Source organism: Ictidomys tridecemlineatus, chromosome 14 (assembly GCF_052094955.1).
Source record: "Ictidomys tridecemlineatus isolate mIctTri1 chromosome 14, mIctTri1.hap1, whole genome shotgun sequence".
Classification (NCBI taxonomy): Eukaryota; Metazoa; Chordata; class Mammalia; order Rodentia; family Sciuridae; genus Ictidomys; species Ictidomys tridecemlineatus.
This window is the reverse complement of record NC_135490.1, coordinates 18686002-18758090: the sequence shown is the minus strand read 5'-3', so window position 1 is coordinate 18758090 and position 72089 is coordinate 18686002. Positions and strand designations below refer to the sequence as shown.

Sequence of the window (72089 nt, the reverse complement as noted above, 5' to 3'; positions counted from 1 at the left end):
ACCCTCTATTAATCTAATATGCATTGATATCCATTTATGAATTTTATCCTAAAAATTAATATATTGTCCAATAGAAGATGGCTGATTTTTTAAAGTAAACCCCTTTAACCATAAAGCATTGAAAAACCATAGCACAACCTTATTCTTTCTCATCTTTTATGAATTGTCTCCTCCTATCACTCCACCTTTATCTTGAGAGAAAAAGTTGTTCTTAGTAGACAGAATTATCAAATAATGATATTTTATTTTTACCATTTTGGGTAGAAAGAACTCTTTCCATGATATGATACCTCAATTATGTTTTCTTGAATTGACTATGCCCTATGATCAATCACTTACTTTTCATAATATCAAAATTTATACTGAAGGAACATAGTTCGGTGGTAAAGCACTTGCTTACCATGCATGCATGAGACCATGGAATCAATCCCCACTACCACAAGGAAAAAAATAAATAAACAAGAACTAAACTGGACTATTTAGAAAGTCCTCGGAATTTGCTTAGTGCTCTTTTTCATGCACTATGCACAGTTTGGGCTCCCCCAAGAAGACACCCCATTTTATTTTCATTGTTGTTGTTTTTTTTTAATTACCTTCTTTTCATCAGATTGTCAGGTGATATAAGTTTAAATTAATATGCTTCCAATGGGTTACCCTTCTCAACATTTGTAGTTTTGTTTCTTTAATTTTAGAAAATGAATATGTCAATCTGTTCAATTGTAGAGAAAGTGGATGCTGTGGAAATTTGAGGACTTGCATTAAGTATCTGTTAGTTCTCTCTAACAGTTTTTTGTTTTTTGAACATTTTCTTTGCAGATTTCTCTATTTTCAATTCATTTAAATACTTAAGTGTGAAATAGAGTTGATTTTAATTAGATAAAGTTTTTCCATGTTGTGAATTATAGCAAGAAAAGATATCTAATAGAAATATGAGTCACATATATAATTATAAATTTTCTAAAAAACTGAAAAAGAAGAAAGAAACAGGTGTAATTAATTTTAATAGCAGGGTTTCTTTAATCCAATCTATCCAAAATATTATATTATTTAACATATAAAATAGGGAGGGTTTTTTCATGATTTTAGGAAGACTTTGAGACATCTTATACATACAGTATACCTCAATTTGACATAGACTCCTTTCAACTGCCCAATAGTCACACGGATGACTAGTGACTACTGCATTGAACCGTACAAGGAGAGGACTTTTAAAAGTTTTCAACTTGAGATCTCTATGGATCTAATCAACAGACATTTAAAAAGTTATGAAGGATTTTATGGAAAGTCACTTTATATAAACAGGCTTTGTTGACCTATGTTTTGCTCACTTGGGATACCAGATAGTTCATTATCCTGGCAAATCATGATTTCCCAAATTAATATTGTTATATAGACATATAATAAAACCTGAAGTTGTTCTTCAAGTCAGCAGTTTGTGAGAATGTCAAAAATATTCATGCAGAATGGATAATGTTATGTTTTGTGAATGTTCAACATGATTGACATATTTATACTCAATTCATTTTCTTAACAAATCTTTATCATTCATTTCCCATGTGACAGGCTACGTGTAGAGAGATAAAGAGGTGCAAAATCAGTCATTTCTGCCCTCAGGCCATATGCATTTTAGTGAGCAAGAGAGACTGAATGAAAAAATCCTGTGAATAAATGTGAAATCACAATGGTGAGAAGAGTTGCAAAGGAGTAAACTGTCTCTGGACATAAAATAAGGAGATCTGACCTAGTAAGCAAGGTCAGAAAGACCTTCCTTGAGGAAGTAGTGCTACAGCTGAGATCTAAGGGATGAATAAATCTAACCAGGCAGAGAGGAACTAGGAAAGATGTACTGTCCAGATTGGTATAGATCTTTTGTTTTATTTCTAAAAACTAGAGGGGCTGGGGTCATGCATTTTTTTCTGAGAGTCTCTCATGAACGCTGCTCTGTGTTTTCCTGCAATTAAAGTGTCATACTGCCCTTGCCTCTGTTTAGGCAGGTAGTACACCTCAGGACTCTTTTGAATGTGCACCTTGTCTTTTCTTTATAATACAATCTATGAAATACATATAAAAGGACATTTCTATATAGTTAATTCACCAACTGGTTAAAAGCACTTTTGCAGTATATTAAAATATTTTAAGATAAATAGCTCTAACGAATTCATTAAAGAAGCAATTCTGTAAATAAAATCAAGGGACAAAAACAGATAAATGACAGAAGAGACACAATGACAAAAGCAAATGAAGGTGTTACTAAAAAATAAATAAATAAATAAGATTTGTTTAGCCTGTTTGATTGACAAAGCTGTTAAAGACACATGGTTTGCCTCCACAGAAGCGGCCTTCTGAAATACCTACTGGAGGAAGCGAAATCTGGAAGGCAATTAGTCAATATGCACTAAAAGACAGACTAAGCACCCTCAACCCAGCAATTCAACTTTGAAATTTATCCTGAGGAACTCATCAGACAAGGGACTAAAACAAATGGATACATTTGGGGTTATAACAGTTATTAAATGGAATCCATCTAAATGTCCTACAAAGAGAATGATTTTAAAAATTGATATGTTAATGCAAATAAATGTATTGCAAAGTGTGTGTGTGTGTATATATATATATATATATATATATATATATATATTATATATATATATATATATATATCTCCCAGGTATCCCTTGATATACATGTATATTTATTCATAGAGAAAAATATTCACTGTATTCTGATAAATGAGACACAAAACAGTGGGAAGCCATACCACAATATGATCCCACTCTTTGTAAACACAAAGTGTATGCCTATTGTTGCACTGAAAAAAAATCTAAAAAACACAGCAAGAGTTTTAACATGCAATGGTACCATTATCAGATATATAATTTATGTTTTTATTTATCTAAATATTCTGTTTTTATAGAAATTTTCTCCTATACTTAATGACATTCTTTTTATAATAGTATTTTCTCATTAAGAAAAATTGAAAAAAAAGTTGTAAAAAAGAAAAAGAAAAAAATTATTCATTTTATTGAAGCATTTCCTTTCAATCGTCTTTCAGTATAACTGAGTTTCTTAAAACATAGTTTTGATCATATTTAATTGGGCTTCTAAGGCTAGTACTAAACCTTGCCTGAGGGGAAAGCTTTTATGGAGGATTTTCTAGTATTCAATTACAGGGTATTTCCATAATAGAAGAATAACAGTTTATAATTAGATTGACTAAATTTAAGCTTCATCCATACCCCTGTGAAAGGGGACACCACCTCTCCTCTTTCTTGAAGGGTTCTATTCAGTCAGATGTGGTTTTTTGAAGTTGATGACTTTCCTTAGGAATTTTGGCTAAACTGGGTGAAATGTCTATAAATAATCACACAAGACAGTGCTGCAAATACCCAGAAAGCTTAAAGAATAGTTAGCTTTAAGACTAAGGTTATTAGTACTTTTATTAAAGAATCACTGTAATAGTAACAGTAGTTAAGAAGATGATAGATTCTGGAGCCCAACTCCCTAGGTTCAAATTTTAGTTCTACTACTTTCTAGCAATGCAACCTAAGGTTGGTTACAGAACGTTTTGTACCTTAATTTCCTCTTCAGTCAAACTGGAAAAATAAAAGTATCTATCTACCTCATAAATTGTTGAAAGAATTAAATGAGTGAATATAGGTAAAACAAATGGTTGGCACAAAATACAAATACCCCGTAGATGCTAGTTTATATCACTATTCAGTGAGGATATTTATTTGGAAGTGACGTCAAAGGCACAATGGTTGAAGGCTGTGGAATTTGGGGATTTCAATAGTACAGTTCGATGAACACATCTATGCCCTTCATGGTAGAAAGCATTCTGCATATATTATCTTACTAATCCTTACAGTAATGCTTCAAAGTGAGTATTGTTTTTATTTATAAGATTACAAAACTGGGCTTCCTTCAGGTGAGTAACTTCCAAATGTTGCACGATGTTGAAAGGAAAATAGGAATGACTGAGAGGAGAGGTTTCCTTCTCTAATTTGTTAAGAGGGTTTTCTGGATTAGGAAAACCCAAAAGGCAGGGAATGAGATGTCATTTTTTCTTTTTCATAATTTCCCCCCTTCTTTCTGCTCCAGAGATTTCTCTTCATTAATTTGACATAATTTATGGGGTTCCTTCCAAGGGCCAGGCAATGGCCAGTCAACTGGAGCTACTGCATCCTCAGAGTCTATGTCCTAGACAGAGAGACAGAACAGTTGAGAGTTGGCAGCTGGGAAGCCAGATTCTCTGTCCTCCAAATCACTGACTGTACTTGGCTTTGCTATGGTGTGGCAGGGACTCCGCAAACAATAGGATCCAAGGCAGTACAAACAGAGACAGCCTGGTGATGATGGTGGCAATAAGCAGGAGGCCTGGCCAGCCAGCAATGTCATGTGTGGGCAAAGCCCCATTGGCCTATGAAGAATAGGGTACATCGTGAGTTACCTCTCCCCAACCAGTCCAGGTACCTGTTCTCTGAAGCATTCACCCAGGTGCAGCTTGCTATCCACAGCCCATCACAAACTCCTGCTTAGTCCTGTAGCACCATGGGGGTTGCACTATTGATTTTCCAATGGACTCTTAATTTTCTGGAAGCTGTAGGATCTGATGAGGCAGAAGGTGAGCACAGCCTGACAGGATCTCACCCATGTAGGAGTGCAAGTAGGGGCTGGATGTTTCTTTGTCTGCTGGTTCCCAGTTACACTCTGTCAAGATGGGGCCCCAGAGGGAGAATGGAACACTAGGGGAAAAGAAAGGGACTTGCTCCTTCTGGTCGTGACCTCTGCTTCCACACCTGAACATCACTCCAGAGATGTTTGCTCACCCAGCAAACTACCCTCCCACAGCAGCAGGGAGACCCAGCTGGCAGTTATTCCAGCATTTATAGAATCAGCTTCATCAGGCTTCACCTCAGAAACATCTGCCTCTGGACTTCAGGTTCATAGGGCTCCTCGCCCAGGTGGTAAGTTTGCAGACCAGCCTTTTTCCATGTTTCCTGAGCCCCAAGAGTGATAGCTGCTTCCATCAGTTGGTACCTCTGGATACCTGAGAGTTCTTTCCTTATCTTTTCTTATCGGATCAGTGACTGAGTTAGCTGTGCTGGATTTCAGTAAGTGAATATCCAGTTACTTGGGTTGTAATCTGGCATGCAATCTCCAGTCTTGTCCCTGAGTGATGGGCCATCAAGGAGTGTGCCAGGTCCATGTCCTCTGACAACTGGGATGCCTTTGAGACAGAGGTAGAAGTAATGGGGTGGGATATGTGGGGAGAAAAAATGGTTTGTAATAATACATTTGAAAACAATTTAGCATAAATGTCTGATAGTGTATTAAAAAAAGAACAATAAGATGATGTAAGCTTTTTTGAAGTTTTAGAATTTACCTTAAAATCTTTTGGTAAAATCTGCAAAAGCAATCACCAAACACGTGTGAAATACGGAAAAGAGAAACTACCTGCTTTGCCAGATAGGATATGTAAGCAGTCAGTAAATGTGAAGAAACATAGAAATAATGGCTCCAATCCAAACAGATGGATCACATGAAGCCAAAGTTAAATCATGAGAGCTAAAAAGTAGTAGTGAAAGAAATTCTGAGATTCAAAGTATATTCCTTTATGTTTCAGCAGCACATTATTTCAAGAAAATTCCTTTATAACATATTTTTGATAATCCTACAATTAGATGTAGAGAATTGTTTTTCATCAGAGGAGTATTTTTATAAAGATTAGATAATTAATACTAGTCCATTTTAAGTGAAGTCTGTGGAAATACAGCATATTTGGTCTCATAGGACTTCATGCTGTGCTATGAGAACAGCAGGGAAGTTTTATAAAAAGTAACCTCTCTTTCAGATAGATAGATATATGGTTTGGTTTCACTAACGTCAACCTGTACTCCAGCTGTTTGTGCATATTTTTGTGTGACTCTGCATTTTCCTTGGAGATTAAGATGGGCTCAAAAAGAAATCACCCTTTCCAAAATAGGCAATTTGCTTTTCAATATGTTGCATAACAGATGCTCCAAAGGAAGTGAGGGAGAGAAGCGTGAGCCGGAGGAAAAGACAATCCTGCAAAGTCATAGAACCCCAGATCTGCAGGGGAGAAGCTGAAGGTAGGAAATGATATGCATGCATTTACATTCATATTATTTGAAGAAGGACAGCAATTTATAGGTTGTAAAAAAAAAAAATAAGCCAGCATTGTCTAGAGAATTACCAAAACCCTTCCCTTCGATTTAGCTTGAACCATTACACACACACACACACACACACACACACACACACACACACACTCATTTACTCTCTATGGCTATGCATCCAGTTTCAATGTTTAGAATGCCAAATTTTACATAATTGATAAATCTGGGTGTTCATTTTTGCACTGAATCTGAAGGTTTTCATTACATTTTTTAGATTCCACTGATATGTTATTAGAGTTGCTTTATATACTTCTCTCTGTATCTGATTTTTAAATTAATTCTATGAAGCAATTTAAGTACCTAGTTTGTGCAAGCCTTCTGTTGGACAAAAAGTGAATGAAACCTGACTTCCAGGCCAAGTTCAGCAACAGAAGGCCCTCTCACCTACCCACCAACATGGCACAAGCAAATCTCCAAGGATTTGCTTGCTCAGAATAAAGAGAAACACCCAAGCATGAGGAATTGTTGCCTGAATTCCTATTGTATCTTGTCCTCCCCTCAGACCAGATCAATCTGTTCATTCCTAAAAGTATGCTGCTTTTACAGAGTAGAGAAACAGGGTTTGTTTGGGGAAAAAAATACAGGGAACATAATTCTTTATTGTGGAACCAAGACAAGAATTGGTAGAAATTGTATTAAAAATTATTCCCTTTAGACCTCTAGACTACTGTGCCAAATATAAAATAAATGTTCAAATTTTGTAACTTATATCTCTTATGTTTTCTAAATGATTACTTAAGTGAGATTTTATTATGCTTTATTCCTAAGGAATTTCACAAAGAAATACATATTCAATTTATAATAAACTACTCTGAAATAAAAACCTAGAATTTAACACAGGTGCCAGTTCACAGGCTGCATTTCAAAGCTGTAACTTTTATGTTAAATAATATGTGTATTTTCCCTTCCTGTGTCAACTTAAGAAAGGCCAAATTAAGAATGATCCTCTTGTTTTTTATGGTGTGAAGGATCAAAGTAGGTAAAAAGAGAATTTGCAGAAATGTACAAATATGATAATGAAAAATCACAAGTGCAAAACTGTTAGTAAAGATGCTGTCTTTTGGAAACTTTACTATTAAATGATTAAAGGAACTCCAAATGAGTAAATTTTAGCTACGTAAGTCAGTTTTAGATACAAAGCCATGATTGAAAGGAAGAAGTAGAAATGTAACTATAAATAAGACAGGACTCTTGTTCTCTAGCTCCTTACGGTACAGTCTTATTAGATTACTTAAATCAGTATAGCAGCAGCGTTGAACGTGGATCATCAGCGGAAGAATGGATAAAGAGACAGCAGCAAGTAGACTCCTGGTTGTTTCCAGGTGACAGTTGACTAAGGACTGTTGTTATGTTAGTGGATATTTATTAATAAAAATATTTATTCAATGTCAGTTACAGGTTAGGCACTGTTCTTTTCACTGAGGATTCAGCTGTGGGCAAAACAAAGAAAGTTCTCCACCCCATGAAGCTCACGTTACTGGAAAAGACATACAATAAGATAAATATGTAAGATATAGGGTATATCATAGAGTGATAGTGCATAAAGGAAAAGAAAGTAGGGAAGGAGTTGATATTGTAGTTGGAAAGTCCAGAGAAGGTCTCACTGTGAGAGCAATACCTGCGTGGAAGAGAATGAGGGAGTTAGTCATGAAGACCTCAGGGAAGTGCATTCCAGGCACAGTGAACATGACCAGTGTGTTCAGGAAAGAACTAGGAGTCCATAGGGCTGGAACCATAGGAGTAGGAAATGAACTGAAGAAGTATCAAGGAGCTAGATTATGTCGAAGCTGGGATCACTGTAGGAATTTAGCTTTTATCTGTGACATGGGAAGCCTGTGTTAGCTATTCATCTATGATCTCTTGATTCTGAAGACATCCTACGGTATTCTCAATGCTGCCGGGGCTGGGACTCTGTAAACTACAATTCCCTGTTAGTCAAAAGACCTCCTGTTAACTTTTTTTTTTTTTTTGAGTATAACAGGTATAATTTTTTATTGTGCCACTCTTGGTATTTTATTCAATTGTTTCCATTTCATAGTAACTGGCAGTAGAAGGAGATTGGAAGGCAATAGGAAGAGATGAGGGGTTTACCGGTCACTTTGGCTGTTCATTTGATGAGTAGCAGCTAATAGCTTCAACCTTGACCTTCTTCAAGGACTTCCATGCCCAATCCCCCAGTATGTCTTCAAAGATGTGGCAGCAGCCATTAAGGACCTTCTTCTCAGAGGGAAGAATTGGGTTCTCCCTTTAACTTTCTAGGTCCTGGGAATTTTATTTCACCTATTTCAGCCCTGAGCACCTAGAAATGGACCCTCTCTCCTGTTTTTTTGAAATATCTGGTTGCTGCAATTTCTCTTTTTGTTCTTTCAACCTTCAAACAACCATGTTACCAATTCTCTGTTTGAATACCCTCTGTTCAAATTTCTCAGTGTGCTTTCTGTTTTCCTACTGGTCAGCGAAGCCCTGGGAGTGATGCCAGGAAACCCTCAAAGATGGGATTATGGAATTTTTAGATATGTCCTTGATCTTGAACTTAATGCTTAATTTCGTGTTGTAGTAAATGGGATACCGTATTGGCAAAAAAAAAAAAAATGCAGTACAGCCAGTCATCTCAGTATCCTTGGAAATTGGTTCTAAGACCTCCTGTGGATACCAAAATTTGAAGATGTCCAATCCCTTGCATAAAATCACACAAAATTTGCATATAACTATGCATATCCTACTGTAACCTTGAAATCCTCTCTAGATTACTTACAATAGCTAATATGCTATAAATGTTATATATAAATATTTACTTCATTCAGTATATAAATATTTACTTCATTTTATTGCTTAGGGAATAATGACAGGAAAAGTGTTTGTGCATCATCAATAAAGACACAGGTTTGTTTTTTTCCAAATATTTTCTGCCTGTATTTGGTTGAATCTGCAGAGAAGGAGGACCAACTGTATTTATTTAAATTATCACCTCTGATTCCTTGGAATAAAGCGCTTACTGAGACAAGAATCCTAAGGGGCAAAGTGCTGCAGCTGTGAGGACTAGAAGGTAGAATGACTACTTCTGACTGAAATGGAGAGTATACAAAAGCAGGATGACTCAGCTTAACAATCTCAAGGTTTCTCTTACCATCCTACAAGAATTTTTTTAAAAAAAATTTGTATCAGTATATTCACTTTAGTTCATATGTAGCAGGGCAGAAACGGCTGAAAATTAAACTCAACATTTAAGTATTTGGGTCAGTTCTAAAAATTACAATGGAAGGCATATTTACAGACTGTAAATACTTTCACAGTGTCTAAGGGAAAATCAGAACATTGACTGGGAAGAAGCGGGAACACTTGGGTTGATACAAATCGAGATGAAAATCTACCTGAGCCTTCCTTTCAAAGGAGATTCTTAGTGTCCTCAAGACTTATTACCAAAATTGTGTCTAGAGCTATATAGCTAGAAAAATTTTAAGTGTATTCCAACAGGGACAAGTGAAAAGTCCAGTCCAGGAAGAAACAGGCTATATCCCCCTCCCTCCCCCCCCAAAAAATTGCAATTCATTCCTTCCTTCCTTCCTTCCTTCCTTCCTTCCTTCCTTCCTTCCTTCCTTCCTTCCTTCCTTTCTTTCTTTCTTTCTTTCTTTCTTTCTTTCTTTCTCTCTTTCTTTCTTTCAGGGGAGGGGAATACCAGGCATTGAACCCAAGGGTGCTTAACCACTGAGCCACATCCCCAACCATTTTTAAATATTGTTCACTTAGGGTCGCTCTAAGTTGCTTAGGGCTTCACTAAGTTTCTGGAGCTAACTTTGTACTCATGATCCTCCTGCCTCAGTTACCTGAATCAAAGGAATACAGGCATGTACCACCATTCCAGGCTTATTTTTCTGAATATAATGACAAAATCCTAGAAATATAGGTGCTTATGGCACATGTAATATAACATATAATAAGGATATTAGGTCAAGGAGGGTGAAATGTGACATTGGATCAGGCCAAGTTTATCAACATACATTTCTTCCAGATTTTACATAGTAAATTGAGCAGATGAAAGCTGTTCTAACAATATGTTTCTTTTATTGGATTCAGCCGTGGTCCTCTTTCAGTAAAGTTGGATGAAAATTTTTCTGGTCTAGGGTAAAGAAAAGGATTACAGTTACAAGAATGTTAAAGTAGACTATCCTTGTGAAATTGGCCTATCTCTTACCTCATTGCATCTCTTTAGAGACCACAGAAAACATTCCTTCACTCCTGCATGCACAACATCTTCAGAGAGCTCTAGGGCAGCTATATAAAGCTAATGATGGCAAAGGGAGACGCTGTCATTGAAAAGGGATTCCTAGCTGGGCCACACAATTGTAATTCCAATGGCTCTCAAGGCTGAGACAGGAGGATCAAAAGTTCAAATCCAGCCTCAGCAAAAGCAAGGCGCTAAGCAACTCAGTGAGACCTTGTCTCTAAATAAAATACAAAAGAGCCTGGGGGTGTGGCTCAGTGGTTGAGTGCCCCTGAGTTCAATCCCTGGTACCCAAAAAAAGAAAAAGAAAAGAAAAGGGATTTCTGATTTCAGTGGGTATCATGGGATCACAGTGTAGCAGAAGTCATTCACAACACTAACTTAAAAAAATAAGATTTATTAGTTATTATAAATGCAATAAGGAAGGATTGGTAATCAGAATTGACTTGCATGAATTTTTGATTCTGGTTGCTTTATTTCTTAGAAATGAAATAGAACAGGAGTGATATGCACGGGCAGACTTCTAAAGTATCTCTTAGCCATATAATGGGAAAACTCCGGTCTGATGGGAAGAAATTTGAAATATTAGGTTTCTCACCTACCTCCCGGACCTCAGCCAATTCCCAGACCTGGAATTCTTTGATCAAAAAGGAGACTGGATCCTTTTGAGAAAGGACCTTCCAACACTGCTACAATTAGAGCCCATAAAAGTTTTCTAAGCCTTCCTGAAACATGCCTGCACACATTTAATAGAAGACTGTGTGCTGGACAAAATGGATACTAATCCTAGGAACACAAACATTTTGGACCACTGGTTAAACTGGGGAAAAATCTGTATCACCAAGGTAATTAAGGGAGAAAGTGTATAGTGGGAAAAAGAAAGCTCTGTTACATTTGTTTTCTTCCTTGCTTATGTGTACAGGCAACATATTGTAAAGTAGCAGTCCATATAGCGTCTCCCTTCAAGACAGGAAATCTGTTTTTCTACACCTTAGCCCGTTGAATATGATATGTTTGTGAATTCCATGCCTGATTCTCAACAGAATTGTTTCCTTCTGCCCTCTCTCTGGAACTCTGCAACTGCCTTGGAGAAGAGCCCTGTTGATTACCATCTGGAGAATGAGAAGCCACATGGAACAGGGACGGGTCATCCACCCTAGGTCCAGATGCACAAAAATATCCAAAGACAGGCACAGCCATCCTAGCAGCTGAACTGTCTGTACACATGAATCGATCCAACTAAGACCAAAGAAGTCACTAATTTTTTCATCCTTGATTTTAGCCCCATTCTTCACGTAAGGATCCTTGGTGTGAATGTGACTAATCAGTAAGAGAAGTTCCCATCATTCAGAGATAGGGCATGGTAAATACTAGGAAATGGAGTCTCCTCTTCATGGAGAAAGTATGCATGACTTCACTTGTGTAAAAGTGAGTTGGACTTTTCTGGGTGGAAGCATGACATCTTAACTGTTGTGTGGAAATCAAAATATGTGTAGAGGAGTGTTTATGAGTGCTGAGTAGCCAAAGGATTTTTCAAATTACATTTCTCAGTTACCCTTGCCAATTGGCTCCCCTTTGGGTTCTACCTCCCGATACATGGAAAGAAGGGCAGTGGGGACTTCCTTCCTGTTTTTCCAGTCTTTCCCAGTATTGCCCCAGAAACAGCAACTGGATCAGCCTCCATTGTTTGGTGACACTTCTAGCATAGTGTGGTGGCACACTCTCTGAGGAAGCAACACATTCTGGCAGTGGCTTCTCCCTTAGCAGAGAACCAGCCCTGCAGAGTCCCTCTTCTCAACTCCTAGTTCTGCTAACCCTTTGACTGCCCTTGGCCCAGCTGTAGCAGCTGCTACTCCCAGCATTTAATCTTTGTTATCTTCTGCTCTTCCAGGCATCTGACATCCAAATTAGTTCCCTAAGTTTGAAATATCTAGGGTTGCTTCTATTTTTCTGACTGGACCCGAACTCATGCAAAGCCAAACTGGAGGGTTTTGAGATCTGAAATAATTTGTCTTGCAGTTTGAGAATATCACCCTGTCTGCTGGGCTGTGTTGAAAGAAACGGAAAGGAGACACCAGTTAGGGGACTATTTTGGTAAAAAGACATAAAATAGAGCTTTGTCCTGGATTGAGAAGTAGTTAAATTCTGTATATATTTTAAAAATATTGATGTTATCTATAGACAGACCAGGTGTGAACTTTGAGGAAAGACGAAAAGCCAAAAGTTATTGTCTATGATAGTAAGATAGGATCGGAAAGGATAGGATATGAACAGGATAGGAGAGTTTATTGTTATTGCTGGGCAATAATTAAGGTTAGTGATCATGAACTTAAAAGTAAAACCAATTAACATAACTGTGCGTTTATCTACAGACATGGTTCCATGACGGTTTTATTTATTAACACATTCCAAGCTGCTATAACAGACAAATCCTGAAATTGCACTGACCTGATCCAATAGAAATACATTTCAGTAACATAAAATTTAATAATTAGTGGGACATGGTAGGGTGTAATCCCAGGTCATACAATCCCATCTCTCAGTGATACTGGCTGGTAGAAGCTCAACCCTTGTTTTCCAAAGTCATATTGGTATTGATACCCAGTTGGAAATTTGTGGAAAAGAAAAAAAAATTGATTTTCAAGAAATTTTATATATGTCTGGCCTGAAAGTGGCATGCATCATTTCTTCTCATATGTCATCCACTAAAATTCAATGTCATGGCAGCACCTTAAGCCAACCGATGCTAGTAAATACTGTTTAGCTTTATAACTAGGAAGAAAGGGAAATAGTTTAATGAACTAATAGGCAATCCCCATGTAAAGGGGAGACATCTCTGTCCATGCAAGCAGAGAATGAGGCAAACAATTTAATCAGGGTTTTCATTTTTTTTCCAACAGTACCAAGAAAGTAAAACACAAAGTGGTCCCAAACATGTGCAAGGAATTATTATAATGACTGACCTTGAATTTAAACTGTATAAAGAATACATGGAAAGAGAAAGCGTGTTAGGACTGATGCACTGAGGTGCCTGGAGTGGTGAAAGGATTGTTTAAGCTGTCATCCTAGTGAGCATTGGCTGGCAAGGGAGGAGGTGTTGGTTGGAGAATGTGAGGTTTGAAATTGAAAACCTGGAAGCATTGCAGTGTTGGCCTTTACAAAGATAAGAGCATGACCCTAAAAGTTAGTTTCTAAGACACTGTACAAGATCAACTGGGAGAGAGTCTGTGAAGGAATTTAGATCCAGGACACTGACAGGTGACCTGTGCAGATATTGAAAGGTTGAAGAGCACGATGGAGATCCAGGTGCCAAAATCTTTGAGAAGAAATGTGAAAAATAAGAGCAGTGGATGACCTGGAAAGCAATTTAGCAAATAGAAGGACATGATTCAGTGGTTGGTTGTTGGCGGTGAAGATAAAGGAAACATCAAGAGTTAAGTCCAAGTTTCTCACTTAATGTAAATGGTGGATAGCCAGATAGCCTCTTGGTTTACAGGAGAGAAGCACTCCTTAATAGTAACCATCTTTTTGTCTCTCATCTACAGAAAAGAAAACAGAGAGATTATAATTGATTGACTCAAATTCCAGCTAGTGCAGATTCACCAATCCCTTCCTCACCATCTGACACAGCTCATAGTTTTAACAATTACCTTTTTCTAACTTCTAACCTAAAGTTGTAAGCACTGCTCAGAGTAAAATAGGCCAAAGAACAAGAAATTGGTTTTTGAAATTAGTGACATGGAATAATCATTGATGGCAGTAAGAGCTGTTTTGGCAGAGCGCATATGCACACAGGACATAAGGCTGATAGAATATGTAAGGAGAGAGTGGGGACATATATACACATTTTGGATACTCAAGATATCTGTCAACATAAACAGAGAAAGAGAGAAGAGAGGGTAGAGGTAAAATTGGGGTCAAGAAAAGTTTTGTTTTTGTTAATTTTGCTTTGTCTTAAAGATGTAAAGAACTTTTTAAATGCTTATAGGAAGGAAGTGCTGGAGAAAGAGGAATAGATTACCTGAAACACAAGAGATGATTGACATCGTGTGCTTCCTGGGAGAGTGAAAGGGATTGAATGAGGGGTATGGGTGGAAGGACTGGACTTAAACATGGTGGGGGACAGTGTTTCTTCCTTTGAAAATGAGGGGAGGAAGTTAAGATAGATGAGGATGTCCTCTTATTGAGGGATTTAATGGTGTCTCATCTAATACTTTCTATTTCTCTCTTTCAGGAAATAAACTGACCTGAAAGATGAGTCTGTCATGGTATAAATTGAGGCCAAGAAAAGATATAGAATAGTTGTGAATAAGTGAGGCTAGTGAAAAATAAATAGAGTAGGATATGCAGGTACTGTTAGTGACCTAGATGACAATGGGTAATAATAACATCACTCGCCCCTATTTGTTATTTCCTCCAGGATTGTCCAGCTGCCCAAGACATAGAAAATGGATTCCTTCAGGATTTACTTTTGCTAAATGAATGCAATGAAAAGACCAAAGGATTAAAGTTCACAAGGAGGAAAAAAAGAATAACTGAAATAATGGAGCATTGGAATCTAAGCTGAAAATGAGGGCTGGGAAGATAAGAGGTGTCTGTGGTTATGTTTGTGATTATAGTTCAATTTAAGGTAAGACTAAGAAGAAGGCAGAGCATAAAGGGTCAAATGACTAAAGGCTCTGAAAAGGTGAAAGAATGGTCACCAGAGGATTAGCTGAAAAAAATATTCACTATAGATGCAGGACTTCAGATTTTATTAGTTTTAGGTGACGGAGAGCTGTGGTTTGTGGCCTTAATAATGGGTGTCAGAGTGAAGCAGAGAGCGCTGGAAAGAGTGACTTAACGTTCTGAATGGGCTGTCAAGAGGAGGAATCTCTGTGGGTGAGGTGGGTGTCATGGTGTTCAGTGAATGAGGTGAAAAGCCAACTGTAAGGCGTGGGAGAAAGTGATTGGACTGGAGAACCTTCCTTATGGACAGAGCAGAAGCAGAAGTCTGAGAGCTGCAATAAGAATTAAGAAAGGCAGGCACTGTAGTGATTGTTACTTTATATATGGTGATGACAGGAGGTAACAGCTACCTCCAGGCCTACATGTGACACTGGGTTCTCAATAGAGCCTGGGTCCAGTTCTGGCACGGGTGGTGGGGGATATAATGAATGAACAGAGCTTGAGGGGAAACTTCTGCATTGCAGAAACAGGTCTTTTAGGGAACACATTAGTCTGAAAGAAAGAAGAAGCAGCATTGGGAGAAGTCTCAGGGAGGCAAACAGCATACTACAGGTAGAAAATAGAATCTTGGGTTTTGTTTATTAGACCTTCTTAAGACTATTTTTCAAAGGGGTCAGTGAGATTTGGGATATAGACTAAATGCAGAAGCAATCAAAGGTCTGGGAATTCATGAGTTTAGTCCTGACAGTTTCTTTGAAGGAGGTGGAATTGAAGGACTGAAATGGTAGATTACTCTTGGCTTACCCAACTTGAGGTGAGGTTGGTTTGGCCACAGAAGTCTTGGAGTAGAACCCACAGCTTTGAGTAGCATAATGGCCCTGTCTCTGCTGGCCCAGAGTTTATTCTTTGTCTAAATGTTTATTACTTTGGCTATAATTTGGCATGGCACTTATTTTTCTGAGATTTATGTATATATGATATTTAAAAGATATATATTCTTTCTTAATTTCCACTGAAGCTCATGTGTGTGTGTGTGTGTGTGTGTGTGTGTGTGTGTGTGTGTGTATGATTGAATATAGAGACAGACAGATTTTGGGTTCCCAAAGTGTAAAAACAGGGTCTTGTTTTTTCTTCTTAGCACTTGGCTGAGTGCTTGCTCAGAAAATCTTTAATGCAGTGAATTTAAACACACACTATTTCTAATCCAATTTCACTGCACTAATATTCAGTACTGCTTATCAATGCTGTGCATTGCTTTGTTAGCTCATATTACTTCCAAAAAAATGTTAATGTCTAGATTAAGAGAGGTGGGGTAACAACAAGAGGAAGAATGTGGAAGTGTTACTCACTGTGTAGGGATCAGTGATAAGAGGGAGGAAACCAATTAGCATTCTTCTCATTATCAGTTGTCTTCAACTGAGTTATGATGACCTGCAGAGAATTTCCCATAGACATGGTAAAAAACTAAATAAGTAAACAAGAAATAAGCAGATTGCTTAACTGCGTTTGATATTTAAGTAATCAGTCTTACAGAATGATTTCAAGAGTGATTCACTGAACTCTAGTGTACTATTTACAGCAGATGTTTTACCATAAGATACCCTCCTTCATGTGCTTTGCTATATTCTACAGATAATATAGCAAAACTTTCATGAGACCCACTTCATCCACTATGTCAAAACTCAGTTACAGCCTGTTTTTCAATGATCCCTGGTTACAATTTATATCTTTGCTATTGAATGAAAACTTTCCCCCTCCATTTTCATAGAATTCTGAGCTTTCTTTATACTAAATGGATTATAATTCCTGACTATAAACTTTGTAGAAGATGTTGAAGAACAGTACACTCTGCATGGTTTCATCAAACATTATCAGATACAGCTCTTGCCAAATTCTGGCAAAAAAAAAATGTAATAGTTTTATAGGGAGAAACAGAATAAAATTTTCACAAAGTAAAGTTTAAAGAAGATCTCTAACACAATTATGCACATCTCTTTTCAACCACATACTACTCTGCTTAGGTTAATCAGTACTGTAATAAAAGTTTCATAATCATCACTTATCAAGTACCTACTGTGTGTTGGGTGCTTGAGAGTTTCGCATATAATCTAAAAACAATCATAATAGTTTTAGTTAAGGTCACAATTTACAGAAGTTATAAATGTTTGGAAGAACCCAACTATCTGCAATCACAAGGTCTTTAAGAGATTCTTAAGATTAACTCCCAACCCATGCTCTGGTGCTATAGGACATTTCCTTCTATCTTATGCCATATTTACCAATATTTTTCTTAGGAAACAGATGTACACACATCTTACACACAAGGCAATGAGCACTGATCAGAACAGAGAAGAAATTCGACCCAAATGAATGATCCAAAAGAAAAAAATTAATATTTAAGATTAGAATTTAGTTTTTGATTCCATGTTTAGGTTTTTGTTTGTTTATTTTTAGGGAGCAGGGCACTGTATTTTCTATAGAGAAATTCTTCATTTGTTGTAGTTTTATATTATAGGTATACATTTTAAAATAAAATTCAATAGTAAAAGGATGTTTCATTCAAATTAGAAGTGGTACTTTATCCTCAGAATAAGTTCACTAAAACCAGAAAATTCTATCAATGGATAGGATTAGGTTATATTTCTCCACTAAAAAAAAAAAATGCCATAAATTTAATGGTGGCCAAGATTTGTCTAAATTTATCCAGTTCCTCACAACCACATATTTAACCTTGGAACATGGCAGGCATGTTCTCTTTTGAGTCATCTTAAAAATCCTTGGTAAATTATTGATGATCCCTTCCCTGCAATTCCAAAAATCAGAGAACCTTTAGAATCTGAAGTTGGGTAAGTTGATACTAGCACTTATTTGGCTGAAAACATGCCCTGAACTGACATGAGATTATAGATGGTCTGTATTTCTTTGTACGAATTGTCATGTGTTTTCAGAATGAATATTAATATTTTCATTAAGGAATGCCACAGGTGGTGTGTAATATATGGTACATGCCCTACATGACTATTCCCATAACAAGCACTTCTGAATACTAAAGCACCTCTGGCCCCAAGAGTTTTGTAAAATCAATTTTGAAAATGCTTGTCTTTCATTTCTTAGTTCTATTGTAGTTATACAAAAGCTATCATATGATTATATAGTGAAATTTCACTGAGTAAACGTATTTAAAATTAATTTGAAATAAGGGGACATATTTAATAATTAATGTACTAACATTAAATAATCTGAATTCCAGGGCATCTACTCTTGGTAGAGACAAACATAGTCTTTTTTCTTTCATACTGTATAGTCAGAAGATTTCAACAATCAAGGTAGAGGGCATTTCTTTCCCACCAAAATTTTCTTCAAGCCCTTTTGCAGTTAATCCCCTTTCCATCCATAACAGGGGAAGTATTTCTGCCACCATAGAATGGAATCAGATAACATGGAATCTTTTTGGTCTGGCTCTTTAGATCAGCAAGATGATCTTGAAATTTATCCATCTTGGTGAGTATTTCAGTAGTTTTGCTTCCTTTTATTGTTGAGTAGTACTCCACTGTATAAATATTTCACAATTATTTACTTATTTTGGACATTTTGGTTGTTTCCACCTTGAGGTCATTAGGAGTAAATTTGCTATAAACATTCATGCATGAGTCTTTTTGTGGACACACATTTTCTTTTTTTCTTGGGTAAATACCTAGAAAAGACTTAAAAGAGAATTACTTGGTCCACTTTTTAAAGGTATATGTAACTATAAGAAATTGCCAAATTATTTTCCAATTGTTTTATCATTTTATATCCCCAGTAACAGTGTATGAAAGTTCTAGTTGCTATATGCAGATGATACTGTCAGGTTTTCATTTCTATAATTGTAGCTAATCTAATAGACATATAGTAGTATCTGACGTTGTTTTAAATTTGCATTTCCCTGACGACTAAAGAAGTTCAACATCTGTTTCTGAGCTTATTAGCCATTTGTACATCTGTTTTGTGAGGTGCTTGTTCAAATTATTATTAATATTTTGGTCTTGTTATTGTTGAAGAATTTCTTACTGTATTCTGAATCTAAGTCCTTTAGCAGATGTATGTGTTATGAATATTGCTTTCAGCCTGAGACTTGACTGGTTTTTGTTTTTTTGTTTTGTTTTGTTTTGTTTTTCTAGTAGTGTCATTAGCAGAGCAAAATTTTTACTTTTACTTGATTCCATTTTTAAAAGTTCTTTTGCGGGACCCATATTGTTTTTGTCATAAGAATTCCTTATTTACTCTCATGCCTCAAAGATTTTCTTAAATTTTTTTTTAACTGTTCAGAAATGAAACTGTCCTGTGAAATATTGAGCAACTTTTTCTTCTTTATTGAGGGGGAAGTTAGGCCAACTGTATGTTAAATTGTGTCTTAGTGAGTATTTTTTAAAACAGTTCCTGAGATTTTTCTATGAAAAAAAAGATATTTTTTTTCTAAATTACATAGTTGAATCAGCACATACTCCTCAGAAAATATACCCTCCATTAGTAAGAATAAATATAGTCCAAGAGCAAATCTAAATGCCTCACGAAAAATATTTATAAGAGCCATCCTTCTAAAGATGTCCTAGGCACCAGAAGATCATTCTCGATGGAACAAAAAGGCTCTATGAAAATGTAGCACCCACCTGGGCCGTAGATAATGGCAGAATAAGGGCAAAAAGGCAGCATCCCGTGCAGCATGGTATAAAAAGGTACATGGAGGCCTATTTATTAAAAGTAGGGATTTTAGGCAACAGTAGGCTCTGCCACTTGGCTGGAGATTAGCTCCATTTTAGGATCATAGTGAGGCCTATGACTGCAAAGATAGCTTGGAAGAGTATTAACTGTGATGTGAAGTGCTCACTAGGTTTTTCCTGGAAGAACACACCCATTTCAAGCAGAGAAAGAGTAGAGTCAATCAGGTGCTTTAGAAAGGCTATTGGCAGTGCCTTGGTGAGCATGGTGCAAGAGGTGAAGACAGACACCTGTCGGGATTCAGAGGGAGCAGACTCCACTTCCCCTTCTACAGGCGTGCACGTCCTGTCTCTGCATCATGATTGTCAGTCTTTTGCGAAGGTGAGTTTGTGATTTATTCCTCTTTTAATATTCTCCAACCTCTAGAATAAACCACAATATCAGCAAGATTGATTGATACTGTGCTGTCTGAAGAGGTATACGAGGACGACAAAGAGAGATCAGAAATTGCCAGTTCAGAGAAAATGTGAATCCTAGATTCATTCTTAGAATTGGCTTTCAGAACATCGTATCACATCATACCAGAATATTACTATGTCGAGGTGAATTTTGTTTTCCATCCTGTGAACACAGGGCACTCAATGTTTTTTTTCCCAAAGGCTCTCAGGTGTACTTCGACTGGCTACAAAATAGGAAGTTTAAATGAAATGATTCTATGGTCCCTTTCATCTCTGAACTTGTAAACATTGTTACAAGCCCAATATCTTATATCTTTGGTAGATATCATTTAATGTGAGGTGGCGTAGGGGTTTTAAAAGTTGTTTTAACAAGTATTCTTAGCTTGGAGGGGTGGCAGAGGCCTGTAATCTCAGAAGCTCATGAGGCTGAGGCAGGAGGATCAAGAGTTCAAAACCAGCCTCAGCCATGGTGAAGCAATGAGCAACTCAGTGAGACCTTGTCTCTAAATAAAATACAAAATAGGGCTGGGGATATGGCTCAGTGGTCAAATGCCCCTGAGTTCAATCCCCAGTACCCTCCCCCGCCAAAAAAAGTAGTCCTAAAAAAATGTTATCCCAATGTTAACATTTAGAATGAAAAACATAGTAAATGTATAATTGACAGGTTACTGGTTATTTGATAATGGAGCCTTCATATGATTAAGGTTACTTTTTAGCTTTTATTACATTACATATTGATTTAATGTAATACGATTGTATTATGATATAGTTTCTAATTATTCATATTTCTTTTCCTGAATCCATACCTATATCTTGCTCATGGGTTTGGAAGATGGTGCTTATCACACGTTATTTTCCACCTCAATCTACTACCCACCAACATGAAGGAGGAGGGAGGAAGGAAAGGAAAAACAAACAAAAATAAAAAATAAAACCCAGAGAGCTGGTCCATACTGTGTTTTTTGATTTCGAAGGAAAAAATCACAAAAAGAAACAGAACCCCATTGGAACTTCTGAAAACCAGAAGAAATTTATAGATTCATTCACTGTTCTGCCATGTTACTTTCCTCTAGGCCCTGAGAATTACATCCTCAGTTTGGTTACTGAAATAACTTTGCTAGGAATTTATATTTTATTTATAATACACATAAAATAATGAAATTTTAATATTTAACTCCTTTTTGTATTTCTGAATATTATTCCCCAAAGTTATATTGATGTTAATTTAACAGAACAAATTAGATTGTGTGTTACATAAAATAGCAGGCAAATTGGTTGCTTAATGAGTTACAAAAGTTAACTTGTTTCTTCATAAATCCTAAACTTTCCATATTTCCAGCATTTTATTTTGCAATTTTGAATAGAAATGGAAATAAGAGGCTCTCCAGAGAAAAATCCTGTGCAAGCAAAATGTGTTCCAGCAAGACTCATGAAAGCACTTGATACTGTTATCTACTAGGAGAGCGAATGAAATTATCACTTGATAAAGCCCAAAGAAAACTTGATGGTTTCAGATAAAACGAGTGATCTTCGCAAAGGAAAAGTACTTCACAGAAGCCGGAAATTGGGACACCAAAGGGAGGAAGCTGGTACTAGAATATTTCACTTAATGACTGCATGACAAGTCCATCAGAGGTCATTATTTATAGGTCATTTTCCTGTCAATTGTAGGAATCCTGGCCTTAATCATTTGTGTCAACACACACTTCCGTATAAAAACTTCCAACATGATACAGATAATTCTGAGAAACACGATATGTGTTCTGACAATTCTGTTCTTTCCTTTTGACTCTGAATTTGCCAAGATATTTCCTGTTAACTCCTTGGCATAAGTGTTTTTAAGTGTCTGTTCCTGATGCCAGCACAGGGTGTCATGCTGGGAAAATCCACTTTTTGGAAGGAAAATTACAAAGTATTGTGGTCAGCATTAAATTTAAAGGGACATTCCTACTATTGAATACATTTCCACATTTTTATTATTTTAGATGGTCTTTTTCCTTTTATTTTTTTTTCTTTGGGTGAGACTTGGTTTCTCATTGGGGATTATTTCATGTGCAAAAGAGATCAGAATTATTGAACCACTATATGCTATGAACTTTCTACAGGAAGAATAGAGATTTCTCAAAGAAAAAAAAAATCTGTATGATCAAGGTTAGCTAATACTCTAAAAAGTAAGTGCATTTCCAGAGGATATTAGCTGTGATGGATATTCAGAAACTGCTCCCGCAGCTAATACAAAATTCCTTTTCTAGTTATTAATTTGTTCCATCTCAAAGTTGCCAATTTTCAAACAAAACCATAGAACATAATCTATGAAAAAAATTATCAAATTTATTTTTCTAAGTTAAAACCACTTGAATTGAAAGTCCATTTCCCAATAAAGATTTTTTGTTTTTATTTTTGAAACACATAAGAAAGAAATAAGAGTGCTTTCTGGCTTCTTCCTACATGTCTGGATTGGGATTTAGGGAGGTGCAGAAGGCTGAAATTACAGTTTGTTATTCAAAATTACTTCTTCAGGATGAATCAGATTGAAATTTTCTGATCAAAATAATATTTTCTCACAGAGATATTACTAAGATTCCAAGAGATTCTGTCTCTTAGAAGAGTCTAGAATTCAAATTAATGCAATAGTTCACAAATAAAATAAGGAAATACATATGGAAAAGAATTATTTGTAAATCAATATATTTTTAAAAAAGAAGAGAATCCTCACTTGCATGAGATGAAAGGGAGGAATGGCAAAGGGGCTTAAGGATAGGGAATAAATATTTCTATAATTTAATTTTATGATTTATGAAAACAGACAACAGCCCTGAATGGTCACCAGTAAGACAAGAAATTAATTTTATAAAGCTGTAATTTAATTATTTCTAAAGACTCCCCCATTAACATTCTAAAAAAAAAACTTTCAATCAAACAATCAGTAAGGATTCATCATCAAATAATCAGAAGATACATTTTTGACACAGGATTCAAGTGGAGACTTATAATTCAACCCAATAATGGATTGATTGATCAGTAATACTGAATGTTTTCACTGGTATCAGCACTGTGAAAACTTCTCTGACAATTACATAACATTGGGAAAAGAGTCTTAAAATATCAGAATAAGAATTCAAACATATTAAACATACTGAGCACACACTAAAAATAAGCACCATACTGTGTGAGAAATACATGAATGCTCAAAAATGAATGGACTAATTTTAGACTAGATTGGCATAGATAGCAAAAAGAATTAAGACTTATGGAAGAATCCGTACTGTTAAAATGTTCACCCTACCCAAAATGATCTACATATTTAATGTGATCCCTAAGAAAACATAATGACATTCTTTACAGACTAGAAAAAACAATCTTGAAATTCTATGGAACCACACACACACACACACACACACACACACACACGAAACCCAAACAGCAAATGCAATCTTGAGCGAAAAAGAACAAAGCAGGAGTCATAATGTTACTGGACTTCAAAATAACCCCAAAGCTGTAATAAAAACAGCATGGTACTGGTGTCAAAACAGACTCAGGTGCTGAGAACAAGCGCTGGAGAAAGGACAGTCTTTCCAATGAATGATGCTGGGAAAATCAGATATCCATATGCAGGAGAATGAAACTAGACCCTGATTTCTCACCAGTTATAAAAACCAGCTCCAAATGGGTTGAAGACATAGATGTAGGACCTGAAACTATGAAACCACTAAAAGAAAACACAAGAGAAATGCTTTAGGATGTTGGGATGGGCAAGAAATTTTTTAACAAGATGGCAAAAACACTGAAAAAAAAAGAACCAAAATAAACAGTTATATCCAACTAAAAAAGTTTCAACACATCAAAGGACTACACAACAGAGTGAAAAGCCAACCTACAGAATGAGAGAAAATATTTTCACACTGTATATCTGGTAAGAGGTATATCCGGAGTACAGAAGGAACTCAAAAAAATTCAATAGCAAACCAGGTATGGTGGTGTATACCTATAATTCCAGCAACTTGAGAGGCTGAGGCAGGAGGATATACGTTTGAGGTCAAATTCAGCAATTTAGTAAGACCCACAGCAATTTAGCAAGACCTTATTTCAAAATTAAAAGTAAAAAGGACTGGGGATATAGTTCATGGTAAAGCACCCCTGTGTTCAATCCCCAGTACCAAAAATAAAATTGTAAAAACCTCAAAGGCAAAAAAAAGAATTTAATTTAAAAAAGAGGCACTAGATCTAAATAAATATTTCCCCAAAGAAGACATACAAATGGACAACAGATATGTGAAAAAAAAATGTTGATAAATGAAAATCGAAACCAGTGGGCAATCACCACACTTCAGTAAGAATGGTTCTTAACAAAAAGATAAAAGATAATAAGTGCTTGTGAGGATATGGAATAAAGGATTCCTTATACACTACTAATAGGAATGTAAATTAGTACATCCATTGTGTAAAACACTATGGAAACTCCTCAAAAACTCAAAAATAGACCTACCATACACTCCAGCAATCCTCCTAATGGAAATCTATCCAAAGTAAATGAAGTCAGGAATAGTCATGTTCCCAGAGTGACTACAGCACTGTTCACAACAGCCAAGCAATGCAAACAACCTAAGTGCCTGTCAATTGATGAATGGATAAAGAAAGTGCATCACCTACATGCAATGAGATACTACTATTCAGTCACAAAAGAATGAATTCCTATCACTTGGGACATGGATGAACCTGGAGAACATTATATTAAATGAAATAAGTCAGGTACAAGAAAGGCAAGTACCCCGGCATCTCACTCACGTGGCATCTAAAGAAGTTGATCTCAGAAGCTGAGAGTGGAATGCTAATGAAGCCTGAGAAGGGCGGGGCTTAGGGACGAAGGAGAGAGGTTGATTGGTGTGCACCAAGTTACAGTTAGATAGGACCAAGAAATTCTGGTGTGCTGTTTTAAGAGTAGGATGACTATAGATACCATAGTTCACTGTATATTTCCAAAAGTTTGAAAAAAAGGATTTTCGATATTTCCATGTAAAGAAATATTTGAGAAGATAAACATGTTCAACCTGATTTAAACATTGCACAATGTATGCATGTATTGAAGCATCACGTAGCATCCCATAAATAGGCACAATGTTTTTGTTCTTAATGTGTCAATCAAAAAATTTTAATTTGAAAAAAAATCAAACAAATACAAGTTAAAGATAGGAGAAGAAAAGAAAAGAAGTTATGATTAGGTTTAAACTAAAACTTACCTGAAAAAGTGGATCTCCACTCACAGTATCATCTTCCCTCAAAACCACACCCTGAAGAGCTTCTCTTTTATCAAAACTAGAGGGTAGGATGCAGGCAAGAACCGTCTCCCTGCCATTAAGATGTCTTTTTGCTACACTCGCCCTAGGCACTCAATGACTCTGATATTAAATAGATACCTTAACATCATTCGAATTTGCAGACCTCTCATTAGGGATGCTCTTCCTGGTGACCTACACAGGCAGAGGAGTTTAGGGGACTATTAAGCACAAAGCCTGCTCTCACTTGTGGTCCAGATAATGTGGGTGTGTTCATTTCATGTTGCTGCTATCATGACTACAAACTGAGTGGCTTTAAACAACACAAATTTATTCTCTTGGAGCTCTGGAAGTCAGAAAGCGAAAGTGAGTCTTAGCTTAAAAAAAAAAATCAAGGTGAGTGCACAGTCAGGGAAAATCCATTTCTTGCCTTCTCTAGCTTGTAGAAGCAGCTGGCTTTCCTTGGCTCATGACCACATCTCTGACCTTTGCTTATCTTATCACACTCTTCTGACTTCTTAGGATTCTTGTGATTGCATCCTATCAGGATAATCAAGGATAACTTCCCATCTCAAGGGAGATGAAAAGAATCTTCTATGATGTAAGGTAGCGCATTCACCATTTCCAGGTAATAGAACATGAAAATCCTCAGGGGAGCATTGTTCTATCCACCACAGTAGGTGAATACATATTGTCCCTTGTAGGTTACCTTAAGGTGAAGATTAATTAGACATTTGTGTGTATGAGAGAGACTCTTGCTCTTGAGGAAGAAGAAAAGTAAAGAATCCCTGCTATGATTTGATTTAGGTTCTTTCAGTCTGCTTAAAGACAGTACTTCATCAGGCACACCATGCCCCAAAATCTCTGACCAAGGCTAATTCGAACATTTATTTTTGCAACTAGCTCTAACTCTGAATGTCCCTAAGACATCTCATTTAACATTTAAATAAAATGTTAAAGCAGACCTGACATTTTATAAAACAAAAACCAAGGAACTCCCAGGTTGGTTAACTGAACATCTCAACACAGATCTTTGTATTTTTAAACAAATATAAATCAATAAGTTCTCCCACATACAAATGACAGGACAGTTTCTGCAATTACTTTAAAAATTACCTTGAAAATATTAGGTTTGAATACTTCTGCACTTTACTGTAATAACAGACAAGGGTTCACTTTCAAAGTGCTTTGTACCCTTGAGAAAGAGAACAATGATGTCAGTATTCACAAAGAAAAGGCATCCAGTGGGCTCTGAATTATATATTAACTGCTGACTTTAGTTTAAAGAGTCACAATTAATGTGCTCCAAATAAAAAGGAAAGCTTCAAAAGAACTCATTTAAACTTGTTAATAATAAGAACAAAACTCAAGTGCTGCCCTTCTTGGTATTATCAGAATTTAGATTAACCTCTCCAGAGGAAGTGGTGGAAACAGGTAAAATAAATGTTCCCAAAGAAAGAATGACTCATTTGGAAGTTTATAATTAAAATCTGGCCAAGGCCTATAAAACACCCTTACCAAAGTAAGCCAGAGAGCAGACACTTTCTTCAGAGAAAGACACCGCACAACGTAGCTGTGTGCCAGGCATCCTTTCTTCAAAATGTGATAAATATAATTGCCTTTCATTCACAATAACTTTAAGAATGGTTCCTAGTTCTGCTTATGATAAAAGGAAAGCAAATCTACTGCAAAAGAGGGCAACAGATTCATTGATGCTATCACATGGTCTTATATTTTTATATTTATAAAAATGTAAATATTATATTTAATTAAGTCAATAAATAAAAAATATTATATTTAATAAATGTCTGCATCATTTGTTAATTCAGCAAATAATTACTGAGGACTGTATGCCCACTGGGCAGCATTCTAGATGCTAGAGAGAGAAACAAGAGACAGAGAACCCACATTCCCATAGCTTGCACTGAGCAGGGATTCTGGTAATAATATCTAAATGAAAATTAATTCCTCAAGAACCAGTTAATAGTGAAATCACCATCTCATAAGAAGTTACTGTGTGCTCAATGAAAAAAAAAATTTTTATCAACCGAGCACTTTAGGGTGTGATGGATGGAGTGGAAAAGTCTTTGATACAGTAGTCTGGAAAGACCTCCCTGAGGAAGTCGTATCTGTACAGAGACTGAAAAGGAGTAAACCCATCAGCCACAGGAAGATCAAGCAGAGGAAGGATAATGCAGGAAACAAGAGTAGAAAAAAGGAGACAAGGTTGAGATTGTTTCAATGAAAAGACATTCACACCTTGGAGTAGGAGGAGGTGTGGGAGCAAGAGGAGGGATTGAAGTTTCGGAAAGGAGCTCCTCCAAGTCTCTTTTTCTTGGGAAAAGTATGAAAGTGAAGTTAAAGGAACACCACAATCCATATCAGTGGTTTCTCGATTTCTCCTTCCTCTTGTGTCTGCTCCAGACACTGCTTGCTGATAGTCTTGGTAGCTAACCCGATGGTGTGACACGGACCTTCCTCCCTGAGTTATCTTAGCCTCTAGTCGTTACGCTGTTCTCAGGCCAAGTTGTCATACATACATACATTTACCATCAAAACTGAGCAAGAAGTGCCTAAATAGATCACCAAGTGCTGAGCATGTTCCTCTCTCCCTAGGTTGTGCACCAGTAGCTGTATCTCCATCTCTTCCAGGATGGTAGCTCCTCCTCTTTCCTACTGGTCCCTTGGCTTGAAGATCCTGAAGTGCCTAGGAAGCAGCACAGCCTTAAATTCAGTGGGCTGCATTCCCCTTTGAGAAACAAGTCATCTGCCCCCCACATAGCTCAAAAGATTCAAAGAAAAGAAGTGCTCATTTTCCAAGAGGATAATGCACAATGATGGTACCAAGACCCACCAATTTTGTGTACTGGGGACATAATACCATATGACAAATCATTGATTCAGAGTGTATGCCACATCCTAAATGATTAGCTTTGTTTTCTAAAAATTTTTTGATCACTCTCTCAGAACTTAATCTTCTGTGGAGTACGGTATGGGATTCAATCACCAGATTCCATGGACATGTGCCCACTGCCTCACTTTCTTTGCTGTAAAGTGGTTGTATTAGTCAACTTTTTTACTGTGACCAAAATATCCAATAAAAACAACTTAGAAGAGGAAGAGTTAATTTTTGGCCCATAGTTTTAGAGGGTCTGAACCTAAGGTGTAGCAGAGCATTATGGCAATAGGCATGGCAGAGGAAAGCTACTCACCTCCTGGTAACCAGGAAGAAGAGAGACAGAAGAGCCAAGGACAAGATATATTATAACCCCAAGGCACAAGCACAGTGACTCACCTCCTCTAGCCACGTCCCCCCCCCCAGCTTCTTACAGTTATCATCATTCAAGTTATTAATCCATCAGATGGATTAATCCACTAATTAGGTTATGGCTTTCATGATCTGATCATATCACCTCCTACATTAACACAGAAGCTTCTGGGGGACACATTATAACCTAAACCATAACAGTGGGTATCCTCAATATTGTGCCTAAATTGTACACTAACAGGAGTGAATGGAAGGAGATACACTGGGTCGTCATTGGTTAATGACATGGGGCTCCCAGACTTCGGGCCCTCCTTTATTCACAGCTTACTGTATACGCTAGCCTTCTGACTTCAGATGTGCCACTCCTCAACCTGGTGAGAACTGATTGGAAAAAGTCATCCTCCAATCAAAATTGGACCTAAGAAGTATAGCACATCGTCCCTTACATGCTCTAATGATTTCAGATGCTAACTAGATGTTTTCTCATTGTTCCCTGCCCAAGACTGATATTATTGTTCTCTCTCAGAAGAAACTGAGCTTCAGAAGAAAGTACCTTCTCCTCTGCAACTGTCTAGCTTACATCTTCCATGTATTTTCAAAAATAAAGCCACAGAACCCTACAAAATAGAGAACCCTTCTTCTGTAAATGATTTCATTTATTCTAAATATTTCCACTTCTTTCAATTGTGCATGTTTCTCAGACGAGTTACCCTTCCCTGTCCAAACTCAGTTCACCAATGTCCCTCCTAAAGTTTGAGGTTATTTACCATGAATATATTTATAAGCAAAGCCTCCCTAATTCTTTTCACTGAAGCTTATATTTCAAAATGAAGTATAAAACTTTACAAGTTTTTCTCCTAATTAAATTTCCTGTTCTTAGATTTAGCCTCCTGTTCCAGACTATGAAGCAATGTCATAGTTCTGGGATCTAACCCATTATTCAGCTGAATGAACTATAAAAAGTACACTGTGCTAGTGTGAGAAATGTTTCCGGTCTTAACTGTTACCATTCATTCTCCCTGCTGTGCGGGAAGAATTTTACAGTATTACTCAATCACAAAAATTCTATTAATATTATGGAATTAAAATATTCAACAAGTTTTTGAGTTTATGCATACCAAATGTTAGCAACTACCAAAAATGTGCTTTAGCTTTACTGAGTAACCTTCAGATACAAGAAAATAGAAAGGGGCCAGGACTTTAGGACCATGTACTTATAAGTACAACAAAAAAAAAGACTCACATGTCTGAATCCATCTGAAGTCCTTCAGATGAGCCTCCACAACCTACTGGTGGGCCTCCAAGTAGATGTTGGGAAACATCATTCTACACTTACGTCAATTTGTTAATCTGGATATTCTGAATATACTGCATACAGCTAGAGGGTTTTTTTTTTTCATTTCATTCAAGGTAGTATAATAAGATGTCCCTTTCTTCTTTTTCATCTCTAAATGCAAAGGGTTTATATTTGAGTCTACAAGGGAACTGAGTCAGTTAAAGAAAAAGTGAGGTAAGATTGGCATTCCTGGGACGTACATCCTAACATCTGTAACACCACCCTGTGCGTCCCCGCCTGCCTGTCCTCAGAGGCATGGTGAATACCATAAATTTTGAATATTTACTACCCTATCCACAATGTCTGCAGAAACATGTGTATCAATCATACAAGACACATCATTATACCAAAGTTTTAATGGTATAAAATGAGTATCTAAACAAATGGCATAAAAGCTGATTTTTGTATTTTTTAAAATTTATATTTTTCCCATAAACCACAATCTAGTCCATGTTATTTCCTGAATCTGCCTCTGCCCAACATAATCCTTTGTTTAGGAAGCTTTTCATTGTGGATCATGGGTGTATATAGGTGGACCACTGATCCTGAGCCTACGTATCCATGATGATGACATTCAGTTAGTCTATTGATTGAAATAAGCTTGAAAATACTGTGTATTCTACTAAGGTAGATTCTCCTGTTCAGAGAGTACATATAAATACACCTAAGATTGGACTCTGTGTGTGTGTATGTGTATACATATATATATAATATTTCAAAATCAGGACTATTTTGTTTACGCTAACTTTTTGCAGAAGAGGAAATTGACACAAAAGAAAGCAAAAGAAGACAGATTTTTCTTGGCCCCTTCATCGCTGATGATAAAATTCCATTAGGAAGGAGGTGTCAAGTGTTCCCACCGCCCTCCTTTGCTCCTCTCTTGAAATAAATCCCAACAATACCACCATGATCTTTGTAATTAAATTGCTTTACCCAAAACAGATGTTTCCTGGGAGCGTTTTCCCCCATGCAACCTGGAGACAAAGTTTCTCTGCTCATTTGTCTTGTTAACTCACATCTGAGAGGACACATGGAAGTATATGAGCAAAAAAGTAACTGGATATACAGAGAAAGCATTTAATTTTTGCTATTAATACTATGCTAAATTATTACCCTGCAAGTCATATAAAATAGCTGACAGAATAAAAAAGACATAAATCAGCCAACACCTACATATTTCATTACCATTTTTTAACTGTTTTACTATTTTCCTCAGAATAATGAAACAGAATTAATTGGTTTCACTTTCAAAGCAGTGTTATTATAAACATTTACTAAAACTGAATAACACTCTAAAAATACATTCCACTTATCAAAATATATGTTTTCTAGACAAGTATTAATTTAACTCAGACAGTAAAATCTCTGCTGTGCCCCATAATAGTTTCAGTACTGCATGTTTTAACTTTTACTGAAATTCTCGGAAATCTTTACATTTGCCCTTAAAAATGTTTTTATTTCTTTTTGAATTCAAAGAAGCCAAAATTCATGACCTAAAATATCAGAATATTTTTCATTTAAATAGAGTTAAAGAGGAAAACTAAATAACCTTAACATAATGTCAAGTTTATGATATCTGAAATTAATATACTCTGCTCTTGATATTGTTTTTCTTGGTGTGTAGTTAGATAACAAGAGCATATCTTAACCATTCCAGTTCTATATAAAAATCTAAATTAAAGGCAATGCACAATAAAAAATAATTAAAGAGTTTAAGAACTCTCCTGAAGTAAGACTCTCTTAATTCCTATGTGACTTCCATTAATTGAAGAGAGAGCAGGCTATATTTTGATCCAAATACCACTGAAAGTTTTATGAGTCACTTGGATTTACTAATGGTGAAAAAGGCTTTATTTTTCCTTTGAATCATTTCCAAGTTACTGTTAACTAATATATATTTTTTAAAGTTATTGATTTTTATGACAAAGACTTTCTCCATCTGGCAAATAGACTATACATTACTGTCATATTCAAGGACAAATATACAAGATTTGAGTTTTGCAAAGCAATAACATATGGGATTTTCATAGGGGTCTGCCATGGAGGCTGGAAGAGAGGAAGGGAGAGTTTATCTGACTGTGGGAGCAACGTACAAGGTCACACATGATCGGCTTTAAGATGGACTTCTATGTCAATACCAATATTTTACACCACCCTATGCATGTGATACACTAGAAGAAAGTGGATCAACCTTTTGATTCCCTCCTAGGTGCAAAAAAAAAAAAAAAAAAACCGCTGAACACTGACAAGTCTGACAGAGGTTAGAACTGTATAGAGTATTCTTTGGAGAGTTTACTCTAATTATTTGCCTTGGTGATGATAAATATTTATTTTCCTGTTTTAATGTACCTAACATTAGTCATAAGTGATTTTTTCCTTAAAAGTTGAGTGCTTCATCAAAATAGATGGAGACATAATAGACAAAAAATCAAGTTAACTAGAAACTACTTTGTCAATTACTGTGTTTTAAGAAATATTCTCATATAAGGATAAATATGCATACCGGAGAGTGATTTCTCGGTCTATGTGTTGTTGCATAATAATGCTTAAATTTTTACTGCAGTGGTAGATGTTGAATGGTATAGTTACCTGGTGCTTGAATGGGGAACAGGAATCCTGAGTAGCGATTTTAGTTTTGCCATTAGCTAACTTATGATCTTATAAAAGTTGTCAAACCTCTTTGGACCTTAGTTGCCTCATTTATATATGAAGAACACAGAGGACAGAATTTCTAAGATCATTTCCAACTTTAATAATTATGGCCACTTATTCCATTGTGATTCTCAGAGGTATATTTTTTATTGTTTTATAGTCCATTATGCAATAGTTTTAAGATAAAGAGAATGGATCGATTAGCACATATCCTCATCCTTGACATAAAAATTTGTTCTATGATTACCTCCAAAATGCCTTTCTTAGATAATGCTTTTTTCACATGTTGAAAAACAGGGATTAAAAATCAAAATAAAATACCTTCATAAAATATCATAATATGGGAATTTATTTAGCACACTGAACGATTTTTAAGTTCTATCTTTAATAATCTGTTACATCATTAACATTTGGAATTACTAATAGAAATATTTTAGGGGAAGGTGCAAGAAAAATATTGATGAAGCTACGGAAGAAAGACATTTGGGGAAAAGTACAGAAAATCGGGTAAAGCATTTGAGAATGCACAGACAGAATCAGAGATATCCAGTCCCACAAATAAATGCTGATTTTACTCAGATCCACTTCTTTGGCCCTCAGGGTAGATTTTACAGTGCCCCATGCCTCCACTGGGCACCTCATTTCTTTACTTCTCTTTTGTATTTTTATGAACTTTTTGGGAGAATTAAAATTCATGAGGCTAGCAGTAAAGAGGTGGGAACTATCTGAAGGCAGAGTAGGTATATATTTGTTTGTACCCTGATAATAACTTGCACTGAAGGATTTCATTGTGATAAAATAGACCAGTTTGCTCCTGTGCTTAACCATAATTATGTGCTGTGCCAGCTGATAGTTGCTAATAAAATCTTTAGAAGACTTTCATCACTTAATTCTCTAAAAATAACTTCAGGCTGTTTATCTGTGGTCTTAGTCACCTACTAAAACTCAGTGTCCTGACACATGGAAGATGATTCATTCTATAAAAGGGGCCATCTTGGCTTAAAAAATATTTTCTCAGTAATGTTAAAAAATACATTTTAAAAACATTTGTTCAGTTACACGAAAACTTCAGAGAGAGCGCCAGAACACATAATCTAATTATGAGAGTTCTTTGAATACCTGTTCTCTTTGTTGGTATATTACTCTTGTCCATAATTTGTCCATTTCTCCTCTTCTGAAATGCAAAATGAAAGGTAAGATTTAAACTGCAAGGTAAATAATAATACAAAGTAGTACAGAAAGTCCCACCTGCACCAAATGTATCACAAGTGTCCATGACTAAGAGTTTTACTTCTTCCCTCCTTGCCTCAAATATTTTTCAGGGGTCCTTTCATGTTTTTGTCTCCATGTGACCAAACACTACAGATTCAGCCAGGGATTTGTAAATATTCCCCACCTCTGATAAACTCCAATCATTTGTTTTTCCCGTACTATTTGAAACATACAACTACTATGCCACATTCATGCAGAAAACCTTTTAACATCATAACAAAGCAAATTGCAAGAGAGATAAATGAGATTTCTAATGGGCACATAGTAAATAAGAATGGAATTTATTTTTACAAAAGGACTCCTATTTACAGTTAATTTCTTTCACAAAGTAGTCCATAATGTTATAAAAACATAATGACAAAAAGGATGTTTAATACCTTTCAAGAGCTTTTCCACTTAGAATAAATATATCTTAAAACACTCGATGACATATACTTTGCCTTTTTTTCCCCCACATGCACTTGAGAGCAATATTCAAAACATTTTGGTCCTGACCCTAAGAGCCAGAACCTGTTTGTTTAGAACTGATGTTTGGTAAAGAGCCCGTGTGCCAAGCCCACAACTTCAATGAACAGATCTATTGTGATGGAGAGGCACTCTGGAGCAGTGGTGCCAGAGTGGTGGCAGGGAATTATTTAACAACTTCTTTAAAAAAATATCTAAATAACTTAACATTTGTTTAGCTTATAATTTAGCTGAACAAGTACATTCTCTGACTCTACTTAATGAATGTGTATCTGTGAACATTGTTTTCATCATACACATAATGGAACTTTAGAAATTTTAGTATCTTGTTTATTAACTTAACAAATGTTTATTGAAGACCTACTAAGTGCTAGGCTTTGGACTGGACCCGGAAGAAAAGAAAAAAATATATACACATGGCAGTCCTCTGCAGAAGAAATTGCACTAATGGAAGAAATATCACATCCAACAGCTAAGTTCCCCAATGACTTTCTTGGGCTCACACTGTGTTTAGATTACTTTCCATTTTATTGGACTATAAAAAGATTACTCACACATTATCCATCTTCTCAATCTAAAATAAAGGCAGTGTAACTCTGCTCCATAAAACTACAAAAATTGATTTTTCAGATCTTCTGCTTTTGTTCCAGATGGTTCTGCTGACTCTCAGAAAGTTTGACCCATAGACTTTCTCTGGTTTCTCTCTGTTGTCTCTGTCCCACTGGAGGGCATTTTAAAAAATTAACTCTCTGTCCAGGCTCTCTGCAGTCTGCCTGCTAGCCACAGAGAAGACATTGCTCAGCTCTCCAGGTGAAAAGGTCAGGGTCTCCTGACAAGTAGAGCTCATGAAGAAAGTGAATTTCTTTTGAATGATTTATTTCCCATTTAAAGCAGCTGATTTTATTTTGTTCTTTTTATATGATGTTTGGTGAGAAGTTAGAGCATTTACATGTACAACAACTCTCCATTTTCTCCTAGTGAGATGACTTTACAGTCTTTGGAAAACCTGAAACTAGGGAGGTCAGAAAGCTCAGTGTGAAGGTTGTACAATTAACCTAGAGTTCAGAGAAATATCTCAAAGAAAAAAAATAGTCAAACTTAACACACTCATCAGTTAAGTGCTTCAGAAATTTATATTTGTTGATATTAACATTATATGGAGAATTATTAGTTCTAAAGTTAAGATCAATGAGAATAAAAGAATAAGAATAGGAGAATAAAAAATAAATAGCTGAATTAAACTCATAGCTTGACCTCCTTAGTGGAAGGAATTATAAAAATAAAGATGCGACGTGAAACCAAAAGCAAGTAATTGGGTAACCTGAACAGCCTTAATATGGAACAGATTCCTTCATGGGGAAACTGCTCTGTGGGTCATATCATCTGAATAAATGCATTTTTTCCAAATCAAAATAGATACAGATTTTCCACTACCTGATAAAGAGTACAGCTGGTGTTCAAGCCAAAATCCAGGACAAACCCATCCTGTAGTAGCAAGATTCAGTAAAAAAGGAAGAATACACTCATTTCCTCCTCTGTTTTGTAGGTTAGAGAAAAATTTAATGCATTTTCTGGAACTAAACTTGGTATCATAGAAAAAAATGTGTAGCCCTTTAAAATTGTTGAAAATTCTCCTCTGGGAAGGATTGGTGAAAGGGAGGTGGAATAGGTAGAGATGCAGAGACATTCATCCCCTTGGCAAGAAGCAAGAAATTTGAATTGATCAGAATCATGATCGATGCAAGTGTTTGAAAGTATCAGTGGCCCAGATTTTAAGTCATAAAGAAAAATTATGTAGACTTTCACAAATCATTTTGTTTTAGGAAGCTATGGGGTTCAAAGGAAACCTAGCAGATCTGAGAAAGAGAAACTACCACCCTGGCCCTTTTTTTTACGCCTAGTCCTACTCAGTACAATATGGTAGCTACTAGCCACAAGTGACTGGGAAACACTCAAAATGTAACCTGCCCAAATAATGATGTACTGTAAATGTATGGATTTCAAAAAGTTAGTACAAAAAGAAGAATATAAGATCTTTCAATAATAACTTTTATTGATTATGTTAAAATGGGAAAAAATTGTGTGCATTAGGTAAAATAAAGTACATTATAAAATTCATGTTCTCTCTGTGTTTGCTTTCTGAGTTTCTTTATTGTTGTTTTACTTTTAAAAATATGCTTTGTTAAGATTTTTAAATTACATATTTGGTTCATGTTTGTAGTGTACCTACATATCTATTAGACAACACTAATCTATGTTAGTTCATTATGGCCCAGAGGGAATAAACTAATTGTCAGCTGTTTATTGAAGAGAGAATGAGTGTATAATACTTATCAGTCTGTGTCAAGTCCCAAAATAGACAGCAATTTCTTCCAGAATAATAAAGACATTTGCTTTAAATCTTCAGAATTCACTCTGGCTTTAGACCAGGCATCAGTACTAAAAATCAGCACATCTAACTTCTGGTAGTCTCTCTGGGGCAATATGAGTTGACAGGTCTGGATTGAGTTGATGAAAGAGATCAAAACCATTTTAATACTCTTCTTGCAAAGGGCCAACGCTGATTCCATAAGAATGAAGTTTCCAAGATTAAACCGTATTTGAGGGAACAAGCAGAGAAATCTGAAAATTTCAGGGAGGGGGAGGAGAACAGGACAAATGACCTGATTATAAGCACAGTTGGAAGAGAGTGAATTCCCTCCCCAAAGACTGCTGGCTTCCCATGAAGCTGGCCTTTGGGATGTGAAATCAGGGAAAGCTATACTTGGGGAGTAGGACAGTCCGGTGGGACTGGTCCATTGGGCAGCAAGGATTGGTTTCTGGTCCCACAAACATTTCCATTCTCCATTTGCTCTCTTCTTCCCACTCTGCATCTTTGTGTAAGTGATTTTTATAAGAGAAAGATTCTTGGGTATTGGCCTGGATGCACAAAAACATATTACCTCCTAGACTGGAAATCAGCTTGAGCTCAGAGAAGAATTGCAGAATGACACCAAGTGTGTGATTCCTTCTTTGAAATGTGAGAAGAGCGTCTTGGAAAACAGGGACTTTTCCCTGACCCCACCCACACTATCCTCCAGTTTTCCCAGTTAACATCACCTGTATTCTTGCTGTCAGATTATATTAGAATTGACCACAACCAGAGGGAGTGAGGAGAGGAAGTTGAGGTTAGGAAAACCAATTGTTTCAAGCCCTTTCTCCTATTTTCTATTGTTTCATATTTCCTCTGTCTCCCTCTCCCTCTCCCTCTCCCTCTCCCTCACCCTCTCCCTCTCCCTCTTCCTCTCCTTCTCCCTCTCCCTCTCCCTCTCCCTCTCCCTGTCTCTCCATTCCTGTAGGAATCATGGTAGAAATCATTTTGCAGGGACTTTGGGCTTTGTGTCTTGCTCTGTTCTCTGAGTCAGTGACTTCTGGGAGTTCATGATTCATCAGTCATTGAACCATTTTTGCTCCAATGCTCATGTCCGGTCTGCTCTGCTTTTGTGTTTTTCCCGCTCAAGTCATTACCATCAATATCTCTTCACAGTGGGATTAAGTTGTTGAGTTGATAAGATAACCCCACTTTGCTGGTGGAAAAATCAGACTTCATGTCGAAAATTCAGTTTCCACTCCTTGTGAAACAGGCCACATAGATCTTCTACACACCTGCTGAATCCGTACAAACATGCAGTTTATTATTAATTATAGAGCTTAAGCCTTTAGCTCATGCTTCGGGACTTCAAAACCATGATTCCTACTTCATCTGAAGCTATAAATATTTAAACTTTGGCAATGAATCTTAAAGAAAACATAGAATGATTTATTCTCTGAGAAGGGGCCACTGTTAAGAACTTTGGCATGAAGCATTTTTCTTGCATTTGTAAAACAAGCCAGCTTCTCAGCTCATGCACATTACTGAGATGAATGACATAGGACTATTGTGACTCTGCATAAAAATATTACTAACCTCAGATCTTAGAGAGGCAGGCCCGGGATGGGGTGAAGTAAATATACTAGCAACATCCAAAATTACAGAGAGAGCTGGAGAAATGTTTCTGCCAACATGCTACATGATTTATTACTGAAAATAGTTCCCACATCTGGAAAAAAATATTTTAAATCTACACTTGAGGTAAACTGAGGGCCTATTGAAATTTCTTAGTTATTATTAGAAGAGCCCTATGGCGTTTCCCTAATTTGAGATTCTAACTATAGTGTCATACCATATATATACCATAAAACATATACATAAAATAAAAATGGACAACAATGCCCAAATGGAGATGTGACTATGTGTGACCTAAAAGGCTCATAACTAGTGATGGGACTAATGTCTCAATTACCAGTCACTCATCAAGCTTGATCCAATTCTAGACCCAGCATAATTCAAGTCACGCATTTTTTGATCTTTAGGATCACTCAGAAACAATGCTAAAATGTTCAGTCCACAGTTAAAGTGAAAGTAATTTTGCTATTTGTGAAAAATTACCCCAACATGAGATATAAAGGAAGGTGAAGGCTGTAAGTCAGGAAGGCAGAGAGAAATATCATCCAGCATGCCCATCCTGTTTGACTGATAATAGCTCATGATATCAGTTGACACCAAGGACCAGGATCTTCAAAGCCAGGAATGATTCAGAGACAGACCCCAGTTCTTTTCACACAATGTTGGGTTATTAATGAGCTCTCCTATTGTCATGAGAGTCATTTACTATGTGTTCCTCAATGATAGTCTAGCTCACTACTGGGAATGAGTGCTCTAAGGAGTTCTTGAGAGAGACATGGAATCTTGATGGGGTTCTAGAAAGTTCCAGTTATAAGGAGATCAATAATACAACTTCAATTTACTGTATACTCTGCAGAAGTTTTAAACTGCCAAAACATACCTAACATGTCCCAATAAATGTAAGTTTAGGCCTCCATAATGATATGTGTGTGTGTGTGTACATGTGTGTGCATTACAAATCCAAATATCAGATTAACAGAAACATAAGAAACAGGAGAAATGAGTTTGCAACAAGAGAGTGGCCTGTTATCATCTCCAAAGGATTATTACCAAGGGTAGTCTAACCTCCCAAGATCTAGAGAAGTCAAATTTTATGTGAAATTTTCCTAATATGAATATATACTTTGTTTTCAAACAAAACACATTGTTACCTATGAATTGTCCCAATCCCTCTTACCACATTAAACCATTCAAAGATGGTACTTGCTTAATCACCAGAAACTCGGACTTTCAACGCTGTACTGAGAAGAAAATTCACTCTTGATTTCTCATTTCTCAAGAGCTACATCCATTCTCAACACCTAAGGCAGCAAATGTGCCCTTAAATTAAGAACAAGAAGTAGTAAAATCTCACTTAACTCAGAAAATGGTTATGAAAGAATTTGTGTGTGCCAGGCATAAAGCAAGTTCATATAGGAAAAGTGGAAAATGGAACGTGATTAGTACATGAAGGAGTTCACAATCCATCCAATCATTATGCAACTTAAAAATGAACAGTATTGGGCTGGGGCTGTAGCTCAGTGGCAGAGCACTTGCCTAACATGTGTGAGGCACTGCATTTGATCCTTAGCACTACATAAAAATGAAACAAATAAAATAAAGGCATGCTGTCCATCTACAGCCACAAACAAAAATTCTTAAAAAATGAACATTATTGTTATCAAATGTATAATGCAATTTGTCACCAAATAGCCAGATTTTCACTCTTTTTTCCTCTCCTGGGTTAGCAAGCCTCCTGTTTGATTGCATTTGTGCTTTTTTTTTTCCCCTCTGAGTTGCCCATTATCTGATAGAGTTTATACACGAACAATGGAAAAACCCAAAACTTTTACTGAAAGGTTGAAGAGGAGAGTAAGGGCTGGGAAAAAAAATGAATCTGAATAATTACCTCCTTTATACACAGACCCAAGAAGGTCTCATTGCCTTTACTGGAAGATGAAAACAAAGATGTGATTGATTCATTCAGATGTTAGGTTTTGCTAATTATTACAGGCTAGTATTCAGGCCCGAAATAACCAACTCTTTCTGAATTACTAGGTCTCTTCAACTCTGTGTTTTACTTTGAATGAAAATACCTGCTTTGTTCCTTACTTCTTCTGAATAGCTCCTGGGAAAATGCTTAAATCAAGTCTTTGATTAACTAATATTTGTCCTAACTCTTGGAAAGACAATCAAAGTTCACACTTAATGAATATTTAGCTCTTTGGAGATTCCAATAATGTGTTTTCAGAAAAAGAACTAATGTAGAAGCTTCCAGATGTCTAAAAAAATGCACTTGACTTTTGTCTATAATGACAACCACTTCAAACACTTTTAGTGTTCCTAGGTATGTTTTTCATCTATAACTAGTAGAAGCCTTAAAGGAACAAGACCTGCAGTGTTCCTTGGCTCAGTGCATGTGGTAATTATTTGCTATTACAATGATGATTGCCTAGTGAATTGTTTGGCTTTGGTTCAGAATCAAAGAGTGATTTTTAAAATATCCATTGTCTCATTAGCATATTTCTTAAGGATCTTGACAAGAACATAGATGGGAGGATACTAATGTATCTTCCATCCAGACTCTATTGATTCTTCTGGTGAAAGAAAAATTAAGTAAAAGAGTGGAATGAAGATTCCATAATAGGTTCCAAAACAATAAACACACTAAATTAAATATAATCATTTCCCGAAACAAATTTTCTCATAGAATAAAGAGATTTTCAGTCAATTGAGGTAGTAGAATCAATTGTGTTAGAACCAAAATTGTGAAGTCCGTAATAAACATTCACCAAGACACATAGGCACCCAATTTATGGCTTTTATTTTAATGTTAAAAGACCTTCACAGCAGGCATCAAGTGGTTAGGGTGCTGAGTTAGGAAGGAGGGGTGGGAACAGAGGCAAAGGGGATCTAGAAGCATCCTCCAATGCTTCTCTCTTCTGAGAGGGAACTCAGTCATGTCACTGGGGACATGCAGAGGAGAGGGTAAAGCAGCCCTGATTACAAAATCCTGGGTCAAATGATTAACCAGGTTACAACTAACAGGAATTCCTCTGTCTATGCTGTTATGGTCTCCAGGTTTCTTAACTGAAAAGTCTCATTGGAAGGTTTGTCAATTCCTAAAGAGGTGTGTAAGGTAATTTCTTCCTTCTTTTCTATTATTTGTCTAGCATGATAGACAGAAGGACTGGGAGATTTTAAGTTCTTTTTTACTCATTATGTTCTAGAGAGGAGGATCAGAAAAAAAAAGTGGATTCAATAATTCTTCAGAATATCCAAATTTGCCTCAAACACTCTTATCTGATATGGTAGCAACAACCCCCAAAATGAAAGTAAACGAAATGTTGGACAGTTTCTCACACTTTGATATGATCATCTACTACGCATGCTTCAAATCAAGCTAATTTTCCCCAAAAAAAGTTTGATTGCTGTCATTGAGGAGCATCCTAATTATACTCTTTAAAAAAAATCAGTTTCCTAATTTAAACTATGGTTACCCTTTGACATAGAAATAAGTGGAACTCGCCAAGAAAATTATTCAGCTCTTTTGTTGGCAAACATCTTGAGCTCTCTGCCCCAAAGCAGTGTCCTGCAATCTCGGTGGGTATAAGACTCACACATAAAAAGTGCTGATTATCAGACCCAGCCATAGAAATTCTGATTGAGAATGTTTGGGCTACAGCTCAGAAATCTTTTTAACAATGAAACTCGGCTTATTATAAGGCAGCTGGGCCAGGAATCTCACAGATATAATGTCCTAGAGAATGTATTTTCAGGGTGGAAATAAGCAAGCAAAGCTTTATCAATGTACAGCCTTGAAAGATTATATATCTGTATTCAATAAAAAATACAAGCACTTTGCTTATAAATCCTTACAGAGCAGCTTTGAGGTGGGCAGGGGACAGGAAATAATATCCTATAGACAAGGTTAAATAATTTACTCAAAGTGACTTAACAAATCTCTGTTTGAACAGCTGTTGGAGGTAGGGCCTCCAGCCTCTTGTGTCCTATATTCTGTATAAAATCTCCATTCCCACTGTTATGAAACATATGCTACATGTACTTCAAGCTCTCAATTCCTCTGAAATATTATATGTACTTGCATTACATCTATTATACAGATAGGTGCACATCCCATTTCAATTATCTCAAATGATTATGAACTTGGAAATGCTGCTATTGTTCACTCGATTGCTGCTGTGGCTCTCATGATGCACTCCTTACTCTTCACTCCTCCAAAATCTGCATCCCTCCCACCACCCATTAAAAACCTGCTCTCACCAAGGCCATTCATAATCTTCTTGTTGCAAAACAGGAGCCGTGGTATTTGGATCAAGATTATGGAAAAACATAATTCATGAGATAACAAAGACTTTTAACTAAGAAGAGATCTACAACTTCAGCAAAACCTGAGAGGGGTAAAATAAGTACATCAGAAAACTTAAGGAATTCCTAAAAGATTTATAGAAGATTGATAGGATTGAGGAAGAATAAGGCAATCAGAGAAGAGAAAAATCAAGATGAACAAACAGAATACCTGACCCCGAGGAGAACAAATAATATAGAGAACACAAGAGAACTTTTAAAATATTCTGAATAGCACCCTCAAGGATATGAATATGTTCGATCCAAAAAAAGAAGAAAATTTTGCTAATATAAAAAAGCAATCAGAGAGAAGGAAGAGTTCTTGGAAAGTAAAGTGAATGAGGACCACAATGATAACAACCAAAGATGGACCAAATACTAGAAGGAACATAGCTGGAAATTAGATTAATTATTCAATAGATGAGGTCAGGGAAGGCTTCTAAAACAAGAGAAAAAAGACAAATAGCTTGAAAAAAAATAAGAACATGGAGAATTAGCATAAGAAGCCCCACTTCTACTGAAATAAAGAACTAAGGTAAAAAAAAAAGGAACAATGAAAATTTCTTTAAAGTTGAAGAAAGGCACAGGATTTGGACTGGGAGGGTTCACTGAATTATTAGCAGTAAAATAAATTCTAGTGATGAGGAAAAAACAATGACAATAACAAAATAAGCCTGAGGTACACGGGAATATATCCAAAGACAACTGGGCAAGGATTGGGAAATGAATAATATTGCAAGACATAACAAAATTCCTATATACATAAGAAATTCCACAAACCGAAGGCATTAAGTATTCTAAAACTAATCTATAATTCTTTGCAATTCCAACGAAATCCTAGGAATTTGTGTAAAACTTCAAAAGATGGTGAATAAATTCATATGGAAGAAGAAGGAGCCACGAAAAACGAAGATAATTTTCAAGAAAAACGGTACCTATGAAATATCAAATCTAATCATGCAACTGGAGTAATTAAAACCATGTGGTATTGGCACAGATGTAGATAAATAATGGTACAAAACAGAGAACTCGAAATGTGGAAATTTAGTAACTACCAAAGTAGAATAAAATCAGTGGGGAAATGACAGGTCAGTTAATAAATTTAACGATCCCTAGTTTAACAAAATCATGATTTTTGTATCCCACAGTACAAAAAAATTAATTTTAGATGGATGATAAACCTAAAAGTGCAAAGGGGGCTCTCAGACTTTCAGAGGAGAATGTACTGGAAGTTTCATGACCCAGTAAAGTTGACCTGATAAAAATGGGCTTTGATAAAGCAATTTCTTTTCTAGTTATGAAATCTAGAAGAAATGTACCCACATACACAAGAAGAAGTGCTTAAAAAGACTGATTTTATAATTTTTATAATAGTGAAAAGCTACAAAAAAGCTAAAATGTCAAATAAATACATATTTATAGTGAAAAAGAAAAATAAAGTTCAACTCATGAAACTATATGCAGATATATTAAAGTGTTATAAAATGAGGGGGATAATACAAATCATTCCACATATATAGTTTCAAAACATTCATCATTTCATTTTTTTTTTCACAAAAATACATGTATACCATGAAAACATGGTGGTGCATAAGGAAGAAACAAACCTACCTCAGTTCAGTGCTTTCTCTGAGAGGCCAGAGGCAAACAGGACCAGGAAGAGCGACCCAGGGCCTTCAATTACATCTGCAATCCATTACTGTATTCTGCTACTTTATTGTGTCTGCCTAATGGATGTGGGTTATGTTATAGTCTCTGTGCTTTCTGTATGTTTATAATACTGTATGAAAAATTTAGCTTGATAAAGACACTGTACTTATTAAAGTGAGCAATGTGTTTTCTCCTAGAAAGTCAGTCAACTCCTCTAGCACCTGGGAATATCTCAGCAGGAAACCTCTAATAGTCATTGCTCACACAAATGTTTTAATACGCTCTGGATGAGAATATAACCTCCTATAATGATTTTGAGTACACACTTCATCTTCCACCAACCTCCTGGGAGTGACAAAGGAAATTCAAGTGGAAAGCCCCAACCAACCGGCTGGTCCCCATTCCCCAAGGCGATCTTCTACCCTGAGCAGTTGTGGAGGAGCATCCTCACGCTCTCAGGCAGGATTGAGACCATTCTTGGTCCAGTATTTGGACTAATTAATGGGACTACCTACTGAAAACCTGCTCCAGGGGCCAGAGCTCAGTAGAGAGGGCAAGGCTCTTCTTCAAAGCTTGGAACATTTCCTGGCTGAATAGGATGATGTCGTTGTCATCCCTAGATAAAGACACTACTAAGAACACACAGCAACTAAGGTCCTAAATGACTAGCGGACACTACAGAGGGGTTCTAAGACTCAGAAAATCCCAGGACAGCCCAGGACTGGATCTTTATATCTAGTTACTATGCTAGAGTTCTGTGCAGTCAAGGAAAACAACCCTCAGAACCTTGGGGTCAGTCACCAAACAGTGGACTTGCCCATAGAACTTCTGCTCTTGACAAACAACAGGAACACTGAGGGTCCCAGAGAAACCTTGGGAACTGCAAGAGATCACAATTCCAGGGCAACTCACAGATACACACCTATGGATGCACATTGGCTGCTATTCTTTTCCATCAATTTGGAATTTTAAAAATGCTCTGTTCTCCGAGACAACCCTTAACTTTTCAAATGCATTTCAAAAGCACTTTCAAATGGCTTTATTGAATTCTTCCTCTCCCATCATGGTTGCTTTTGTATCATGGTGTTATGGTTGAGATGTGAGGAGTCCCCCCAAAATCTCACGTGTGAGACAGTGCAAGAAGGTTTCGAGGAGAAATGATTGGGTTGTAAGAATCTTAACCCAATCAGTCAACCCCTGCTGGGGACTAACTGCGTGGTACCTGAAGTGGTAGTGTGTAGCTAGAGCAAGTGGAACTTGGGGCGTGGCTTTGGGTGTATATTTGTATTTTTCGAGTGGAGTTTCTTCCTCTGCTTCCTCATCACTGTGATGTGAGCTGCTTCCCTCTGCCACCGTCTCCCACCATGATGTTCAGCCTCACCTGGAGCCCTGAGGAATGGAGCCCGTCTTCTGTGGATAAGACCTCAAATAAACTCTTTCTCCTCTACAGTTATTTTCTTGTCAGATCCTTTAACCACAGCAGTGAAAAGCTGAGTAAAAGACATGGGTAAAAGTTACAAAGATCGATGAGGGGCAGGACATAAGGGCTCCACCTGTTTTGTGCTGCTGTAACTGTACCTGATACTGGGTCTCCACCATGTGAATTTGGGAGACACATTCAGTTCATCACAGGGACTCTAAAATAAGGTTCAGAAACTGTATTCTAGGGGCTGGGATGCTTCCTAGGCACATTCCTTGGCCTCAGGTCAGGATCTCAAACACCATCCTTCCATTCTCACAAACATCCCAGAAAACAGTCTGCTATGGTGTTATGGTTTAGAAAGAAGTTTCCCAGTCCACAATTAAACGTTCCTTCAACACTTAACTCAGGAATTAATTACTGATCTAGTACAGAAGGAAATAAAAAGTGTGTGATTTTCCCCTAGCTGGCTAGTAAAGGAAGAACAGACAGTGTGTAGAGGTTTCCTCACTGTTTTATGCTGAAAGATAAGAAAAGGCAGCTGTCTTAATTCCTATCTCCCCTTCTCTTGATTTTTTGGAGAAATATCTCCCCAGGCAAGAAGGAGTGTGGGGCTGTCTGTCTCAGGATCATCTATGCTATTTGTAAAAATAACATGGATAGGCGTCACCACTAAAGAGTCTGATTTAGTTGGAAAAAGGTGGGGCTCCAGAACGGATTTTTCTTTTTAAGTTCTATATGTAATTCTTAGGAATTTGAGAAATCATCACAAAAGGAAAAGAGATCACTGTGAACAGTTAAAGTAGAAGTTCAGGATATACCTAGGACTGGAGGTTCTACATCCATTATATATTTTATTCAAATATAGTATTTTTAATCTTGAAATTCTAATTTTGTTTATATCACTATATTTCTCTGTAATTGAAAACATATAAAATTGAAATTAGAGATTTTAAAAATTTTCTATGATTATAAGTCTCTAAATTTTAAATAATTGTTTCAGATTAAGTTATTGGTCACACTACTCATAGTAGACAATTGATCAAACCAATATATTTACTAATGTACAGTTGTAAATTAGAAAAAGCATTGTTTTCAGAAATGTACCTTTTAATAAAATGGATAGATAGGTTAGTCAGCCTTCTGTTGCTGTGACAAAACACCTAAGAAAATCAACTGAAAAGGAGGAAAGGTTAATTTTCGCTCATGATTTCAGAGGTGTTAGTCCTTGGTAACTTGACTCCATTGCTTTCTGTCTGTGGTGAGGCACAACATCATATCAAGGACCGTATCATGGAGCAAAGCTGCTCAGGTCATGGTGATCAGAAAGGAGAGGAAAAAAAGTAAGGAAGAGGTTGGGGTTCTGTCTTAGACCACCTTTCATTGTTGTGAGAAAATACCTGAGAAAAACAACTTAAAGGAAAGAAAGATTTATTTTGATTCATAGTTTCAGAGGTTTCAGTCCATGGTTGGCTGACTCCATTGCTGTGGGCCTGGCATCATGGTGGAAAGGGCAGGATGGAACAGGGCTGCTCACCTCATGATGGTCAGAAAGCCGCAGTGGGGAGAGCAAGAGAGAGAAAGAGAGGAGAAGGGGCTGGGGACAAGACGTAGTCCCCAAGGACACAATCCCTTCAACTAGTCACCTCCCAATAATCCATCCAGTTACAAATCCATCAATGGATTAATCCATTTGTGAGATTACAACCCTCATGATATAGTCACTTCCCAAGAGTCTCACTTCTCAACATTGCTGTGTGAGGCACCAAGCCTTCAACATACGAGCCTTGAGGGAACATTCTAGATCCAAAACATCACAGGCCCCAATATCCCCTCCAAGGGCACACCCCCAGAGACGAACCTCCTTCCACTAGGCCCACTTCCCAAAGGGAGAACCAACACTGCCATCAGCTGGGGACTGATCCTTCAACACGTGACCTTGGGGAAACATTTATGATCCAAACTGGAATCATGAGTCTTTAAAACAAGTCCTATATGAAAGGATGAAGATCACCTCCTATAAATACAAGAGAGTCTCCAGACTAAGCTTCGTTACTCTTTTCTTTAACAGGAACACAGAGGAGGGGAGGGGATTTTAAAAACAATAGGAATAAAAAGAATGTAGTTATGGGAGTGTCCCTTAATTTGCTCAAGTCCCTCTTATAGGAAAACAAAAATTCCCATGTTAATCTAGTTCTGAGAAATCATTCCTGATATATTGAATCTGTGGAGATCACATGCTCCAGAAGAGCACACGCATATGACCTAGAGTTAAACAAACAGAAATCCTAATTTAAGTTCCTCAGGCTACTCTGTGACTGCAGATAGTGTATGAAATTTTGGAGCTTCTTATACGTTATTATCTGCTAGGTGTGGGTAATGACTCCTTGTGGAGGGACGTGGTAAGGACGAAGAGAATAATAAAATGAAAGTGAGAAGGTGGGTGCTCAGTGCCTAGTAGGTCTCACTTTTTAAGATGTAAATTAATTATCTTAGGAACTTTTTCATTTTATAATATGAGATGCAAAAATAAGCTAGGCTTATAAAAGCACTCAAGAAAGTATAAGATCTAAATGGAAAGAGAAGGAATCTCAGGGAGTTTGGAATTTTTCAGAAGGCCCAGGATCTCCTTGGTAGGTGTTCAGAATCCAGGATGCTTATTACGGTTTCTTTGTGGAACTAAAAGCTGCAATGGTGAATTTCGGTGGAAATGAACATACCGGGATTTATTCCTATCCTTATGCAATGGAATGCCTCTGCCGAATTCCTGTAGTATTTAGTGGGAAATATTGATATAAATCTTTTTTTCAGGTCAATGAGAAGAGCAGGCCTTCTCAAAGTCCTGTCTTTAGGCAATAAGGAGCAGGTCTGTGGTCAATTCAGGGTGATGTAGTCAAAATCATAAGCTAGTGGAACACTGTGAAAAGCTTATCCAGCAGAGTGCAGAGTTGCTTTGGTATAAATTTTTAAGAAAATGCATTCTCCTTCAAGTCACTGCTCATCCCCTCCAAGTGACACAATGACTAAGTGTTTGTGAACTTAATGATTTCAGTCCCACAAGAGAGAATTCTGAAGTCTAAGTCAATTTTATTTCTTCCCTGAAACCCTTGAAAAATTATTTTCCAAACAAAATTTCTGAGAGTTTTGGGCCAGTCATGATTTTAATTAAAAAAAAAATTAAAACCTACTGGTGAGTTTTAATCCAGTAGAAAATTGAAAAGATCAAACTTCAAACCTCTCAGCAAAAACAGCTCTGAAAGAAAAAGTTAGCAGACCCACTGCGGGGTGCTTCTATGATAAACAGATGAACCCTTCCATATGTGCGGTCAACCCAGTTACACCCATTGGCCAGAGCCACTGGCCAAATCCTGCGGCTGAAACCACGAGGCTTTGGTGAGAAAGTGCCAGAAATAATAAGCAGGAGCTTAGGCAAAACCCAGGAGGAAACACTCCGTGCCAGATACGAGTTGGCCATTGTCTTGAGGGAACATGGACAGAGGAAAGAGTGAATGTCTGTCTGTCCGAGACTCAATGTATGCATGCTATCAGAATGGATCTGATTTTCTCTGGCCACTCACAACTGCCAGGAGACCATCTTTTGCTGATATTTACTTTCATGGTGACATTCATTTCCAGGCTGCTCTCCAGAGTGATTCTCATATTAGGGATTATTTTTTTAAATAATAAATATACGAAATAATAAAACATCAGGCAGATGGTTCTAAACATTAGCCAAGTTCGTTTCATATCATTGTGACACTATATCCACTCATGGGGAATTTATTTCGCTGGAGGGGACAAATGACCTCATATGCCTCCCATGTTCGTACTCAGTTTGGGTCATCAGTGGTGTGTGGTGGAGAGGCAGCAAGTGGGAAAGTCTCACAAAATAAATATGCCCCATGGCTGTTTCTATCAAGGTATCCCCACAAAAACCATAACTAAATCCTACAGAGAAGGACAAAACCCAGGAGCTTCTTTCAACCACCAAGAGCCACATAGATTTCGGAAAGCTATGAATGCTACAATGTTTCACCATTGTCTTGTTACTCAACTGGACTTTTCCTACTTAGCAAGGCACAGGCAATTTAACTTGCTACTTATAAGATGGTCCATGGAGCCACCTTCAATGAACTACATAATAATATGTATATCCCCAGGGTATGATGTAGAATCACAAAAATTTAATGCCAATAGACACCTGAGAAAATGGTAAGACTCAACAGATACAATTCAGTAGGTATCCAAAAGTGACTTCCTGACTATGTATCTATTTATTTATTGTGTATCTATTAAGTACCAGATTCTCAATCCACAAAATTAAGTGTCCTTGTCCCCACCTTCAGGAAGCTCATAATCGAGAAGGAAGACAAATTCATAGGGAACACAATTATTCTGCAATTTGACCAAGGTCACCGACGGAGGTACAGACACAGGAGGTGAGGATTACTTTTTTAAAGTCAGTTACAAGCTTCCCAGGGAAGGGAGATTCTGGATCCTGTTGTGAAGGATAAGTTATATGTCATCCAGCTGAAAGTGGGAGAGAAAGACGCAGGGAAGAAGGGCAGAGGGAAAAGAAATTCCAGAACAGCAACCAGCATCAGCAAAACATAAACAAGGACACAACACAGAGGTATTAACTTATGTGCCATGTTTGTGAAATCTGGAATCCATGAAGCAAAGATGGGTGGCAGAGAAATGCTGCTTGACTGCCTCACTAAGAAGTCTCTCCTGATCCCAAACAGTGAGGAAACACAGACTGTTTCTGGCAAATTGGCATATTTATATTTGTGATTTAAAACATGAGCTTTGACTGAACTACAAAGGACGGTTGCAAGAAGAATGAGGACGAGGTTCTGAACATGCCCAGTAAGAAAGCAAACTATACAACAGGTACCAATTGACCCAAGCAGGAGCAATGAATGAGTAACGTAAGGAGGGGCTAACAGGGTCTTAAGTTTCCATAATTTTGATCCCAGGATTCTTGTTGTGTTTTTTTCCTCTGGCTCTACATAGAGAAAAGTATAATGTAAAAAATTACCAAAGGCTCAAATTAAAGTGCAGGAACACTTTCAAGAGCGTGAGTTGCTTTGTGCAGATCCTGGCATCCAGTGATCTGTGGCGTTTGTGTTCAAGTCAGGGGTCAACAGCAAGGCAGAAACTGAAGGGAAAAGACTGCGTCACAGAAAACCATAGGAAGACGTGATGCTCAGCTGCTTCTGGAAGATCGTCTTCAGCAGGACTTCGGTGCTGCAAAATATTTTATTAAAAATATACGAATTCCTGGTATTAAACAATTTGTCAAAAACCTGGCAGAAGCACAGCTTGAGAAACCACTGCACTGTTACTGCCAGGGTTGCTGCAGCCCAGTACTTCCTGGTTCCACTCCCAGGTCCTCGCAGGAGCACTCTTCAGTAGAGCGGGGACTGTGTGATGATTTGGAGGCTGAGGATGCCAGTCCTCCTACCTGTTTTCTGGTATTTTGCTTAGCTTCTGCTTGCCTGCCTGTGTATTTCTAGGATCCTAATCTGATCATCCATAGTCAAGATTCTACTCATCTGTAGCTTCCTAGCCCAGAGCGTACACACACACACACACACACACACACACACACACACACACACACTCACACACACACACACACACTCACACACACACACACACACACACACACACTCTCAGAGATTGAAATATAGTTGACGAATGTGAAATTATCAATCAGGTGATTTGAACTAAAAATACTGAAAGACATAAATACGGCTTTTTACCTTCTTTTCCCCAAAGTCATGATTAGAAATGATTCTAGTTGTTCTGAAACGCTTTAATAAATAACCATATGATGTGAAATCTGTCTATATATTTTTTTCTTTTTCTTAGCTTAATTCAATGAATGAAACACATTTCTCTGAAGTAGATAAAAATTAAGCTGTTCAAGAATCAAGTAGAAAGTTAGAATTAGGAAAATAAAGTCCACAAGTATGACCTCTCTCCTGACATATGAATATCTTCCAGGAAGTCATTGACAATTAATTTCTCAGTTTCCACTTGGGAATTCTCACTGAAATCCCCCTTATATATATTAAAACAAATAAACAACAACAAAAAAATCCTTTTATATTTTCCAACCATGGATCCTATTCTGCTTGTTGGAACTGTGTGAAGTAAATCCACTCTCCTGTTCATAGACAGATACATATACAGATATATTTATTTGAAGAAAATGACATTATCACATAAATTATATTTTCGTGAATTCCATATGTCCAGTTCTGTTAACCATTACTTTACATAATAGTTATAGATTCCTTACTCTCTTGTCCACCCCTCCTGTGGAAACTCAATGATTTGTCACGATCTTTTTGGTATTTCCGGAGAATTGTCAGAACATCTGGAGATGGTACTTCTGTTAATGCTATTAAGAGTATATTTTTTCAACATCTGTGTCACACTGTTGACTCATTTGAAGTCTGGAATCAAATAAAATTGTTAGATCAATTATTCACCAAACTCTCTGCTCATATATACTTAGCACATATTACATGCTAAGTATTTCTTTTAATAACAAGCTAATGAGAATGAAGATGTAGACTGGGAAAGAATTTTGGCAATCTCATAAATTTGAGTGTGATAATATTCTCTGGAGTAGTTTGAGTCCTGCTTGACATTAGAGTGTATAGCATAAAGCCATAGCTACACTGTTAGAAAAATCTTTAAAATTTCAAATAATCTACACAATCATTTTAACTGAAATATTACATAGATATTTGCTGTCCAAATGCATGTGAAGCACTTTGATATTTTCAATTTACTAATATTCTGCTTCTTATTTTGTTCAACAGGTGTCTACGAGGACAAGGGTCTGGGCTGTGCAAGTTGTTGAATGAATTTAAAGGCCTATTTTCTGTCCACTATGTGTCAAAACTGCATTCGCCAACCCTAATTCCCCTTCACTTTACATCAGGTGAGAAGTGTAATATTTTTAGGACAAATATACATTTTTTACTTCAGCTCTTGTTTTTTGTAACCACTTTGATAGTATCTTTTCTGTTGGGAGAAAAAAGAAAAGCAATATTCTCTACTGTCCACAATCAAAAGAGCGTGTGTTTTCAATGTTCCACTTGTAAACCTAGAAGTATTAGCTCTAAAGCCAGTTCTGAGGTGTAAGAAAATGTCAGTTTCCCAGTTTCATTTTCTAGAATGGTACTGAATCATTATGCATGAAAGAACTGTAGCTACCAAGGGCTGTGATTTCCATCATGGCAAAGTATTCTAAGGTAAAGGACAGCTGCATTTGTCCCATAGCCAAATCCTGTAACACAAGCTTTCAAAAGACCTTGATTGAAGTGTTGAGAAGATACTAAGATTTACTATTTGGCTGCATAATCCAAAGCACTTTGTTAAAACTTTTACCATGTTTTTAAGACAGAATTTATGTAAAAAAAATCTAGTTAGTTATTTTCTCCAGGAAAAAAAAAAATATATCCCCTCCCAATATGACTTTCCGTTTTTTGAAAAAATTCTTTCCTTTGAGAACATGGGATCTCTGATGCTCTCATGCCCCTGGTAAATTCCCTGTCCAATTACCTATCATCACCCAGCTATGATTCACACCCTACACTAAGATTTAGTGGCTAAAAGAAAAAAAAAATCTATATCCAAACAGTTCAAATGAAACAGGTCAAAGGGACATAGCACGGATAATTTCTGTGCACACAGATGTTTAACAGAGACAGTTCCATAACCAGAATGAAAATATCACTGCGTTTGTGATCCCAGGGCACAGTAGCCATTAAAGACAGAGAAGCCATTAAACAATGTATCTTTGCCTGTTTGTTCTGGTCTACCATGCTTACGTTTGTTGTAGGGTTGTTTTTCTGGTTATACCACAGTTTTGCCAAGTCAAAATGCTACTAGACACTGAAGGATCAATATAGAAAAGATTGACTAACAACGAGAAATACAATGGGGTCTAATGTTCTAGTGGTCACTGCTAGTTTACCATAACTCTGCATAAAAACCTAAATTTGAGGACAAAAGCCCTCCCACCAAAAGTAATTTGTTTTGGAAGTGAAAGGCTCATCATAGAGCGGTGAATGTTAGAGGCAATAAATGACCAAAGGAGGAAATAAAACAAAGCAGAGGAAATATTCAAACCTGTCCCAGAGGAAGGCCATGTCAAATGAGTGTGAAGTCAGAGTTCACCAGAGCCACTTGTGAGCAGAAATCAAAGGTGACCTTTCCAGATTGAGGTCATCATCTCATCTAAGCTCTGACCAGAATGAGATAGACCTTCAACTAATGGTCACCTTCAGAAGCCAGGCTTCACGGGAAGACATTCACCCAGCCACCGAGCAGTGTGTGTTGTTCAAGTGAACGCCAGGCACTCTGAAGAATGCAAAGATCAGCAGACTTCTGTACAAATCCTTCCCTAAATGTGTCTAGAAAAGAAGCTAACACAGTAGTGTAAATAAGAGCCATACAGAATAGATTGACAAGAACCAAGAAAGAGGCACATACTACTGTGAGAACTGAGGAACGGGATGGGATGAGCACAGTAGGAATAGGGGTGGGAGTTCTGGGAAAGACTGGCTCTGGCTTCATGGAGGAGATGATATCTAAATTTGGTGATTTGCTGTTTGACCTGCTGATAACTCCTTTAACATTTTTTCTCCAGGTTCTTCTAGAGGTCTCTTCAGGGGAAGACAGATAAAAGTAGGTAACAGGGTCATGATACGAGATCAGAACTGTAAGAAGAAGGAAAAAAATTAGTAAGATGGGTAATTTGAGTTGGAAAATAAAAGAAAGGGGCAATATATGGTATCAGACTTTTACACGGTTGGTGTAATTATAATTAGTACAACCACTATGGAAATCAGTATGGAGGTTCCTCAAAAGACTAGGCATGGAACCACCATGTGACCCAACTCTATCACTCCTTGGTATTTACCCTAAAGAACTAAATCCATGATACTACAGTGGCACATGCATTCCCATGATTATAGCAACACAATTCACAATAGTGAAAACCTGGAATCAGTCTAGGTATCCATCAACGAATGAATGGATAAAGAAAATGTGGTATATATACACAATGGAGTTTTACTCAGCCATAAAGAAGAATGAAATCATGTCATTTGCAGGAAAATGGATAGAACTAGAGACCATTATGTTAAGTGAAATAAATCAAATTCAGGGAGGTTAAGGGTCCTATATTTTCTCTTATATGTAGAAACTAGAGAGGAAAAAGGAAAAGAAAAGTGGTGATGGGTATCTCATGAAAATCAAAGGGACATTAGTAGAAGGAAGAGATCAAGGGGTAAGAGGCAGGGAGGGAGGGGGAAGTGCTAGGGAGTGATATTAACCAAACTATATTATAATATTGTGTGCATGAACTAATACATAACAACAAATGCCATCATTATGTACAACTAAAATGCACCAATAAAAATGTGAAAAGAAAAACACGTGGTTTTTTTCAAGAATTTGTTTTTTTCAAGAAGACATGATAGAAATACTCTGGGGGTAAAGAAGACATTTTCTGAACACATTTCCCACATTATCTTATTCTCTGATGTATCCAAATCATCTACAGGAAGATCAACTCTTTATATAACTTCTCTAGGATATACAAAGTGTTTGTTATAAATTTGTTTGCTTATTTTTTAATTCACAGAATATTTGCATGCAATCTTAATGCTCTATTTAATCTTTTAACCTGAAACCTGAACATTATAAATTATAAAGCCCTGTGGGATTAAAATATTATGTTGCAGACCAGTGGAAATAATTTTAATGATTCATAACAAAATATAACCACCTGAAACTGAGCAAAAGTTTCCTACTGGGAATTCAAGTAAGACATAATAGTTTGCCTCATGTATATCTCCATTTTATAATTAAAACAAACTTTGAAGGAGCAGTATGGGATGAAAATAAATTTTAGGTAGACTATTATATTATGCACATCTGATATTTGTGGAGTTGAAAAATGTATACCTAAATTTGTTTTGGAAACTTGTAAACATCTTTCTAAAAAGTGAAATAATTTCCTTCTTATTGAAGATATTGAGGTTAAAGAAGAAATGTGGGCATTTAGAAGAAGTAACCCAGCACACAAAAGCACTAATGACATATTCCATGCTTTTTCATTGATGGATATGTTTAAAACTGAGTTTATAAAGAAGGTCACAATTTCTAAGCTGCTTGAATGCAAAGTTAAAACATTTTGATGAAAGATAGTAACAAAGAAATTTGATGATTTAAAGTATTAAGTCTATGTATGACTTCTTAATAATTATGTTCATTTATAATGTGATGTTTTCACATGTTGCAGGAGCATCATAGGATAATCAATTAGAAAAATAGTGTTTCATGAAAAATGAGTGATAGGAGATTAAAAAGACCAAATATCATCACTATTATATATTCCATATTTGAGCAGTGCTTCTAAGTTATCAAAGCTCTATTTATATAATATTGAATTTAATCCTTAAAAAATAATATCAGGGACACATTACTATATCCTTTCTACAGACAGAAAAACTAAGCTTAGAGAATCTGCAGAGAAGTAGTTTCAAATTTGACCCAGTCATCCCCTTCCTCAATATATACCAAAGGACTTAAAATCAGCATACTATAATGATGCGGCCACAATAGTATTTATAGCAGCTCAATGCACAACAGCTAGGCTATGTAATGAACCTAGATATCCTATGCAGATGAATGGATAAAGAAAATTATATACACACACACACACATATGAGATATATATATACACACACACACACACACACACACACACACACACACACACACATTACTTGGCCATAAGGAAAAAATGAAATTATGGCATTTGCTGGTAAGTGGATGGAACTGGAGGCTACCATGCTAAGTGAAATAAGCCAATCCCCCCAAAACAAAGGCCAAATGTTGTGTCTGACATAAGGATGTGGACACACAATAAAGGGATGAAGGAATAGAAGTTCATTGGATTAGACAAAGGAAAATGAAGAGAATAGTTTGGGAATAGGAAAGATAGGAGAATGAATTGGACATAACTTTTCTATGTTCATAGATGAATACATGACCAGTGAAACTCCACCTTATGTACAAGAATGGGATCCTAATTAAAATAATTTATATTCCATATATGTATAATATGTCAAAATGTTAGAGTCTGTAAACAAGTCAAAATAACACCTGGCATTTTGCCAGGGGAATGTTAGAGTTCGTGAACAAGTCTGGATGGTGCCTGGCAAAATGCCAGAGAGAGTAGTTTGAGAAGTAACAAAAGCAAGCCATTAAGTGTGAAGATTCCTTATTGGTTGACTGATGTATCTAGTTTATGCTAATTAAGATAAGCTGTGCAAAATGTATAAATATATCTGTTGTCCTACAATAAACGGCTTCCACTCCTGATGTATCAACGTACACAAGTTATTCGTCACCCCCCCCCCCAGGTTATTTTGCTGCAGCCAGCCGGACTGCGGCATCAAAATACACTCTACTGTCACGTATATCTAAAAAGGAAAAAAAAAAAAAAAACAGACAGCTGCTTCTACAAACAATGGCTATGTTTGTCCCTCTTCCTTTTTCAAGTGGCCACTTTTAATAGCTGCTTGCACTAGCACTGTAAGGTGTTGACAAAAGAGGACATAAGAACATAGGGACCAAAAAAAAAAAATACACCCAAATCAAATTAAAAGTTTCCTAGTGGGAAGCCCCGTAGATTGAGCTAAGTAAGAAAGTGAGGGTTCCGACTCAGTGTTCCAGATTTTCTGCTCATTTTTCTCTGTTGGTCGGCATTATTGATGCTCATAGATATTTCCAGTTCATTTCCATCGGGGACATGGGAAGAGGACAATTGCCAGCTTCTTCAAAGTATAACTTGGTCAGGACAATGATATGTGAGTGGAAATGTCATCACATCTTGGCAGAACTCTTTTTTCCTTTTAATTTGTTCTTTTTAGATATACATGATAGTAGAGTGCATCCCGACATATCACAACACATGCATGGAGTCTGACTTCCCATTCTTGTGGTTGCACGTGATGTGGAGTCACACTGGTCGTGTGTTCATATAAGAGCATAGGAAAGTGATGTCCAATTCACTCTACTGACTTTCTTATTCCCAGCTCACATCCTTTCCCTTCATTCTCTTTGTCTAATCCAACGAACTTCTCTTCTTCCTCTCTCTACCCTCCCGTGTTGTGTGTTAGCATCTACATATCAGACAGAACATTTGGCCTTTGGTTTTGGGGACTGGCTTATTTCACTTGGTATGACAGTCTCCAGTTCTATCCATTTGCTTTGGCAGAAGTCTTGAGCTGTCAGTGCAAGACTAGCTTCCAGCCCCAGCACCTGTTGATATGAATGAGTTGCACCCAGCCATTCCAGGGAGGAGAGCTCCTGGACTCCCAGCAAGGACTAAGCGTGTGTTGTGTCAAGTCTCTGAGATGTAATTATATATTATAGTACCCTAATCTAGCCCAGCAGCCTAGCTGAAATATTTTCCACTATTTCTAATTTAACCAGGCCCTAATTTTGTCACACACCTAAATGCAATCTTTTAATTAATATTAAATATATTTGGTGGGTGCTTTGGTTCACTAAAGAAATTGTTTTAGTTCTTTGAAATTTCTCTTTTATTGCATTCCTGCAATGAAAAACAAACCTATTTACCCCACTCCATAGTAAGAGCCTTCCTCTTAGCATCAGTCCTCAAAATAGCCACCTTTTGGTTCATTTCCTAGTAGTCAATGACTGTTTCTGGAATTTTCTTCCTTTTCTTTTACTGTCATATCCTTCTTCTCTTCTCCAGAACCTGGAGTTAGCTGTTCTGTAGCCACCAGACCCTAACGTGACCAAAAAAAAAAAAAAAAAATCTGTGCCCCCAAATTCTGTCTCATAGTAGGTATTTTTTAAAAGACAGAAAATCTCCGACTGAAGTCTGCTTCATTAACTAGGACTCTAACTTGAGCTAGTTTAGGCAAGAGGAGGCACTTCACTGGATCACTGAGTTCAAGAAAGAGACAAAGAACCAGCACATGGCAAAGACAAGGTGACAGCTGTCCTTCAGGAAACCTGCATCCAGCGCTAAAATCCTGCAACTTTCCCTCCGTCCGGTTTGAGTCCATTTCCTACCATGTTCCTGTTCAGTTCTGATTCTGTTCGAGCCTCATTCTTTATCAGCTGCTTTCAACACAACAGCCGCAGCTCACACATTTACTGTCCTGTGCTCTTCTCCATTTATAGATATGGATTCTTTTTCAACTGTAGCGTGAAGAATTCCAAGGAAGATCTCAGTTTGGCTTGGTGTGACTCTGCCTAAACTTGAGCCAAATAACTGTAACAGAAAGGTAAATATCATGCTGGCACATGGTGCAGGTCTCCCTTTAATCCACTTGAAAGGCAGCCAAGGTGATCTCGGACAAAGGAGGATAGAAACACTGCATAGATCATACCAAAGATGCCCACTGTAGACCACTCCAAAGAACTGGCACACTTTATTCTGATTTCATCCTACTTAATTAAAAACGTAAGGATAGGGATAATGTAGCTTCACTGAGTAAATTAGATTATCATAGTTTTCATCCAGTGATACTTCCACTGTAAATGAGAATCTACTTTTATTTGAAAGTCAAACTGATTCACAATTGCTATGTTTGATTTTTAAACCCAAAACTACCAGCTGAATCTGGAAAGTATAATCCTAACTCTTCATGAAGTTTAAATGACAAGGGTATTTTCAGATCTAAGACAAAAAAGGTACAGATCCTACTTACAGATCAGAATATTCTTAACTCCACCTCTTCTAATCGCCATTCCCCCTCCCATGCTTCAACCATTTCTGAGTTGAAAATTCCTCTTATTTTACAATGAGAATCACTTTTCCAGAAAGTGTCCCAATTCATCTATGGTCGAAAAAGGCACAGAAAAGGGAAATTCACTTGTCCCATTCTTATAGAAAAAGAAAACATTTCTTTTTTGGGTGCTGGGGATTGAACCCAGGGCCTTGTGCCTGCAAGGCAAGCCCTCTACCAACTGAGCTATATCCCCAGCCCGAAAAAGAAAACATTTCTGTATTAAGAATAAGATTATTATGGTTTAGATATGAGGTGTCCCTCAAAGGCTCATATGTGAGACAAGGCAAGAACATTCAGAGATGATTGCCTTATGAGAGCCTTAACCCAGTCCTGGTGGGGATTAACTGAGTGGTAACTGAAGGCAGGTAGGAGATGGGCATTGGGGGTGTGTCTTTGGGGTATATATTTCATATCTAGTGAATGAAGTCTCTCTCTGCTTCCTTGTGTGAGGTCTTGAGCTGCTTCCTCTCACCACACTCCTCTGCCATGATGTTTTGCTTCACCTCAAGCCCCCAAGGAATGGAACCTGCTGTCTATGGACTGAGACCTCTGAAACTGTGAGCTCCCAAATAAACTTTCCTTCCTCTACGTTGTTCTTGTCAGGTCTTTTAGTCACAGCAGCAAAAAAAAGCTGACTAACACAAAGGTATAACCTATAAACTTCTTCACAGAGTTTTTATGTAGTGAACTAATAACTAGAACTGTGGAATTATCCAAGCAAGCTTTTTTGGGGGATCCTTAGGGCTGATTTTAATTTGCTGGGCAGAGTTTCAAAACAAAAATTTCTACATCTTCTTAAATCCTTATCTATTTTCTGGAAAACACTATTTTAAGGTATTATGCCTACCCTAAAAATCAAAAGGCACTTATATCTGTAAAAATAGAATAATTGTAGAATTTATTGTCTAAACTTGCTCTCATTTCAGACTGAGAGGAGGCACTACTCCATCAGGATAGCAGAGCACACTGAACCAGTCCTACCCCAGCCAGGTCTGAAAATCTGCCTACCTAAAAACAGCAATTGATCAATTTGGCTCTCTGTTATGTTCCATTTTATATTGACATTATGAAAAAAGATAACTCCTGCTTCTTTGAAAACTCTTTTTGCTTTTTTTTTTTTTTTTTTTTTTGGAAAATGGAATGCACCACAGTGAACTTATTTTCCATAAAACATTTGCACGTAACTGACAAATCTTAAAAGAAAGCCTAATTATGCACGCAGTCTTAAATCGCAGAGACGCCATTTAGAATACATACTCCATTTCTTAACCCAGCTAGGGCTAGTAAATAAGGCCCTAACAAACTGTTAACATTTGGGCTTGGCCAAAAGTAAACGAGGCCTTGGAACTCCACAAATGCGGTGGACCACAGCCTCTCCTCTCTCCCAGGGCTCTGGAGATTTCCAATGGGCTAAGGCCCCTGTCCAACAGCAGAGTCGAAGCCATAAATCAGACTTTCCTTGGAATCATGGCGAGAGGACTGGGGCAGTTACTGGTTATGTTTATTTCCCAACAAAGCCCTTTCTATCCCAAGTTGTTGAGAGACATTACTTTTGGATTAAAGCAGAAAGAAGCGTATCCACTGAGTACTGCCTGCCCTTGAAGTGAAAAAAGAAAAGCAAAAATCATTTTGCAGTAATCATGCATGCCAGAAGTACTTACACTCAGAATCTTCATTTTAATTCACCCCGGGTTTCCAGCATTATGTTGACATTAATCAGTTGTGATACAAAGCAACATAGATACCTAGACAAGGCATTCTGGCAGAGGAGATTCAGAGTGCTATATTCTTCCCACTCATTCATGTATTTCCTTTATTTTCCAGAAAAAGTGAAGATCTCTTAGTGTTGATCATCATATAAATCCCTCATGGATGCTAGAAAATTTCTCTAGTGAGCTTTCCTTCTGTGTTTCTCCAGGAAGGTTTTCCCACTGCCTATTCACATAGACGCAGATGTCGTTTACAGAACTATGTAGCGCATTTTTTAGGAACTTCATGGCTTGTTGCCCATAATTCAAAAGCATTAAAAAATAGATGTCAGCCTTTAGATGCATTTCTTTCTTTGCCTCAATGGAAAACAGGGAGAAGCAGGTGACATTTCAAGAAATATACATATCTAGCTGGGAACCGAGTGTCTTGAAGTAGTAAGGTCAATGATGAAATTACACAATATTAAAATATCTAGAGCAGAAATTGATCCCTTTTCCTACAAAGTTACCACAGCGCTAGACAAAGCCACTTTAAAGTGAATTGTGTCACCTTATGACACAATTCTCCTGCACTTAAGTCTTTCAAAGTATGATTTATGACCTCCAATAATATTTAAATACAGGATAAAGTCATTCAATCATTTTTCTACTGATTCACATATATTTTTCAGAATGCTATAAATCAAAACCCAAAGAGAGACAGGGAAGCCCATAATATCCTGCTCATTATTCATTCAATGTATGAATCAATCAATCTTGCTCACAATGAATTGGATAACTTATTTTCTTTACACTATTAAAAATAACTTCTGTGAGTGGACACATAATTGTCACATTGGTATGCAATAATCCTTTTTTAGTTCGTGAAATATGTTAAATGTTAAAGAATGGGATAAACACACACATATATGCATATATTTTTATGTGTATATATGTATGTGTGTACCTATATGTGTTCACATGTATATAGATAACATAGAATCAATAGAAACAAATGCTTAGAAAGCAAGTTTAAAGCGACATAAGTATCTAGAATGAATTAAATACAACAAAGAAAGGTGTTTAGAGATAAAATAATTATTTACCAGTGAATTAAATGCTATAGTGTTTGGTGCATGCCAAGTGATAATCCTTTCTCTTGCAAGCTTGTGGGTATGTAGTTTATCAATTCAGTTTTCCAAACTGTACACATTAAACAAGTTTCATTAATCCTAACTTTTAAAAAATGTCAAGGATTCAGATGCCAAAGATATGTACCCTAAACCAGTTTTTCAACAATAAAAGTCATCCCATCTTAATTTTTGTTTTAAGACCTCAGGTTTTTATGTGTTCAGAAAACTGTTCAAATGATAATAAAAATGGGAGCATGGATGCTTTTAACAGTTTATGTTTCCCCTAAGCGTCACAACTTGCCATGACTAATCTCCCCAAATTAATTTAATTTCATAGAATGAAGCATCTCAAAATATAGAACAGAATCATTCCCATGAAGATGAGCCAGATTTGTATATTCACTGTTCCTGAATCCTGCAAATTCATCTGGGGACATTTAGCATTCCACAGTTCAACAACCCTGGCAAATTTTTATTCCTAGGGAATAGTAAACTTTCACTTTTCTACTTAGAATATTTTATATCTGAATATGGTTTACGTCCCAGCTTTTACATTATCTTACTAATAACTCACTTTTAAATAGAAAGAGAAGAAAAGGACTTGGGTTGATCATAACAAAAGGGAAAAACAAAGAAATAGATGCCAAAAAAATGGTTTCTTTTTATTTTTCCATTTTAAGTACTTATAAATTCTTTTCCATTCTAATAATACCTTTAAGGAATTTGGCTTTTTGTCTAGATGACTCAAAAATGAATGAGAATTTATATTCAAAAGCATTATAGCCCACAGAGCAATGGGATTGGAAAACACTTTCTGTCCTCTGATTCTCAACAATTCACCCTAAGCAGGTAAAATAAATTATGAGTCGCAAAAAATAAGGCAATATATTTTCCACAATGTAATTATTTTAATTGAGTTACTTGCCCACAGAATAAGTTAAATAGATAATACGTATTTATGTATAGTAATATATATAATAATTCAAATATATATTGCTTCAGATTCTGGATTGGTAAGTCTAAAAATTAGTTTTTAATAAAAACTGGTAGTAATTTAGCCCAACATATGCCAACTGCACATTATCTAAATTTATAGGGGGAAAAAAATTTGTTCTCTCGGAGAAGAATAACCATTTTTCTAAGAAATATTTTGCAGATATTGCTCTAACTTTTAAATTTCGACTCATTACAGAGGCCCTTCAAACCCCTGAAATTTATAGCCAAAACCCAACAACACAGAGTAGTTTTCATTGTCGATAAAGAAATCGCTTTTCCTGTTCCACCCCCCTTGCTATCTAAGGGCCTCCCTGAGGCAAACATGAGTGAAGGTAGAGGGGGTTTCCTATGGAGGTGAGATTGTGCTCCTCTAAAATAAAACTCAATTTTTCCTCAGGTCTTTTCCTAGAAATCATAATGTCCCTTTTCATAATGTGGGAAAACTCACCTATCTCAGTGTACTTTTCGTTAATGGATCCGATGGTGATTATTCTCCAAATCATATCGTGGTATCTAGCACTTCCATCCCTAAGGTTAACAATTAGCTGCTAGCAATTTTAGAATAGAGTATGTCTATGCTCCATTGGGCAACCAGCAACCCTCTGCTGAACGCAGCAACCCCAGCCAACATTCCACCATGAAGTGCATCTTTTGCCAGCTTGTACCCCCTTCCTCTAGGAAACAGCCTCCCTTCTGGCCCCCAGTTTGCCACACCATAGAAACCAGGAAAAAAATACTTCCCCCTTTTTCCCTGAGCCTATATACCTCAAAAGTGTTTCTCTAATTACAAACAAGGAATTTGGCCCCACTTAATGATAGTGACCATTATGTACTTAATACTTTTTTAAATTATTCTAATTATTTTATTTCTTGACAGAGAATAGGGTCAAAAAAAAAACAGAGGATGACATTATTGCTCTTAGAAGCTTTAGATAATATGAACAAACATCTATGTTCAGCGGCTTTCTGATTTTTACTATTCCTACAAACATCAAAAGCCAAATATGGCTCCAACGACGTGGAAATAAGTACATTTTGAATAACATTTTAAAGACATATTTGCTATTGGCTGTCTCCATAGCTAAGGAAGAAGATGTGAATCTGTCTACATGTGTTCATTAAGAAATCTGGGGAGAATATATTGGCTCTCTTTAGGAGTCCCATATATGGAAAAGTGTAGAAATCAGGATGCATCTAGATCCACTGACAAGTGCAATGGTTAAATATTCCCAGTTTTGGTTTAGCACACCTGCAGTCATCTCTTAGCTTTGCCACTTACCCAGCAGTGTGACTTGGAGCATGTAAAAGTCACAAAAAATAAGAGGTTATAGCAGAATTTCTCAGAAAGAGAATGATCTTTTATAAGCAAATCAACTTGACTGCTGACTATGTTGTGAAAAGATAAACCTCAGCACGTGGTCAGAATAATTAAAGACTGAGAAAAAGATAATTAAAATTTACTACAGGAAAATAAAATCAGGCCAGGCACAGAGGTGTATGCCTATCATCCCAGTAGCGCAGGAGGCTCAAACAGAAGGATTGCAAGTTCAAAACCAGCCTCAGCAATTTAGGGAGACCCTGTCTCATAACAAAATAAAAAATAAAAAGGGCTAGGGATGTGGCTCAGAAGCTAAGCACCCCTGGATCCAATTTCTGCTATCCAAATAAAATAAAATTGGATTTCCAACAATAGCCCAAGAGGAAGGGTATTAGGGCCAGAAAGAAACAGGACGAAGGGATGTGGAGGGAAGAAAGACGAGAAACCAGCCCAGCCAGATTGGGACCTAAGAGAATAGGGCAGCTTGACCACAGCTTGGAAGAAGGAATGGCTGATGGTATTTAAGGACCAAAATGTTTAACATTTACTGTTAAGAATTTTTTAATGTTGAGCTATGCTTTTCAACTAAGGAGATGATAAGTGTTCTTCTATGTAGCTCCCGCAGTCCTGTTAAATGACCTGCAAATCGTTTAGAACAGACCTATCACTGTATTCCGAGTGGTCTTTCAGGAAATGAAAAAGTGGCTACCCTCCATGACAGGGAGGAGAGAGGAGGCCGCAGTGGGTGGAGGCACGACCCAAGAAAAATATAAGCGTCAATGAAAAATAGAATTTAGAGGAAAAGGTGACGGTGAGAAACAGGCCATCCGTTTTGTGGAGACGCATTGGAGCTTCAAGTCTTTTTAATTGAAATATCCAGAGATCATGTGCCTTCCACAGGCTGAGACGCTAGGGAGCCCAGGCGGCTGGCAGCTGCTCTGCCACATGAAGTAATTAGCATGGGATCCTGAGTCCAGTCGGCATCCAATAAATCAAAGGAGTGCGTGAAGCTATTTCTTTTGGCACTGCTTAAGTAATTTTCATCTTAAGAGTATATAGTTACCTCTGCTCTCGGTCCAGCCACAGATAAAAAATATAGCTTAAATGTTATTATTAACGCCATCTCTATAACAATGGACAACAGGGGTCATTGAGGACCACAACAAAAGTAATCTAGTTTTTGTCAAACTCTATCTAAAAGGCAATATCTCCAAAACTTCTCAGGATGCTGGGCTGATAATAAACCAAATTCTAAGTTAGTTAATAGAGAAGCAAGTTTCCCAGCTTACTTTTTAAAATCATAACTACATGTGTCAGTTTCCCCACGTGCACATGATCCTCCTACAAAAACTCAAAAATGAGGGGAAAAATATTGTTTTATGGAAAATAAATTTTAAGCTCAACCCATTGCAATTTAAAGTCAAAATAGTATAAAAAATTATCTGAAGAGATGCAATGACATACCAAAAAAATTCAAATGGTAGCTGTGACACGGAGAAGCAGATTTGGAAGACAGAAGTTGTGAATACTCACTGAAGGATTATGCCAATGACGTTGCACGTTTGCCTGGAGATCTCAGCCTGCCGCATCTGTGGACATCAGGTGCACTGAGCTCCCTTAAATGACATCTTGAAATATTCAAATCCTGAACCTAACTCCACCATGACTCACCAAGCCAACTCCTTTCCAAGTAGCTCGCCTTTGAGGAACTAAATACTGATCAGAAGTATACAGTACACTGTACCTTTGATCTTTTATGTGCCTCTGCAGGTTAATAAATCAGTCACTCTGGTTTGCACATTAGAGTTTTGAGTTTGCGATTTAAGCCATTCCCTGAGAGGCACACTACTTTCAGAGACCTGAGAAATCAGGCTGCTGAGCCTAGAAAGTGGAGGGCCAAGTTCCAGGTCATTACATATTAACTCAAGTAAAACCACCCCAGGAGGCATCTTGGGAAATAGCCAGAGTGCCTTCTTGGGAGTTACTCTAATTGTTCCAAGGTCTACCTTGAAATTCAACAGAAAAAAAAATACCCCACCAATATTCTTTATTCTCTTAATATATAAAGACTCAAACTACTTACTATCAAATATACTTGGCCTGACATAAAGATTAAGAAAATTACGAACAGACTGTATTTCAGGCGTTTCATGCAAGGAATAAGTTATCCAAAGCAGCAGAAACTCCGTGGTATCAAAAATGCACTTTTTTAAAAGGTTCTACAACTCTTTATTCACTACTTTGGTTTAACTTGAAAAACAGTATTTCTAGATCTGTTATTAAGTAGAACTTTCCTAATTCTAACTTAAGTTTGGATTTTAAAAAAGATACAGTATGTTCAAAGATCTAGGTGGCATCTTTGTGATGTTTCTTACTACTTCCCAAGTAGAGAAAAACTTTGCTATCTGAGAATAACATTATTTTTGGCGTTGACCTTGTGTGGACAATTGTAATGACACATGCAGCTGTTGAAGTGTAGATGAGAAATAAGTAACCACATAAGAAAATCATGCTTTTTACCCAAGCTCTCTGGAGTTCAGTTTAAAAAGCCGAACTTAACCTTCGTTCAACATAGAACATTATTAACCATAAGCAATTCAGCTTAGTTGCTTATATTTCATATTACCTATTCTGCAGACATGGATGTGCAAATTGAAAAGACCAAATAGTTCAGCTACAATGTGTATTAAATGATATTTCTTTGAAGGATACATAAGACGCATTTATTTTTTTGTCTGGAGATGTACAGGTTTTGCTGTGTGCAGTTGTGCAGAATCCACGTCAAATAATGTGAAGTAGATTCCAAAGTATGGCCAGATCATGACTGGCAGAATCAAGATAGAGGTGGCCTGACTTTGAGATCAAAACCTGCAGGGTTTATCATGCCACAATAAAATACACCTTCCAACATTTCTTTAAAGTTAGAAAGCATTTTTTAATTTATCTTTTGAATATTTATTGAGCATCTTTCATGTGTGAGACCTTATTTTGGAGCTAATCTTCCCAAAGCTTGCGTTCTAGTGGGAGAGGTCGATCTTTAAACAGGATAAATTAAAATATGTTGTTTGTTAGGTAGTGTAATATGCTAAGGAAATACAAAGCTGATAAGGGGTAGGCATTTCTGGGAGGTGGGTTTTGTAATCAATCTTAGAATGTGTATCCAAGGAAGGTTTTACTTCTATAAAAGTCCGAGAGACATTGAGTGAAAGTAGGGAGATAGTCATGTAGATCTGGGGACGATCACCCTACACAGAGAGAAGTCCAAAGGAGCTAGGGTGGAAGCATGCCTGACACGCTCAGAGAGTGACATGCAAGTCCTTTACTTGCAGCTAGAGCAAGTGAAGAAGGGGATGTGAAACTTTCTTCAGTCTAGTCTTCATTTGATGACAATACTATCAAATTTTGTATTAGCTTTTTCTTATTATAAAAGCATTCAATTGCTTTGTCAGAGATTTTACGGTGTAATTTTGAAAATGACACAGGACATCCATGGTTCCCTTTGACTATATGAAAAATATCCTACAACACTTTAAGGACTAGTTTTATTTGGCCCACTGGGTCTATAAAATATTTTTCCACTTTTTTTTCCTGTTTTTTTTTTCTTTTATGGTACCAGGAATTGACCCCAGGGACACTTTACCACTGAGCCACATCCCCAGCCTTTTTATTTTTAATTTTGAGACAGGGTCTTACTAAGTTGCTGAGGTTGGCCTTGAACTTGTGATGCTACTGCCTCAGCCTCCTGAATTGCTGGGATTACAGGAATGCACCATCACCTCCAACTATAAAATCTTGTTTTTAAGTATTCACTAATCTGTCTCCTACTCAGGCTTTTGTTTTGAGATATTCATATAAAATCATTAGAGGGAGTTTCATTTGTCCCAGAAGACAAGGTTCATACTTCCATTTTTAAACTTGAGTTCCCTTCATTCCTAATGATTATAAAACTATTTTGCATTGTAACATGTTTCTTAAAATGTCATTCTAAGATTATACCATTACTTTAATGCTTTAGAAAACTATCTTTGAGTCCTTATCGGTGTAAATTTTGGGTATACACAGCATCATGGTCCCAACAACAGCAAAATAAGATTACTAAATAATACACACATACAGTGCTTGTAAGTTATTTAGACAAATTAATGAATACAGAACTTATAGCATTTACAATTCCTGAAAATATAATTCTTATTCAGGACATAGAGATGCTTCGGTAAAAATTATTATCACTATATTATGAATAGCAATTTATGAAGTATATGTGATCAAACATTTCAGTCCTAAATCATCAGAACTCGTAAGAAATAACTGAGAAGGAGTTATTTGAGCAATATCATACAAATCAGTGGCACAGCTAGACTAAGAATCTAAGGTCTCCTGATTCAACATAGTGACTTGTTTCACTGTATCATGTTCTCTTCTTTATGCTTTAGGAAGGAAAAAGACACGAGATCCTTTCAAAGCAAAAAGCTATTAAAACTGTAAAAAGAAAACCTTAGGAAAATACATACAGTAATTAGTACATAGCATGTCTATTAAAACATCTAGCATGGGAAAAATAAGAGCAAGAGAAATAGATGGAATAATTCGTATGCTATTTATTGCTCTATGAAAAAATATTAACAAAATTACCACTCTCATGCTATGTTGTTTCAGAAGTTAAAACCAAATCTATTTGAGAGATTACCAAATTGGATTAGCAGATTTTGGCATACCAAATTGATTATTCAGTAAATTTAATGGGTCTACCATCTCTTCCACTCAAATATTTTGCTATTACTGAAGTTCTTTCCATGGAAGACTTAGAATTCACTTGTCAAGAGTTCCATTCTCTGAACATACCATTTCCCAGCCAGAACTCCACGAAAAAAAAAAAAAAACAAGCATCCGCTGCTGACCTTTTAAATTCATCACTCTTTGAAACTCCAATCACAGAAAAATACTTAGGAAAATGTGGCTCTTTCATCTCTGTGTGGTAGTGGATACGCGGCTCTTCCTACAGAAGCTGGCAACCCCCAGTTCCTTTTCTCACTTGTGAGAAATGCTTTGAAAAAGCCATTTCCAGCCAAAGTTCTCAGCCTTCTATTTCCTTCTTTACTTAAAATGAGGAAACGATTTGTAGAAAGGGGAAAAAAATAAAATAAAAGGATTCATTTATTGTCTGCTTAGCTGGTCTGAATTATCTCCTAATCCACATCTTTGCTGACTCTGGAAACTCCTTGAGTTCATTCTCAGCCCTTGACAGAGGCAACTGTTTTGAAAAAAAAAAAATGTTGTTCCCCTAACCAACTTGGGACTTGGTAAAAATTAAATGCTGAACTTTCTTCAGCAAAGGCCTGATGCTTGGGTTGAAGTTACTATATAGCAGACAGCCAAGGAACAGATAAAAATCAGAATTGTGATGCGTGTGTGTGCCCACGCGCGTGTGCTCAAAAACACACTTTGTTATACTTCTCATTACTTATTTTTATATCGAATTACATTTGTTCCCATAGTAACTTGAATCAATTCTCCAATCACACAGAGTCATAAGAACGAACATTCATTGAACACTCATCACATGCTAGTTGCTCTGCTGGAACTTCATGGGTGTTGTCTCATTTAATCGTCATCTCAGCCTAAGGAGTAGATACACATTACAAATACTAAAGCTGGGACTTTAACAAGTTTCCTGAGGTCACAGAGCTAGCCATTAAAAAGTACAGAGCCTAGATTCAAATCTAGGCATAGACAGCTCAAGACTTTATTAAGATCTCTCCATAAGGATTAAGGATGCTACGAGGATATTACTCATTAAATAGCAATTTGTTCTTTATAAGCATCCATAGGAGAGACATTTGTCCATTTCAGTACCACATATAATTGGACTTCTCCTAAGCAAACAGTTATTCTTAGCTTATATTGACTATGAGAAAAAGTGTAAACCAGAATGGAAGTTCTTCCAGCAACAAAGATAACCCTGAAGTATTGACCTAGTACCATGCTTCTTTGAGGCCATTTCATCACTTGCTTTATTTTTTTTTCCTTTTACCTTGAAAGGTAAATAAAACTGGATAAGAGTTTAGACATCACCCTATGATGCAGGATTACCTTGACAAATTCAAGCAGTGGGTAATTCTCAAGTGTCAGTGAGAATTTAGAGACTTCCTACCATGTTTCTGATGGGATTCTTTTCTCAGACAGTAGAACTTCAAGTTTTTTCAAAAAGATGTTGCCATCTCAGCAAAAGTTTGAAATTTCCAACCTTAACTATCCTTCTGACATTGTCTGGAAAAATGCAAAGATAGATACGGGTTTTGGTGAGCAGGAAAGCTGCTGATATTTTTCTGATCCTCCTTCAGTGCATACAACAGTTTTCCCTCTAGAACTTTGTATTAGAGGATATTTCTTAGATAGGCATGTAAATAAATACTTGTGCTGTCCTTTTCTCTAAAAAATAAGAAACTGGGGGGGAAAAAAACAGAACAAAGAGCAAAGAAGCTCTGCTGGCTTTCTTTCTTTCCTTCCTCCCTTGGCAATCTCCAGTAAATTAAAGCACAGCAATATTTCTCCTGTATTAAAATGGCTGGTTCACTGGTCGATTCAATGGGGACAAAGCATTTTATAATCATTGGATATTTTGAATCTTCAACATAATAAGTAAATAAAATTAATAGAATTGCAACAATTGTCAATATTCTTATTACAACAAAAGGTGGCAACACAAATTACTAGTAAAAGACAGAGTTGGCTTCCATATACCTACAGTACTGCTACCGCACCCATTAAAGGACAATGTCCATATGAACTAGTACAGTGATAGCTCCATAATTTACTAGATGTCTCTCTTCTCCAAATCCAATATACTTTTAAATAATAAGTAAAATTTAAATATTGTAAAGTTCCTCGTGTTTTACAAGCACAATTGATATATTCTATGCAAGTTGAATTTTTTAAAGTTGCCATTAAGCATAGGGCTGAATGACCTATGGTGTCTGTCACGATGTTGGGGTCCATCATGTTATATCCTTCATAAAAAGCTTATCTTATTTACATTAGATATAAGAACATGAAAGTAATTTTATTTTTACTCTTTCTACAGTAGAATCATAATCTACCCATGAAAAGATTCATAATTAAAATCCATTTAAAAAGAACAGTAAAAGTTCTGAGGTGTGATACTGGCCGAAAGGACA

At 36.8% G+C, this 72089-nt stretch overlaps 2 long non-coding RNA genes across 2 annotated transcripts; one reads left to right on the top strand and one right to left on the bottom strand.

The window, feature by feature from the left end:
- The first annotated feature begins 16183 nt into the window (after positions 1 to 16183).
- On the top strand, positions 16184 to 21998 carry LOC110598560 (uncharacterized). The gene is made up of 2 exons (XR_013430257.1): positions 16184 to 20169; positions 21586 to 21998. It is a non-coding gene; the product is annotated as an uncharacterized LOC110598560 (long non-coding RNA).
- LOC120892867 (uncharacterized) lies at positions 16440 to 66707 on the bottom strand. Its single transcript, XR_013430256.1, has 3 exons — positions 66448 to 66707; positions 33895 to 33949; positions 16440 to 16521 (listed from the first exon to the last, which is right to left on the bottom strand). It is a non-coding gene; the product is annotated as an uncharacterized LOC120892867 (long non-coding RNA).
- Positions 66708 to 72089: the final 5382 nt, after the last annotated feature.